This window comes from Enhydra lutris, unplaced genomic scaffold (genome assembly GCF_002288905.1).
Source record: "Enhydra lutris kenyoni isolate GAN:26980312 unplaced genomic scaffold, ASM228890v2 scaffoldscaffold37, whole genome shotgun sequence".
Taxonomy (NCBI): Eukaryota; Metazoa; Chordata; class Mammalia; order Carnivora; family Mustelidae; genus Enhydra; species Enhydra lutris.
Window position 1 is genome coordinate 19,096,632 of NW_019154121.1, and position 72,089 is coordinate 19,168,720.

Sequence of the window (72,089 nt, forward strand, 5' to 3'; positions counted from 1 at the left end):
TCATATTTTATGGTTCTGAGGATGAAAATGTTAATGTAAAAAGTAATTGTTTAAATAATAGTGTAAAGGAGAAACTTAATTTTAAACAAAATTAAATGAGTTTGTGTCCAAAATCAATGCCATTAACTTCTTTCTCTTATCATACTTGAAATGTACCATTTGCTCCAATTACTTATTCTGTATTTACACAGAAAATATCAGTGAAGTGCCTAATTGAGACTAAGCACTGAGAAACTAGGAAGGGAAACCTACTTTTCCCTACTTAAGGACAAGCTTGGATTAGGGGGAGAGTAAAGATTGAGATAGTAGAGGTAGGGAGACAGGATAGACAAGGAAATATAGTTAAGAGCCCTTGTGGTATGAGGAAATAAGAATCGAAGTAGGGTTCCCAAACCAAGAGAGAGGTAAGGCCCCATTTATTGATTTTTAAAAGATGATGGGAGGCAGCCAGCAAAGAAAGTGTATTAAGGCTTCCTTGAGGGTAGAAGTAGCTTATGTAAAAACTATAAACATGAAAAATCCTAATGAGTTCTAAGATAATCATTACAGGTTTTTGTACTGAATCATGGTGAATGGTAGGCCATGTGTTTTGAGACCTGAGGCTTGCAAAAGTTAAGGAACCCTCTTTAAGGAAAGCATACACAGAATTAGGTAAGGTAGTGCATGGTTACTTAGAATAAGAAAAGAAATAACAAAAAGAACTAGATTCTTAGAGATTTAGGTGCCTTTCATCCTGAATCAGAAATGCTTATATAGAAATGTTTAAATGGAAATCTTCCATATCAAAACAACTTCTCTCTGCCTAGAATAGTGTGTAACTCCCAACCATTTCTAGTACTCACAGTAGCCCATGCAGGTGAAAAGACCTGAAATACAAGCAACATAAACTTCATCATAAATCTGTCTCTGGAAGGAGGTGAAGTTAGTCTGGTATGGTGAATAGAATTTTAAGATGGTCCCAAGGTTCCCACCTGCCTATGAACATGCCCTGTGTAATCTTTCCTTGCATATAACTAGACCTATGAACATAATGGCTGCCCCATCATAATTATGTTATGTGTTAAAGGTGAAAGGATTTTGCAGATGTGATTAAGGTGTCTAATCAGTTGACATGAGTTAATTAAAAGGGAGATTATCCTGGTGAACATGACCTGACCAGGTAAACACTTAAAAAAGATTGTTTTCCTGCAGTAGGCTACCGTATTGTAAGAGGGTCATATGGTAAACTGTGAGCAACTTCTAGGAACTAAAAGCCAACAGCCAGCAAGAAAGTGGGGATCTTAGTCATATAATAAGAAGGTATTAAATTCTGCCAGCTATGTAAAGTAAGAATGGGATACCATGCTTCAGAAAGGAGCATAATCAGCTAAAATCTTAATTTCAGTTTTGTGATACCTTGTGCAGAGGACCTACAAGAGTCAGGCCTGGAATCCTGACCCATAGAAACTGAAAAAATAAATATGTGTTGTTTTAAGCTGTTAGATTTGTGATGATTTGTCATATAGCAATAGAAAAACTAAATAAATATATCTGTAAAGTGGAAACAAGGAGAGTGGTATGCCACACTTTGAAATTCATAATGCTGCAATGGTTATTGCCTCCATGAGACTGTTGCAACAAAAAATGGCTTGACCTATAAGTTTGTGATTTGTAAATGTCTCTGGGGGTTATAAGTTAAGGATAATTGTTCTATTTAAAACCCTTGGGCTAATTTACTGAGTAACCCAAGGCTTATTGTTCTCCCATATGGGTTTCAGTATTCGTTGTCTTGACACTGAGGGAATGGAATGACTTATCTCCAAAGACTTTCCAACTCTGACAGTTTTATGCAGTTGTCAAGAGTATTGTTAGATGACAAGCTCCATGGAAGTCATTGGCCCCTCTGTACTTTTGGATAGGCTCCTTATATCTAGACACCCAATTTTCTGTCCATTTCAAAGTAGACTATGTTCTGCACTGACATTTCCTTTCCACATAATGTATTTGTAGAAGAACGGATGATTCTTTCTCAGCAACAGTCTATTCACTTAGGTTAACTACACCGAAAACAGGAATTGGCTTGACCTGAGAATCTGCATTTAGAACTTGCTGATTCAATAGAAAGACATCAAATTATATCCACTGTTAATTTTAAATTAACTCAAAGTATTTAATTAACACCTCTTCAAACAGAAAAGGAAATAAGGGTACTTTCCACCAAAGGCAATGAAGACCACTTAAGAGATTTTTATAAATCAAATTTAAATCCCATATCCATTTAAACTCTTTCACAATTAAGAATATTCATGGTAGAGATGTACCTAAAGCAATTAGGAGCTCGAGAGTGGATGGGGGAGGGATACTAACCAAGATTTGATTAAATGTTGAAATGAAATGAAGCCAAGGCTTCGTATAATTGCAGAAGAAGAACCTAGTCCCTCAGGTATATATTAAAACTGGAAGGAAAACTATTAAACCAGTGAACTTGCTAAAGACCCTTAAATGTTATGGTGTACATGAGAAGCCTGCTCAAACATTAGGTTCTAACATCTTTCTAATGGGAAAAAATTCAGGGCTGGGTCATGAGACCCGGTGACTCTATCATTACTTGATTAGATGCCGCAGGCTAGGTCACTTGATTTCTTTGGGCTTAATTTTCCTTATTTTAAGCAAAATAATGGGTTATTTATATTAAATCATTGTTTCCCAAAATGTATTACAGGGATCACCTGTCCCTTGGGCCTTTATTTTATTTTATTTTAGATCTTATTTATTTGACAGAGAGGTAGAGAGAGAGTACCAGTAGGCAGAGAGGCAGGGAGAGGAAGAGGGAGAAGCAGGCGAGAGCCTGATGTGGGGCTCGATCCTAGAACCCTGGGATCCTGACCGAGCCAAAGGCAGCCACTTAACCAACTGAGCCACCCGGGCGCCCCTCCCTTGGGTTTTTAATAATGTGTTAAAATACAGAGAGACCATTTTTAAATAGCCAGATCAGTTTTAGGAAAAGCTGAGAATTAAATGGATTTAATGTTTTGTTTTTTTAATTAGACGATTTCTTTAAGTCTTTTCTAGGGTGATGGGACATTTGAATCTCTCAGGTGATTACCTTGTAAGCTCATTTGATAAAAGGATCTCCTGTTTTTAGATAATATCTATGAACTATGTAGAGCAGAACACATGTCAGAAAGCACCAGATGAGATGATCTCTAAAGACCTTGAGAGCTCAACATCCTTTGAATCTTGATCATCTTGTCTGCACTTTAGCTCTAGGTACATTCATGAGCTGGAAAGGATGTTAATAGGCATAGCACTGAGTTATTTATTTACATAGCACTTAGTAATTTACTAAGTCTCCTTGATGAAGTCAAACATTTAATTAAATATTCATTAGTTTTAAACCTGAGCCTTGTTAACCATGGTTTTATTTCAAGCATGTATTGAGGGACCTTCCCTTTTTACAAACTCTATATTTTCAGATGTACACACTCACCCCCAAAGCTTAAATTATTGAATCAAAACCCAAATGCTTTCTAGAACGTCTTGCTTCCATTCGTTCTTTCCTTGTTCTTACTTACTTCAGGTAGCCCTAAAGTAAACATTGCCAAGTTGAGACAGAATTAAACTCCATAAAATAATAGCGAAATATGTAGAAAGGACTTTGGGATGGAATAGCCTGAAGGTTCAACTCTTAGTTCCCACCTATGTGGTTTTGGGCAGGTTACTCAAATACTTTTGCATGCTCTATCCTTCTCTCCAACCATTGTTGGTGTAAGCAGGCTGTATATTTCCAAGTATTATTAAAATTCATGAATTAAACATTACTTTTCCATTTCCTGTAGCAGATCTAATATTTCTTATGTGAATGTCCTCTATATGTTGGGTAGTATGACAGCATATAAGCTCAGGTACTTAAACATAGCTGAGTTTCTTCACTTTTAAACAATCTCCTGTTCTGTAAAACAGTCACTTTCTCTTTTGTGTAACAGGGCAGTCTTTTAGACTTCTGTCTCCCTCTTCATCTTCAAGAATGGCATTGGGAGTCTTTGAAAGGATTCTGTAAATACTACCCTTTACTTTCAGAGTTTGAACCAATTGAGAAGTACAGTAAAGAAGTTAAATAAAATGACCAAAATACCACATTTCTTTGAATCCAGGGAAATGTACTGTTAATTTATATATTTTAGACAAAAGCATGCTAATTAATATTTGACAATATGCTTTCTTATAATTTCTATTTTACTCTTAGTTTTTCTTATATTTTTATTATGCATCAGTCTTATTCAAATATGAATAAAGAAAACAGGGGCTCCTGGGTGGCTCAGTCAGTTAAGCATTTGCCTTTGGTTCATGTCATGATCCCTGGGGGTCCTCAGATCAAGCCCCGGGTCAGGCTCCGTGCTCAGTGGCGAGCCTGCTTCTCCCTCTGCCTGGTGTTCTCCTGCTTGTGTTCACTCCAGCGTGCACTCTCTCTCTCACTCTCTCTGTCAAATGAATAAATAAAATCTTTAAAAAAATGAAAGACAAGAACAAAAGAGAAAGGAAGAAAGAAAGAAAAGGAAAGGAAAAAGAAAAAGAAAAAGAAAACATGAACCATTTAAACTGGTAAAGGTTTCCATAAAGCTTCTTTGTATTGGAAAATAGATTTTTTTCACTTACATGGGTCAGTTTCTGAGTTTTTTCTGTGTAAAATTACCCATGTCATGTCTGAAGTCTTAGTGACAAGGCATTCTTAAAATAGGCCCTTAGAAAAAAATCTGGAAGTCATTGGTGCTGGACTTTAAAGCTGGCTTTTCTATAATGTGGAACTAGCCTAATTTTCACTCCTGCTTTGAGAATGTTCCTAACCATATCTGATTTAATTCCTCACTGTTTGGTTCCTAAGGCTTATAAACACTCTTCAGGACTTTCTGCAGTGTTTTTGATACACATTCAGCAAGTTTTGATGCTGTCACATTTGATGTTAGTGAATTGTGTAGGCTGTAAATAATGTCACAACTGCCACCTGGCCAACAGTTACCATCAAATGCTATTGTTTGTAGTATGTACCACAATTTCAGAAATGTTAAAATACAGAAAGGATGTGAGTCTTAGAATCACTAAAATACAGTGAAATCTACTTCAGTAGCTTTCTTAAGACTGGTAAAAATCTATGAGCAACTGATCTTTCTAATATTGAACAGAGATGGACTGACCTACTCACACAGGGGTTCTGGTCTGACTATGCATGCACCCAATAGGTAGCTGCTGCTAGTAGAAAGAAGAAAGAGCTCTGCCTCACAAACCTGTTTCTTCTTTCAAACTAGTAAGTTAGTGAAGCCAGAATAGGTTTAAATGAGGATGTAGTTAGAGTCCAGGAATATACAATATTCTACTTTGTATTTTCTGCATCCTACTTGGTTTCTGCTGCAGGGTAGCGTATCTCGTCGTCTCCCTCAATGTGATGACAACCCATTCCTGGAGTGGGGAGCCCATGAAGTCTCTCTGCTCCGCCAGGGGATCGTCATAGCTATATTAGCATTCTGGTATCCTCATACCAGAACATGCAAGGGTTCCCATTTTTTCTGCACACCTCACTCCATGCTTTGGGATCTGGTTGAGCAACACTAGCCCAACTGTTTAGACATATTGTACATTGCTGTTGCTTTATGCTATACCCCATGCTTTCTTGAAGATGCTGTACACAGAACTTCTTCTAGAGACTTGAATCTTAGAGGCTTAATGCTACAAACTCCTTATAGATTTCTGTACCTCTGATATTCTCAGGTGTCACCAGACCCCATACCTTTCTGGATCTTTCTGTTACTCTCTGCCTGCTTGAGTTCCACACTGAGAGAGAGAGAGAAAGTATAGAGACTTTCTTCACTGTAAAAGACTACAGTGTTACACAAAAGTAAAAGTGGAGAAAGAGAGAGAGAGAGAGATTCAATCCTCTTTAACCTTTTGTTATCTCTTTTTTCTTACCTGTTCTCCCACATGGTTAAAAGGGGTTGGAGTACAACCTTTTCTTGCTTTTATGTTAGAATATCCCTCTTCCTTTGCATCCTCCTTTTCTCCGAGTGTATAATGCTCAGGAGGCATGATTTAAGGATTGGGTAGTGTGATATGATATGTTGTTCAGATGAGGATAATTTTGAGTATGAAAGGAGTCACTATTCATAAATACATTGGGACATAAACTAGGAACAACCAGGCATGGTGGATATTGTGATATGCCACCTATATATCCCATATCCCCCTTCCAGGAGATAGACTCAGCTTTGGGGAGTCTGCTTGCCCACCGTCACACCCTTTTTTCAGAGCAACCAATGACCAATCCATTGTGTGTGTGTGTGTGTGTGTGTGTGTCTGTGTCTGTGTGTGTTGGTAGGAAGGAAGTATAAAGGCTTGACCTCTTCAACTCGGAATAATTCTGGTCATTTCAGCTTCAGAGCTCCGTATGAGATTGGCTGGCATTGCACTGAGACTCACTACAGCTCCCCCTTTCCTTCTGTCCAGTGCTACTTCCTTCCCTTCCACAAATGTAAATGTCAGGGTACTGTCCTGTCAGCATCTTTCACTCTAACGTCTATCATCCATCTCCAAGGTTGCGGCTCAGGAAAACCTATCAGAAATACTAGGCAAACTGATATTTATGATCATCCTATTTACGGGGGGCAGTGATAGAAAATACATAGGACTTTACAGCATGGAAATTACACCTCAGAAAACCTGACTACAAATGCAAACACACAGTGGTAACATTTGCAGAATATTGCAAAAATAAAATTTGAAATATACCCTTATCACTTTGTGATGTGGGATACAACCTAACCTCACATAAAAATTGAATGACAAATGAGAGACTCATTGTAAAGGTCTTGAGAGAAGGTCTGACACTCAGTAATGTAAGAAAACAGCCAATCTTGTTTTGCTTTTTTCTTCCTTTCCCTTTCTCCATTCTTCCACATAAATAAGAATTTTACCCTTCACTAAAAATGTGATTTACTTTTTTTTAAATTTTTACTTTATTTATTTATTTTAGATATATTTTTTATTTTTTTATAAATATATAATGTATTATTAACCCCAGGGGTACAGGTCTGTAAATCGCCAGGTTTACACACTTCACAGCACTCACCATAGCACATATGGACATTGGAGAGGGTGTGTGATTTACTCTTTATAACTGTGTTTCAAATATCCTGAAGCCTCACTTTAGCATGCTTGACTATAGAGTAGGATCCAGACCATTCCCAAAGAGTTAATTGCTCACATATTAAAATGACCTCATTAATCATGATGTATCACAAGAAAGGCAGACTTATTGCAAGAACCTTGACAATACACTCTAGTGAAATTCCCATCTAGCATGAAAGCAGCACTCACATTGCTTTTAAGCAATTGCCATTGCCATTCATTCATTCATTTATTCACAGACTTTTTTATTCATGTCTACCATGATGATCGTACTTGAAGGTATAAAAATTAATATGATTTTGTTCTGGCTGTCTAAAGAAACTTTGCTTAGGAGTGAAAAATAGATATGTTATTGAGCATTTTTAATTATGCCAAATATCCTAACAGAGGAATACCTGGGTACTGTGGGAGTTTAACAATTAACCATGCCAAAAACAATTAAGGAAATCTGTGATGGGGTGAAGGCAGTCTTTGTTCTGATGAAGTAAGAGACTTCCAGGGCCTCCAAAACATGGAGAGAATTGTAAGGCAGAGGGACAACTCATGCAAAGGCATAGTGTTATTATAGAACTCAGAGTCTGCAGTAATCCACAAGTAATTTTGTGGGCCAGGGATATATATTGTTTGTGCATAGCAGAGGAAATGGAAAGAGCTGGAAGAGGTAATAAGAATAATTAACCTTTAATGTCTACTATAAGCAGACTGATGTTCTAAGCATATTGCTTATACTGTTATTAGATTCTCATAACAGTTCTATGAGTTAGGGACTATGATTATCCCCATTTTATAGATCGTGAAACAGAAACACCATAGGTTAAGGTAAATTGTCCAAGGTCATATTCAGAGCTAGTAACTAAGCTAGGATTTTATTTTTTTCTAATTTCTAAAAAGTATTTTATTTATTTACTTGACAGAGAGAGAGCACACACCAATAGGGGAGCAGCAGGCCTAGGGAGAAACAGACTCTCCACTGAGCAGGGAGCTTGATGCAGGAATCGATCCCAGGACCCTGGGATCATGACGCAAACCAAAGGCAGAGACTAATTAACCACTGAGCCACCCAGGTACCCCTGAGCTAGGATTTTAACTCAGACAATCTGGCCCCACATGTCATTTTCTAATCCTGTGCTCTTATCTTTATTTTGGAAGTGATATGATACCATTGGAAATCATAATCCATATTGGATGCAAATTGATGGTAGAACTAAATTATTAAGTCATGTGAAGTCATTTGATGGTGAGGTTATCAGAAGTTGGTTGGGAAACAAAAATGTCATAGAAAAAAAGATAAATCTGTCTCATCTTAAATATATATATATATATATATATATATATATATATAGTATATATGTGTATATATATATATTAATTTTCATCCAGTTAATTGACATATAATGTAGTATTGGTTTCAGAGATACAGGTCTGTGATTCATCAGTCTTATGTAATACCCAGTGCTGATATCCATCACCTGGTTACCCCATCCCTTTACCCCCCCCCCCCAGCAACCCTCAGCTTGTTTCCTATGATTAAGAATCTCTTGTGATTTGTCTACCTCTCTGGTTTCCTCTGGTTTTATTTTTATTTTTCCCTGTTGAGGATGATGTTAGCTGTGGGTTTTTCATATAAGCCTTTATTATGTTGACGTGTTCCCTCTAAACCTACTGTGTTGAGGGTTTTTATCATGAATGGGTATTGTACTTTGTCAGATGCTTTTTCTGCATCTATTGAAATGATCATATGGTTCTTATCCTTTCTCTTTTTGATGTGATATGTCACTTTGATTGATTTGCAAATATTGAACCACCCTTGCAACCTAGGAATAAATGCCATTTGATTGTAGCGAATAATTTTTTAAATGTGTTACTGAAATTCACTTTACTAGTATTTTGTTGAGGATTTTTGCATGTAACAATCAGAGATATTGGCCTGTAGTTCTCTCTTTTTGTGGTTTCTTTAACTGATTTTGGTGTCAGTGTAATGAATTTAGAACTTTTCCTTTTCTGATTTTTGGAATAGTTTGAGAAAAATAGGTATTAACTCTATTTTAAACATTTGGTAGAATTTGCCTGTGAAGCCGTCTGGTTCTGGGCTTTTATTTGTCGGGAGTTTTTTTAGTCATTTCTTTGCTGGTTATCAGTCTGTTCAAATTTTCAATTTCTTCCTGTTTTGGTTTTGGTAGTTTATGTTTCTAGGAATTTATCCATTTCTTCTAGGTTGTCCAATTTGTTGGCATATTTTTTTTTTAATATTCTCTTATAATTACTGTGGCATTGGTTGGTCTTTCTCCTCTCTCATTTGTAATTTTATTTATTTGGGTCCTTTCTCTATTTTTCTTGATAAGCCTAACTAGAAGTTTTTCAAACTTATTGATTTTTTTCAAAGAAATATCTGGCTTCATTGATTGTTCTACTGTTGTTTGTTCTGTTTTTTAGTTTCTACATTATTTATTTCTGCTTTAATCTTTATGATTTCCTTCCTTTTGCTTGTTTTAGGTTTTGTGTGTTGTTCTTTTCTCTAGCTTCTCTAGGTATATGGTTAGTTTGTTTTTTTGAGATTTTTCTTGCCTCTATTGCTATAAACTTTCCTCTTAGAAATGCTTTTGCTGCATCCTAAAGGTTTTGTACTGTTGTGTTTTCATTTTCATTTGTTTCTATATCTTTAAAATTTTTTTTTTTAATTTCCTGGTTGACCCATTCATTGTTTAGTGACATGTTATTTAACCTCCATGTATTTGTGGTCTTTCCAGATTTCTTCTTGTGGTTGACTTCTTGTTTCATAGCGTTGTGGCCAGAAAAGATTCATGGTATGACTTCGATCTTGAATTTGTTGAGGCTTGTTCTGTGGGTTAATATGTGATCTGTTCTAGAGAATGTTCCATGTGCACTTGAAAAGAATGTGTATTCTGCTGTTTTAGGATGGAATGTTTTGAATTTATCTGTTAAATCCATCTGTTCCAGGGTGTCATTCAAAGCCACTGTTGATTTTCTGTTTAGATGATCTGTCCATTAATGTGAGTGGGTGTTAAAGTTTCATATTATTATTCTATGATTATTGATTAGTTTCTTAATGTTTGTTATTAACTGTTTCATGTATTTAGGTGCTCCCATGTTGAGTGCATAAATATTTACAATTGTTGTATCTTCTTACTGGATTGTCTCCTCTATTATTATATAGTGTCCTTATTTATCTCTTCTTATAATCTTTGTTTTAATGTCTGTTTTGTGTAATATAAGTATTGCTACTCTGGCTTTCTTTTGATATCCATTTGCTTGATAGATATTTGTCTCTCCCCTCTCTTTCAATATCTGGGTGTCTTTAGGTCTAAAATGAATCTATTGTAGGTAGCATATAGATGGGTCTTGGTTTTTTTCTTTTTTTAATCCATTCTATCACCCTATGTCTTTTGATTGGAGCATTTAGTCTATTTACATTGAAAGTAATTATTGGTACATATATATAATTTTATTATTTGTGGTTGTTTCTGAAGATATTCTCTGATTATTTCTTATCTTTTTCTCTTTCATGTTTTGCTGTTTTTCCTTAGTGATATATTTGAATTTCTTTCTCTTTATTCTTTGCATATATGGATTAGTAGGTTTTCTTTTTAAGATTTTATGTATTTATTTGAGAGAGATATTGAGAGCATGACCATGGTGAGAGAGACAGAGGAAAGGGAGAAGCAGACTCCCCTGCTGAACAGGGAGCTCAACATGGGACTTGATCCCAGGACCCTGAGATCATGACCTGAGCTGAAGGCAGATGCTTAACTGACTGAGCCATCCAGGCACCGCAGGATTAGTAGTTTTTGATATGTGGTTGCCGTTAGACTTGTATATAACCTGTTCTTCATAGAGCAGTCTATATTTACTTGATGTGTATTTAAGTTTGAACCCATTCTTTACTCCTCTCCTCCCCGCATTTTAGATATATATTGTTATATTTTGTATCCTTTTATTTTGTGAGTTCCTTGACTGATTTTTTCCAGAAATATTCATTTTTACTGATTTTTTTCTTTCCTACTTTTATACTGTTGGTTTTGTTCTTTCCTTTCTAAGTCCCTTTTAATATTTCTTGCAGGACTGGTTTCGTGGTCATGAACTCTTTTAGTTTTTGTTTGAAAATAGACTTAATTTTTAAAATCATGGTCCTGCCTTTCACCAGCTTTAAGACTTTGTTAAGATCACTTACTTCTCAGCCACCAATTTCTGGACTTCAAAATGGAAACAAAAAATGAAATATATAATTCTCTTCAAAGAGCTTTTGTGATGATTAATCTAATAAAATTCCTGAAACATTGTAAGCTCTTGATAAATGCTAGTTGCCTTTTCTTGTACTCCTACAGAGAACATTTTAATAATAAATAGTTCCGGGTCTCTAAGGATTAGAATGCTAATGACAGGTAAGCTGCAGCATTTTTCTGAGGGGTATCTTTTTTTTTTTTTTCTTTTTTCATGCACATCAAAAAATATTCCTTCCGCTGCAGTCATATTGTTTAAAACCCAGTAACTTGACCTTACAAAGTCAATATTGTTTATATTCCTTGACTTTGGCAGAAAACAAGGTCCCAAGCAGTGAAGCAGATCTTCTTGTCTCCCTTGAACTATTTTTCCTGCCTTGAAGAAATGTTTCATGTATTTGACTCCTCTATTTATATCTCAATTCACAGTTGTTACTAGATTTGCATGTTCACATTCACATTTTCATTTGTAAGATTTATACAGAACATGTCCTTTGCATAAGTATGCAACATAAAATTCAGACTTTCATAAAGAATAAAATGTGTTTCTTCTCTAAGAATATATGAGCCCCGAACATAAATTCCATAACAACGCTCTACTGGGGAACATTTTTTTCATGTGTTGAGTAATCACATGGGAAAGTGAAAACTGAAATTTTCCCAGTAATAAGAGCAGTAGATCAAGCTTTTCAGGGGAAGAATGATGGAAACCCTGGATTAGGCACAGTTAAGAAGGGAACACAAAGGTGATGGTGCTGGATAAGCCAAAAGAAGGAATGTCCAGCAGGGTCAAATTCTGCAGAATGGCTAAGTAGGGGGCAGCTTGAATCATTTTATTTTATTATATTATTTTATTTTATTTATTTTATTTTGCCATTTATACAGTCACAGTTGAAAATAGAGAGTAGAGCCAGCAGGTTGTTGGAGATGGAAACCTGAAGTATGGTGGGTAGAGGAGGATAACTAAGCAGTTGTGCCCTAGTTCCCATCCATATAGGACCATGGGCCACTTGTGTAATCTTTCTGAGTTTGTTTCTGTAGCTATAAATTGGATAAGATAATGCTTATTTTATGGTGCTACTTTGAATGTTATTGTGATAATATTGTATGCAGCAATACTCTTTTAAAATACAAAAAGTTTACAATAGATGGTAGGCATTATTCTTATCAGGGTCAATGTTTTTTTATCTATATTCAAGGTGGTAAGAAAGAGAAACAGAAAAGAGAGGCACAGAGGGATCCAACTGTATAGTTAACTTTGACTTTTTAAGTCTTACTCAAAATACTCCTGTTTGTTAGCTGAAGACAGCTTAGTATCATTATGTGTATTATCATTTCCTTTGGTATTTTACTTCATCTCTATCCCCCAAAACAAACTCTTCTTTCTGTCCTCAAGAACTCTGAGAATGAGTGGTTTCTTATTAAAACTAGTAGTACTGTGAAGCACCAGCTGGAAGTGCAGCCACTCAACATTCCAAAATAACACTTCTTTTTTCTTCCACCTTAAACCAAAGTTAAAATTCTTTTATAAAACAGAAATGGAACTCATACTATTATAATATTTTGCTCTTCTTCTTTTTTTTTTTTTAAGATTTTATTTATTTATTTGACAGAGAGAGAGAGAGTTCACAAGTAGGCAGAAAGGCAGGCAGGGGGTGGGGGTGAAGCAGGCTCCCCGCTGAGCAGAGAGCCGGATGCAGGGCTTGATCCTAGGACCCTGAGATCATGACCTGAGTTGAAGGCAGAGGCTTAACCCACTGAGCCACCCAGGCGCCCCAATATTTATTCTTCTATAAGATTGATCTGATGTGTAGATCTGAATGACTACATTATTGGAATTATTATGCATATTTAATAATCTGTATTAGTTATCATAAACTACTCTAAGAGATAAACTCCCATGTCTCTGTGGTTTGATACCATAGAAGTTCTTTCTTTCTTTCTTTCTTTTTTTAAAAATTTATTTAACACAGAGAGAGATCACAAGTAGGCAGAGAGGTAGGCAGAGAGAGAGGGGGAAGCAGGCTCCCTGATGAGCAGAGAGCCCTGTGTGGGACACAGTCCCAGGACCCTGAGACTCTGACCTGAGCCGAAGGCAGAGGCTTAACCCACTGAGCCACCCAGGTGCCCCGAAGTTATTTCTTATTCATCTGGAGACCAGTCAGCATAAGGTGGAAATAGAGGACAGTTATTGTGCTAGAAGACCCAACCAAAAGAGATTCTGCCCTTTCAACATCTGGTTTCCAAGATCATCCTGGATTTTGACAGACAACTAGCATGATGAAAAGAGAAACCATGGAGCATCACTCAGGAGATTGGACAAGGCCTGGAAGTGTTGTTCATCTCTTCCATCATTATTTCTTGGTCATAAGTCAGACCCTGTTCTGGATTCAAGTGAGCTCACAAAATGTAGTCTATGGTTGACTTTTCATATTATAAAAATGAAGCATAAATTTTTGGTGGTCAGATTGTCATTGATGGCACAGTCCATATTTTAGGTTTTTAATCTGCTGAAAATCTAATGAAGAGCTCGGTTTGGCTAAGGATGAATGGTACTCCTTTATTATACTGCAGTCTACTCTGATTTTTTCAAATATTCGAAAGTGGCGGTGTGAAGCCCTGCCCTTAGTGCCAGACATACTTGGGTTTGGGTCTTAGCGCAGGTCTTTGCCAGATAAATATCTTCACTTTTCTGAACTCTGGTTTCCTCATCTGTAAAATTGTGAGACTGTGGCAGACCTTAACAATGTTTACATGAGATCTGGAGGTTAAATATGTAAGATATGTAAATTAGCTCTCAGAGTGCCTAGCATGAAGATATTGCTTGGTAATTGTTAACTAGTATTATTGCAATTATTATTTGCATTAATTCCAAGTAAGTGATGATTTACAAAGGCTGTATCATGAATAACATTCTTGATATTCTTGAGATAGCCCATGTACCTTAACATCAACTTTAAATCATTAGAGACGGACTTCAGAGTTTAAGCTTATGTAGATGCTGGTCTTACTTTCTTAACCCAGCATCTGGATTTTTTTAGAGCTGTATTGGCTACCAATCCCACTGAATTGTCATTGTTCCTTACTAATCTAAATATCACTGAATAAATTACTTAGTAAATAATCCTCAGTTTCTTTGAAAAACAAAATATATGATAAGGTATATGGCATCCATGGACTTGAAGAGCCCCTCATATGCTCTCAGATATTTGTTTATTGTTCTAAAACTTAAGATTATTGGAAAGAAGACCTTTTAAGAGGATTATTTTATTTATTTGACATATCCAAGGATTGCTCGATATTTGAACATGAAAAAGTATCTGAAATGCATACTGTCGCTGTTCCTTAAGAATGTGTCTCCTGGTGGTAGAAGTTGCTTCTGGAATGTTTAATGATAATTTCAACCTTCATACTTACTTCCTAAAAAGTAGGGTTAGTAATTACTTCTTCATTATGGGAAGCATTCAAGCCTATTTGGAGTTCTCCAAGCTCTGTTTCAATTCCTACCCCAGGAAAATAATTTAACCTTTACTAGTCTAAGGCACCTTGTCTATAAAGTGAGAGTGAAAATATCTGCCACACAGAGATTGAAATCATTCCGAATACAAGAAGGACAAATTGGATGTTTCATATATGTTAGTTCTTTTTGAATATAAGTCTGAAGATTCTACAATTCTATGATAGAATTTTTGTTTTAGAAAGTTTTGCATTTTTGTTATGGAAAATGGTACCTCTATAAGTCACTTAGTCTAGAATTCAAATAGAACACACTAAAGGAGACCATAAATGCCCTCTTTGCTTGGTACTATTTACACATGTTTTCCAACACAATTTACTGGGGAATGAGATGAGATAAGTGGAGATGTTGGTTATTAAACTCTGTTCCTTACATTTTAGCTACATCAGGGAAAGCAGGTTTCTGGATTCTAAGTGCTAGAAAATGAATTATTGAAGTGTGAAAGTGGAACTGTGTATTGAAAATTGCAAAACACACAGAGGCTGCCTGGTCTGCCTTATCAAGAAGCTGGTTTGTTAGAACTTTAGTGGTTAAACCTTAAAGGTACCTCTACTTCCTATTAGAAGCAAATGTTCTACCTCTCCTTTCCTGCCTCTTGCCCCTGGAAATAATCCCATAGCTAATATGTTGTAAATGTTAATGAATTCAGTTGTGTCTTTTGCACTGTCTCCTGCATTTTAATCACCACATAGTCTAAAGTGGTAACTATATTTCCCAAACCCCAAACCGGGACATGTTACCTGCTGACACATGGTCTGACCCTCAGCTGTAAACTGCCTGAGAGACATCAGTTGTTAGAAAAATACTGAAATTTCTGGAATATAATAACTAGAACTATACTGGATTTCTGGGCTATTATTAAGTAGTTTGTTCTAGAACTTAAATTGAGGGAAAGGAAAAGAAGAGAGAGTAAAATTAAAAATAACTAAATACTTACTAGGTGTCAGCTATTGAGAAATAGCCCATATTTACAGTAACTAATTTAATCTTTTCAAAGTCCTGTTATGAATTTTTCAGTTTTATGGGTAGTGAAACAAGAAATTAGGTAACCTGTATAACCTTGGACATTGCCATTCTAAATGGCAGAACCAGAAGTTAAGCCATTTAAAGTCATGGCCCTTTGGTAAAACGCAAGTTAAACTTCTAGTACCATTGTGTGTTTTTTCAAAACAATTCACATATATCATTCCAACATCAATCAGTTCTTCCATTCTATAACACCAACTAGGTGTCCTATAGTGCAGTTTAATTTGATACTATCTACTTGATGTTAGTGCAGACACCAAGGATTAAGGGCTCAATTCCGTAAGACTGCCTCTACTTAGATATCAATAAGAAATGGGATCCCTATGCTACCTACACTCTACCTAGCTTACTGCAGATTCCAGAGTTCCTATAACCCTCCATTCTTCAATCTGGAAGCTCCCTCAAACCTCATTGTTTCAAAGGTTTTTGATGGTTTCATTACAGAGTCATGATCAATTAAATCATTGGCCAGTGGTGAATGAATTTAATCTTCAACCCATTTCCATTCCTCAGAGGTTGGGGGTCAGGTAAAGCTGATAGTTCTGATCCTCTCATCATGTGATTGGTTCCTCTGGAACCCATCTTGAAGCTATCAACAAGGGGCCCATCAGGAGTTACCTCATTAGCATAAACTTTAACATGGTCAAAGGGACTTGTTATGAATGAATGATAAAAGACACTCTTATCACTCAGGAAATTCCCAAGTTTTAGGAACTCTGCCAGGAACCAGGGACAGAGACCAAATACAAATTTTTTATTAAACCATAACTACTCATTATTTTAATATAGATGACAGAAACTTACTCCAGTCATATGTTTACATTTATCCAAGAAAGCCTCTTGTGCAGAGAAAAGAAATTATGGGACATACTAGGTTGAGGTGCTACAAGGTTGAAGTATATCAATCTATGTGTACCAGTTCTACTACCAGAAAAGAATTCATTGCTGACAGGTGGCTGTTGGAAACCAACCTCAAGGCCTTTTGGCTACCTAAGAGAATATTATACAATGACCGCTTTCTTTTTTTCTTTTCTTTTTTTTTTTTTTTTACTGATGCATTATAGTTGCATGGTATTTCAAATTGAATGTAAACATGAAAATCAAAATTATTGGCTGAAAATATCAAAACAAAGCAAGAGATTCGTTATAGTAGATGACTCTTTGAACATGAAAAGAATAAAAGACCACCACCTGCCACAGCTCCATAAAGTGGAAAGAAGAAAATATCTCCCTGTGTTTAGACCATTCTGAGCTTGGATTTTATAGCTATCAGTTTAAACATCTAAAGAAAACTTAAAAGGATTATAATTAACCAGTTAATCACGTATTTCTATGTTTAATCTCTCTTTTACTACTAGGCAGTGAGTCCACAAACATAAACACTGTATCCTTATTCACCACTATATTCCCAGTAATAATATCTGGCACATAGTAAGAATGCACTAAAGATTTGTTGAATAAATGAATCAGAAAGATCTAGTTTTGGTTCTTGACATCAGTATTTACTGTGACCTTGAACAAATTACTTAACCTATCTAAGCCTCAGTTTCCTAAGTATTTATAATGATAGTATTGTTTAATAACACAATTCACCCATATAGATTTGAAGATTTAGTTGGCTTTATTAAATAATTCATGAATTGGGCCAAACCCCACCTAATATGTAGGCAGGCACTCTGAGGAGTTGTACAAAATGGGAGATTTTTACAGACAGAGGGTGGAGCAAGAAAGTTATTAGCACAAGAAAAGGCTTGTTCCAGAGGTGGCTGTTCCATAGAAGAAAAAGCAAGGTGTCTTATCTTACAGATTACCTCATCTTTCTCTGGCAAATGGAGAGGACCCAGATGACAGACTCATTGGTACTGACGGAGGGGAAAAAAAATCTGACTGGTTAGTCACATTTCTAGGGGAGGTAGAAACTGCAGTTAGATTAGATATTAACCACTGGTTTGGAAACTCTGGTCTAAGTGACACCATTTTCAACCTTTTTTTTCTTTTCTTCCTTTTTTTAAACAGTACTTTTTTATTTATTGGGAGATATTAGATAACACATGCAGATTAATTATACAGCAGAGTGAGTAGTATGCATTCAATAAAAGCTACTGTTACTATGTTTACCAAAGTTTAAAGGGCACAAAGGGAATAACAAGAATTAAGTTTATGATATTATGATCTATGACCCACACTTCCATAATTCATTCAGTGTTATTTCATGAAAGCCTCTAGATTACATTGACTCCATTCTAATGATTATCTTACACTTGGTAGATATTCATACTAACTGAATGAATGTATGAGTGCATAAATAGGAATGTAGTATTAAATTTTAAGCTGGTGGGTGAGAATATAATATATGATAAATATAATAGAAATGGTTTTGGAATATCGGTGGTGTTTGGTGGGGTGAGGTCCGGAGCTGACAACCAAGAAAGAATTCTTGAGATAACTTTGGTGCAAGATGGTGGTTTATTAAAGCATGGGGACAGGACCTGTGCACAAGAAGAACTGTTACTCTGGGTCTGATTATATACTATGGGGTTGGGAGAGGTAAGGAAAAAGGGAGGGTTTGAAAGAACTTTCATATGTTAAAGAAGACTCACAGGATGTCAAGCTAAGGTTGTTTTTCTCTCTAGCAAGGCATTAACATGAAGATAGTTGGGAACTTCCTGGAGGAACATTACACTCTGCCTGCTTCAAGTATCCATCAATGGGCTGCCACTTAATTTAATTGTATCTACATTTCCTTCTGGAAGCTAGGTTATTGATAGAAATGCTTTGTTCTAAGACATTTGCAAACTGAGGGAGACTCAGGGTATTGCAGGATTGTGATCTCTGTAGGTTAACTGTTTGTTTTTCCTTTCCTTAGCTTTAGGACAACCTGGAGTGCCTCAGGAATGTCACATGTATCCCATGGGGGTGAGGGTTGTGGGATGTCTGCTCCTGCCCTATCTTCAGCTTACCCTCTGCTCTCCCATCATAATGATGAACAGGATACAATCTCTGCCCTAAAGATCTTAAAATATGTTTGTGGGAAAAATACTTAAATAGATCATTGCAGTGAAGTATGGTAAATACTGTGTTGGAAACATGTGAAAAACCAATTATCACACATATGCATACACAGAGCCACAGAGTGAATGGCCATAGGTGTACTTAACATTAGAGTTGATAGTTCAGAAAGCTTTTTCACATCCTTATCCATTTTATCACTTAAGGGAAGCTGTTTATATCTTTTGTGCCCGTTTCTCAGATGTAGAAATTGAGGCTAAGAGGATTTCAGTGATTTGTTCCAGATTTTATAGCCCTACAAATTACATGCATGCATTTTGAGATCTTATCCAGTGTCCATACTACCCCACATTTCCTTTTGTTTCAGTCCTTTAATAGCTAATAGGTTTTTTTTGTTTGTTTGTTTGTTTGTTTGTTTTGTAAATTCTGGGTACATGTGGTTCTAAGTCTACCCTGCATGTATACTTCTTATTCTGTGAGTCTTTCTTCTTTAAACTTTTTCATGTCTTTATGAATTTACAATTTAACAAATCCTTTTAAATACTCTAATAAAGTGATAACTAGGCCAAGAAGCTCTGAATAGAGGTTGTAGTGACTGACTTTGATTTTTAAGCTAATTAGACCAGCTAAGTATCATCTCTTATAGATTGAAGCCTTAACATCAGTAAAATGGGGCTAATACTATTTATCTCAAAGAGCTGCTATGATGATTAAAAAAGATAAAACAGGGGGCCTGGGTGGCTCAGTTGCTTAAGTAACTGCCTTTGGCTCAGGTCATCATCCTGGAGTTCCTGGATAGAGTCCCATGTCAGGTTTCCTGCTTGGTGGGGAGTCTGCTTCTCCCTCTGATCTTCCCCCTTCTCATGCTCTCTCTCTCTGTCTCATTTTCTCTCTCTTTCAAATAAATAAGTTAAAAAAAAAAAAAGATAAAACATATGTAAAGACCAGAATACAGTGTCTCGCACATGCTGGGTACACTGCATTAGGTGGTTCTCTTCTCCATCCCTGTCAGGCTGTTCTACACTTTTCAGTTCCCACGGCCTGCTCTGCAACTCTACACACAACTTTAATGTCCACAAAAATGGCTTTAGAACTACAAAGATAACATTGTTTGGGAATGGAATTACAGAAAACACACACACAGCAGGACTGAAAACATACTGCATTTTACTCATATAAGAAAGTTAATGGCTTCCATTATGTCTATATCAGCCCTTCCTCCTCACTGTTAGACTGTAGCCAACCTGGGCTGTATTACCAGGCAGAGACTGTGCAATACCAGAGACTTCTCAAACTGTTACAAATTAGAATCCATGAGGGAAAGGCTCACTAGAAGACATCACAGGCGAGGTTATCATTTTTTCCTTTTGAAGTTGGGCCTCATATCTTTTTTCTCATTACAATCATTACTTTGAAATATGATTTTTTTAAACAGTAATTTTCTAGAACAAAAGGGATAATACCATATTTCAAAAGCTTTACTGTGAAATTAAACCTTTGAACTACTGTGAAAGAAATTATTCCCTCAAGGCTGCAAGGCTTAAAGGTTATTAAAAATTTAATTTTAAGGAAGGCATCCAGAAAAAAAAAATTTGTATAAATGCTACTTAGAACTCAGATTGCCCAATTTAATAACTCCCATTGCTCCTTATTTTTAAATAATCTGGAAATGTGAACAAATGCACTCCATTTTTTTCAGTGGCAAATCAGTATGTCAACAGATGGCTGGCAGTGTTCCTTAACATCATCTGTTTTCAGCTGGAGGTACATGCACTGGTTCAGCTGGTATCTTCTGCCTCCCCCACTTGACAGAATAGCACAGTGTCAAAGAAGTATTATATGCAGGGTACAATGAACCCAGAGACTCTTCCAAACTCCAGATACTGTAATAAAGAGCAAGTATTTAAACCACAGTATAAACGGTCCACACTGGTGTGATAGCAAGAGTTTCAGTTTTCTCATCTGTGAAATGAAAAGAATTTTCTTCATCCTGTGATATGGACATGCTATTAATGCCTCCATCAAACAGATAATGTGACCTTAGGTTTTTAACTTTCTTTGTACTCTGGTTTCCTCATCTGTAAAATGAGAAAGTTGGCAGTACTTACCTCATCTGTCTCATACAGATTGCATGGAGATTAAATCAATTCATACCTACACAATGCAGGAAATAGCACCTGGCATATAGTAAGAACAATGTATTATTATTGTTCATTTTAATGCTATCACGTTCAAGTAATATAATACATTATCTTTCTTTTAGGATTTATTTATTTATTTTAGAGAGCAAGAGATCACAAGGGAGGGGCAGAGGGAGCAGGAGAGAGAGTCCCGAGCAGACTCCATGCTGAGCACAGAGCCTGATATGGGGCTTGATCCCATGATCCTGAGATCATGACCTGAGCTGAAACCAAGAGTTGGATGCTTGATGGACTGTGCCACCCAAAGGCTCCAATATATGCCTTAAAAGAAAAGGGTGAATAGATAATAATAAGTACATGCTCTTTTTTTTTTTTTTTAAAGATTTTATTTATTTATTTGACAGAGATCACAAGTAGGCAGAGAGGCAGGCAGAGAGAGAGGGAAGCAGGCTCCTCACTGAGCAGAGAGCCCAATGCGGGGCTCGATCCCAGGACCCTGAGATCATGACCTGAGCCGAAGGCAGAGGTTTAACCCACTGAGCCACCCAGGTGCCCCTAAGTACATGCTCTTAAGGAGCTCACAAGCAAGTAGAAGATGAATCAAATAAGCAACAGTGATTTAAAAAAAAAGTGTAGCACACTAAGGTGAGATCAAGGTTCTCATTTATGATTTTGATCTGGCTTTTTGATGACTGGGTAGATGAAAGGTGCCTTAGGAGAAACAATCTAAGCATAAGGGAGTGAATGCACATGGAGTATAAAGAAAGCCTGTTTCCCAGGAACACTATGGAAAAACATGACATAAAGCCATAGGTCTCAATCCTGCCTGCAATTCCAGATCATCCATGAAACTGCTTAAAAATACCGTTCTTGACCTAATGAATCAGAATCTGCTGGTCTGGGGTTTAGGTATTGGTGATTTTAACAACCCATACAAGTAAGTCTGAGGCACAGCTAGGGGTGAGAGCCACTAAGATTATGCACTGTGAAGGCACATTGTAAATAGTTGAATCTCAATATAAATGCTAAATATTGTTATTATTGCTTGATATTTATTTTTTACTGTCCTAAATTGTTTATTAAGTAAGAATTTTACAAACATTTCTTGTATTAGTTGTAATGGTGGAGCTGGAGAGTATTGTGTCTTCACCACACTGCCTGGCAAGAACCACCAAGAGTGTGGTGGAATTTGTGGCCCTTTCCTAGGCGGTGGTTCTTACAGTGTATAGATTTCAGCCCTTGAATCTCTCTGTGCTATGGACTGGTTTGCTGATGCACTAGGTGTCAGGGTTTCTTCTGATACTTTTAAGGAATGGATCACGGAGGATTACCTCAAAGAATTTCTAGGTAGTATCTTTGCCAATTCAGTAAGAATTCAAGACTCTCAGAACCCCACAGTGGTGTCCAGCTCACTCCTCTGCAACAGGCTGAAGGCTTCAGGCAAACCTTAGCTGGTTAACACTTTGATGAACAGGCTTGTTTTTGGTAGCACCCTTAGGAACCAGGCATTTGCAGCCACCATATCACACATGAATCTGACATATGATATAACCTTGGTTGGCCTGGTATCCCATTCTGCACACTTTATTGGGCTAGGTTAGACAGGGGGCCCTGTGGAGGGCAGAGAGCTGGTGGTATTCCCAGCAGGGCATCCTGAGAAGAAAGCACATTACATCAGACTGCTTCTTCTTCCATATATATATATGGATATACTTGTAAATACTCCTGGATATACTTGTAAAGTGCTTACCTTGGCTTACCTTTGAGCTGATGGCTGCCACCATATGGAAAGGGAAGAGCCATTCTCCCACAATCCTTTTTGAGCCTACTACTGATTAATATTTAAATACTTAAATACAGTGATCTCAAGCCCCTTATGTGTACAGTGGGTTTTTTGTTGTTTTGGTTTTGTTTGGGTTTTTTGTGTGATTTTTTTTGCCAAGTATGTCCACACACTGGTACTAGAAGTGGCAAGCAAGACCATTAATGACAAGCACAAGAAGTTGGACTTATAAAGCTTTTGCCAGGTTGGGAAATGGTTAGACCTTGGTGCTTAACATAGAGACTGTCTCTGCTCTTTGGTTTCTTAGGGAATAACCCATGTCAGGACAGAGATCCTCATAGAACTAATTGGGCATCCAGTATACTCAGAAAGAACCAAATCTGTCTCTCCTTGACAACATTCACTTGCTAAATCTCACTGGCAAATGTTCTCACCCTGGAACATTCAGGAATGTAAGCTCTTCTTACTAGATTGTGTGCTCCTTGAGGGCAGTGACATTATGTCTGCCTTTTGCTGTTTCTCTAATACCTTGCACAGTGCTCATCATATAGTAGGCACCAACAAATATTTAGAGAGGAAATTATGTTGAATTTTTCCTTCTGGTGGGTATAATAGGAATGTTATTTGGATCTCTACTCACTGCCTATAGGAAAAGGGTTATTTCCCTGTGTTTGTAGTTGTTAGCTTATTTTAGAAGGATATTTATGAGTGCTAGTGGGATATACCTGGTATGATTACTGTAAACAATTATTTTCAGAGAATGTGGACAAATAATTCAGTTCTCTTGTGTGCTTCCACAGTAGGCAGGTGGTCAGGTCCATGTTTGCCCATCTGGGATATCACTTTGAACTTGTGCCTTGAACATGAAGTTATTAAGACATTCTGTTTCTCTTTAGAAGTCTGGGGTGTTGCCCTTTCTTTCTCTTTTTAACTAGAGTTCAGCAAAGCAAACCATTCATTATATATTAAGAAAAATTACAAAGACTATGCAATATGTATAATGTGTAATTCCTTATTAGTGTGACTTTTGCTCTCCATAATGCCTACTCTGTCAGATAAAATGAATTTTCTCATTAACCTCATGCATGCCAACTTGTCAAATTATGATGAACCAAACAAGACTCTACCCAGAAATTGAGCTGCTATCATTGCATTTATATGCCTTTGCCAATTAGCCTATAAATAACATTTTTGACACACTTCAGAATTTTGAAACTAAACCGTTCTGAATGTTCTGAAATACAAGAATAGCAAAAAGACTATCCAAAGAAAGTTAAAAAAAATGATTTGCCATATTAGAGGAAATGAACATTATTTAGAGGAACAAGGGATCAGATGATCATATAGACATTGAACAAATATTTATTGGATGTCTGACCTGTACGTACAGTTTTCTTAGATGCAGTAGCTGTGACTTAGTAAAGAAGTTACTGTGATTTTTCCTTCAGTAGAAAATTGTTACCTGGTATATATTACACCTATATACGTTATTCAGGATATTAGCAATGGAGTACCAAAATGAATAAGACAAATTACCATACTTACGGAACTCATATTTGATGGTGAAGTCAGATAAACAAATAACTAGAAAAGAAATTGGTGAAGTGATAGTAGTGGTGTGCAAACATAAACAGAGACAGGATGGTAGCAGTTAAGGATAGAAAGATAGACACCAGGATAGGAAGGATTTGTAAAGTAAGAAATTACTTGATATAATTGTGAAGTTCAAGGCATGCCTAAAGAATGAAAATGACTTAGAAGAACAATAATTCACCTTTGTTTTAATCACAGTTTTTGAGTTCTGTCCAACATATGTTTAGAGGAAGCTATGAGGATTGCATGAGAGATTGGCCAGGGACATTGCCAGTGCTCAGTCTCTCCTCAGATGTAGAGAGTAACCCATTTTTGTTTTCATCATGCCCACTGCCTTTTGACAAAGACGTACAAAGGTGGAAGTTAACAGAACCCGTCTTCTCTTGAAGGTACTTTAGAGAGTAACTCTTAACACTTAAGCCTCCCTGCTGAAGATTTTTACCCTCCATGCCCAGCAGCCATATAAACTACCTTTTCCAACCACTTTTTGTCTTCTCCTTAAAAAGAGTTCTGATAAATACGACTTTCCCCATCAAGTTTTACTTCCAGTGATGTTTTAGTGCCCTGTGGATATTCTAATGTCGTTCATATGCCCAGCTGGTTTACCCATTAATCTGGATCTGCCAAGAAACACTGAAATCAGAAAGTGACATGACCAGTCTTGCAGTTTAGAACAGTTGTTAAAAGAGTTCATACCTGCAAGGTCTACAGAACAATGCCTGGCATATAATAAGCACCAATAAAGATGAGACACTATTGTAACAATCATAACTACTACTACACAGTACTATCAAGTGAAATAAGACACAGATACACACTTTCCATCTCCACTTATCAGTGACACAGACAAGGTCTGTCTCCTCTGCTAATGTGGTCCTATGAGAACAGAAAGCACATTTCTCTTATTGACTGATTTATGCCCAGTACTTAGCATTGCTCAATAAAGATGTGTGGAGTAAATCAAGAATAAGCTAACTTAATCCTCGTAACCCTGAAGTTCTTTTTTGAGGTGGTGTAGTGAACTAATGTCATTTTCCGTTAAAGTAAAGTTGATACCCAGTCAAATCAAATTTTAAATTGATTTTATTTAAGAGTGTAGATTCTCATCACAAGTAGGAAATGAAAAGAGAAGCATGTAATTAGGAGAGGAGAAAGACAGGCACCATCCAATTAATTAAGAAATGATGCAACTCTGGCCCCCTTATTGTTTTAATAGAAACATTATTTCCCTTTTCTTCCTGATTCAAGGAGATGTGGGGATGAGATGAAGATTGCAGGAGAGTAAGGAAGGAAGAGTCACACATAAGTGGAGTCTGCAAGTGTAGACAGTACACCTGCGAAGCCTAGCAGTGGAGGGAAAGGGTGGGCACAGAATGACAACTTCATTTCCTTGAGAGAAACCAAACATGGATCTTTGTAAATCTTATGTTCACTTACTTTTTGAAGGGATAATAATAATAATTAATAATTAATAAGTGACATTACAGGGCATGCTTTGGTTAAAAAGTGATTTGTACTTGTACTTGTAATATAATTATATAAAATAGTAATACAGCCTCAGTTTTTCCTATGTTAAATGGGGATATAAATATTCTTTCTCATATAAGGTATCATGTATCATGGAAAGTGCTTTAACATGCTGATACATACTAAGGGTTCATGAATGTAAGTGTTTGTCATTTGTATGTCTTTATAAATAACTCCTGACCTCTAGCCTGGAAAGGAAACATTTATTAACCTCACTTCACAGAGGAGGGAACATCAGCTGGGAAAAATGAACTGACCTGACTTGTCCCCTCTGTCTCTTAACTAGAAAATGGAAGAGCCAGGATTCTAATTCAGGATTCCATAAGAAAAATTTCTTTCTTCTGACATAAATTCTGATAACTTTTTTATTTGAAGTTGCAAAGGTTTGTTTGTTTGTTTTTAATTTGCCATTCTTAATAATGTACTCTTTTTCTTATCTGCAGTACGTATTTTTAATTTTTTTTTAAATGCAGTATTTATTTATTTATTTATTTAAAGATTTTTATTTATTTATTTGTCAGAGAGAGAGAGAGAGCACAAGCAGGCAGAATGGCAGGCTTCCCCCTGAGCAGGGAGCCTGATGGGAAACTCAATCCCAGGACCCTGGGATCATTACCTGAGCCCAAGGCAGCCGGTTAACCGAGCCACCCAGGCGTCCCTGCAGTACATATTTTTAGAGTTTGTCAGGCTTTACACTTTAATTAAAAATGGACTCATTTGATGGTCAAACAGAAATCATTACCGTTAATATATGGTGAGATGATTTCTGTTTGAGCATCTTCAGGTTCTTAAAACTAAAGGGCCGTGAGATTGGAAAGTGAGATGCAGAGGGATATGTGCATGCATCCACATAGTAGAGGGAGAGCCAGGGAAGGGGGAAGTTGTACACTTGTATGGGTAAAGGGATATACCTGGAAGCTAGGTTTCTAGACAGCTCAGCCTCTGGGAAGAGGCTAAGCCAAGAACACATTTGCAGTAATTACACTTGAAAGGAGTAACAGAATCCTCTCTGCCTGGACATTGAAAGGGCAAGTCACCAAAATGAGCAAAGGAATAAATGAGCAAAGGAACTAATATGTAGCAAAAGGAATACCTTATACATTCTATTATTATTAAACGCTAGTGGTGCATCAGACATTGCTCTAGTAGCTAGATACTTTACGTGTCTTATCTTTATTCTTTAATAACGACATGCTATCTTCTCCAGATTAGCATAGCTACTAGGAGCACAGTCTGGAGATCTTTCATTTTTCCTGGTTACCACACTTGTCCAGATGAGTACTGAGTTGGCTGTTTATGAAAACTGGAGTTTGGCTTTACCTGTAAGAGGTACCAAAAAGGGTAGGTGATTGGGAATGAACAACTTGTCTCAAATGTCATTTATTTTATTTTGTTCTGAGAGGCAGCAATATTAAATGGGAGATGTGATTGTAGGCTTGATTCTGGAAAATTCTGACTTGGACACTCTTGAAGGTCACCTGACTAACTCTGCCTCTGGTGCAGTTTTCCAGGCTGCTAAGTACAATCAGGGGTCACCAATGTTTGACCAGCTGATCATAGGCACTGGCAAGAGGGCATGTGTGTTCTGATTGTTGTTTACTGGGTACTACATACATGGAGAGTTAAAGGGAGCCTTCAGCAGTGCCACTTTTCATCTTTCCAGTTTCACTACCTCCTACTCAACTCCCTTTATTAGGTACACGCAGCAGGAAGACCCTTAGGGTTTGCCCAGAGCGGCTTCATTGAAAAATGCTTCAGGCTTCCCTTGCTGCAAGTGGAAGGTGAAGGAAAAGAGCTCAGAATCTGCACATGTTTCCAGGAGCAGAGCTCCAGAAATACCCAGGCTTCTGTTAATACTTCTCCAAAATACCTGCTGCTGATGGACTTAATTTTCCAGAATCAAGTTTAAACTGCCCTGAAAACTTTAGATTGCTAATGAGTTAGGGAAAGCCTGCTTTGGAGTGGAATGGGATCTTGAAACCACTGTCTCATTAACCTGAGGTTATCTTTTTTAAAAATTATTTTTCTCTAAATTTAGGATTATTTACAAAACTCCATCAAGTTTCTCCTCCAAAAAATGCTCTGAAATTCCAAAAAGATGTATTAGCACCTTGCACACAATAATAGCTCTTAGATCTTAAAACTTCTATATCAGAGATGATATCACTTTGAGCATAACCATGTATTTGTTTTAACAGAAGTGATGGAGCAGATAATAATTAGTCATTCCCTGCTTGAAATCAAGTATAATTCATTATTTGGCGAATGTTTATTAGTTTATTAATCACTATTTAAGAGTAAATATTGTAAGTATTTTTCTCATATGTCACACTGTATTATTGTCTATATGCTCAAGAGTCTTTCTGACGTGGTAATTGTTACAATACATCCCTTTAAGTACATTTTTTCTTTTTTCTTCCTGCATTTTGATTCTCATTGTATCAGTTATTAACTTCGAAACCTTGGAAAGGTTAATTCACTTATTTAAATTTAATTTCCCTAACATTTTTAAATGGGATATTACTTGAATGGGTTGAGATAAATATGTAAGGTCATACAAATTTCTTTTAATTTAACTCAATTCAGAACACACTTACTGAGCATGTATTCATCAGTTGTTCTGTATGTTATTTTATTTCTTCTTCTCAATCACCATACGGAGTAGGTATTATCCAGTCATATAGAAGAGGAAACTGGAGCTCAGAGAGTTAATAAACAATTTTCACAACCAGTAAATGGCAGTCAGAATTTGAACCTTAATCAGTGTGATTCTGGTGTGATTCCAGTGTGATTTTCTGGCTGCCTCCCTAAGCATAAGTCACTGTGTTTTATACTTTGAACATTTCAATGTGATCTTTCATTAGTAAAATACTTCTCTTACATGTCCTGTTTTACAAAGTCATTTTGTCATGGGATTAATGTCATACATTGGATGCCTAATAAGAGCCTAGGCAGGTGAGAGAAGGATAGATGATATTGAAAATCTGGAAAAGAGAATGGAAAAGATAGAAGTAAAATATAAAGTGAGTAGTTTATTGGCCAGGGAAATTCACACCCAGAATGTAAGTTTTGGTTGGGAACATTTGTACTATATTGAAAAAATACATACTCCTATCTTTAGTTTTAACTTCCTTTGTCATACCTTTAATAATTCTTCCCCACTTCTCACCCCCCCACACCAAATCCTTTCGTTCTTGGACAGTTTTGCCTTTACTCTAGCAAACTGACTTTTTCTCAGGAGTTGTGTATTTTCATCTCCTAAAGAGCTAAATCCCATCAGCATCAGAGTTATTGCCATACTCAGAATGTGGTTCTCTGGTAAGGCCACTGGCAAAGAGTTTTTAGATGAATTCCATAAGAAATAAGGTTCTATTGATCAAAAAAATGATGAACATGAAAATAGCACTATGTTCCAAGTATTCTGTTAGTTTCTAGGAATATGAAGTCATGTTCAGCGACAGCATCCATTCTCCAAGATACGGGCATTTAAACTTATAACAGTGACAGATGATAAGAGCATTAATAGAATTGCACCATAGAAACATGAGTGGAGAAGAAACTACCATAGGGAAGTCAAAACAGATTTATAGATGATGTGGTGATAGAAAAATTCTAGAATGGAGACTAGGAATTTACCCTGCAGGAAAGCAAAAGTTGGGCAGTGTAAGCCAAGGAAACAGTGTGAGTAAGGACAGGGTGGTATGAATAAATCTCAGTATGTTTCCATCTGACAAATAAGCTGAAAGTAGGAAAACGTCATATTAGTCCTAAGAGATTTTATCTTGACCTTAAATATCAAACAAAACAACAATAATAATAACAGAATTTGACTTCAGATTAGACAAAATATGTGCTATATATATTAAAATATTGGTAGATTCATTCACTTATTCATTCAAGATTACCTGTTGGTTGACTCTTCTACCTACCAAATACTTGGCTAGCCACTGAGCATTCAATGATGAATAAAGTAGACACAATCCCTGACTCAGAAAGCTTATTATATAACAAACATTAAACAACAATATCAGATAGATAATGTATGGTCTCTATTGTGGTAAGTAGTATGATAACATCAGTACCATGGATGAAAGAGAGGTGTCTCAGCATAACATTAGCTGAGAACTAGGTCAAAAGAAAGAAATTCAACCCAGGAATGAATACATACAAAATCAGCATAGAGGTTAAAGGTAGAAACTATCAAGTGTTTAATTTCGAAAAGAGACAAATACCTGCTTTGGCAGCAGTCTACAGGAAAGGGTTTGAAGCATTATATTTGGCCCAAGTATAAAGAAGATTCCCCATGTTGATGTTGCTGTTTGTTTTAAATTAATCCAGTGGCTTCACTAAAATAACAAAGATCGAAATTATGAGTATGATATTCCTACTCATTTTCCTGTTTTATAGATACATCTGATACATGCAGTTTGCTTTGAAATATATTTTAGTAACATTAACAAACTGAACTATTCACAAAGAAGGATACCTAGGACCTACAAATCTTGCTGTGTGTTGCAATGGATAACAAAGAACAGCAGTTACCAACTTGGAGGTGGTACAGAATGGTTATAAGAGCTATATCAGACATTATGTTCCATCCAACCTTTCTAGCTACTGGCCATACCTCCTTGAGCAATTTATTTAATTTCTCTAAGCCTTAATTTGTTAAACTTTATTGGAGATAAAAATATAACCTATTTCTTATGATTATTGTGAAAATGAAATAATATAATACATTTAGTATGTTCAGACTAATACCAGTCATGTAGTACATGTTCAACAAATGTTAGCTAGTATATATCGCTGATGTCTGTCGATTCTGACCACCCAGTTTGCTTTCCTGATCTTCTACTTGTAACAGTTCCCTGGCCTATTTCTTTAGGAAACTGTTTTTCTTCCACTGCAATCCTGTAATTCTTGGAACTCCCAACCAAAATATCCATTTTCTAGATGATAGAGGTGGGGTTATAACCATAATGTTTCATCACCCTGGCCTGATTGGTAATGGATCATTATGTGAATCTAGCTGGCCATTTAAATCCTTCCCTGATGTTTTTACTACATATTTGTTTGTTTATTTGTTTATTTATTTATTTTTAAAGATTTTATTTCTTTCTTTGGAACAGAGACAACAGGGGTCGGGATGCAGAGGGAGAGGGAAAGAGAAATCCAAGACTCTGCACTGAGCATCAGAACCCAACATGGGGCTTGATCTCACGACCCTCAAATTAGACCTGAGCTGAAACCAAGAGTCAGTCACTTAACCAACTGTGCCACCTAGGCACTCCCTTCACTGATGTTTTTACATGCTAAGCTGTAGGGAACTTTGTCACCTTTCAGACTGTCATGATGTGACTTCATAGCTATAGAAATCATGTCTGTCATCACATGGGGAAGGCTGAATAGATGAAGCCAACTTCTGAAAAGAAGTAGTGGTGAGAGATGGAGAGTCATGGTGAGAAAAGGCTCAAGCCTTATCTCTTAGAGACCCAGAGATGCTCTGGCTCCTGCAGTTCTTCCTTTACTTAGGGAAACATCGCCGGTGACCTGCCAATAAATCTCTATGTGCTGTTTAAGTTAGTTTGGGTTGAGTGAGTTAGTTAGATTGTTTCTTTCTTTCTCTCTTTCTTCCTTCCTTCCTTCCTTCCTCCCTTCCTTCCTTCCTTCCTTCCTTAAGATTTTATTTATTTATTTGCCCTAGAGAGAGAGAACACAAGCAGGGGGAGCTGCAGAGGGGAGAGGGAGAAACAGGCTCCCCTCTGAGCAAGGAGCCCAGTGCAGGACTCGATCCCAGGACCCTGGGATCGTGACCTGAGCCTAAGGCCAATGCTTAACTTACTGAGTCGTCTAGACATCCCATTGGGTTGAGTTGCTTTTACTTGTGATTGAAGTTGTTTGAATGATTACTGTTGTTATATTATGGCATTTGGTGAATGTCTACTAATAAGCATATACTTAGGAACTAGTAAATTCTCAGTAAATATTTTTAAATGAATTGAGTGTTTTTTTTTCATATTGATGAATTGGAAGATGGTTTTTGAATTAATAAATGATTATGAAGGATTATATTAAGTAGAAATATTCAGAATTAAATAAAATACAGGATTAGACTTTATTAGAAGAAATGGCATAGGAGAAAATATTTGAGTTCTCAAGTGAGGCATACTTAAATTCAAACCCCACCTTTATCACTTATTAGTTGCATGGTTTTGGGAAGAGCCCTTAATTTCTGTAAGACCAGTTTTCCCTGTAAGAGAAAGAAAATAAGTATTCTGATATGATGTTATTGTATTAGCACAAACATTTTGTATCCTTGTATCTTCTCTAACTCCTAAGAATCTAGGCACTTTGATTATATAATCATTTTTTGCATAAGATACAACATACTAATGTTAACAAAGCCACATTATTAAATAAATTAAGTAAGTTAAAAAGACCATGTTCTAGATTCTAATTATACTTTAATTTCAGAAGTTTCTAGAGAAAACTTAATTTTGTGTGCCATATTTTAAATATTTTTTTAAAAAGATTTTTATTTATTTATTTGACAGAGACCACAAGTAGACACAGAGAGAGGAGGAAGCAGGCTCCCCACTGAGTAGAGAGCCCAATGTGGGGCTCGATCCCAGGACCCTGAGATCATGACCTGAGCCAAAGGCAGAGGCTTTAACCCACTGAGCCACCCAGGTGCCCCTAAATATTTTTTAAATAACCATTTTCCATAAATAGAATGCCATTTAAATATATGTTAACACTCTTGTAGAAAAATTGCAATAAATATCTTAGCAAGCTTTAATTTTTGACTGACTACATTGGCTTTCCTGTTAATGACTCATGAGCCATTTCTATATCCCGATTATTAAATGTTTCATTGATAACAGTTTTCTTTGTATATTTTAGTATCTCTTAATGAAATTGTTTGTGCAGCCAATAATCAGAATAGTGAGGCTTGGATCACAGAATCATGGCAGCCCTTGCCTCCTTTCGAATGCTTATCTTTTCTGATAATCGAGGGTATTATTTCCCATAGACAGCCTTATACATCTAAGACATATTAGAAGCTGTCTTTAAAAATCATTTTCCATTACCAAGGGAGTTTGGGATAATGGAATGTGTAGTCACTTTCAATTTGTGTCAAATTTCCAGATGCATTTGTACCACCAACATTTTATCAGCTTGTCAGTAGAACAAATGAAGTTGCAAATTGCATTGACTTTTTTTCATGAAATCTTTGAAACTGTTTATTTTTAACATGACTTCTCTCCTTTTTATTTCTGTAGTGTAGCAGGCTTGATTTTCAGCGTTCAGGGTCTTTGTCACTTAGTGAGTATGGCATTCAGGCACAATAATTTCCTGGGGTCTTGAAGGTTTCGGGAGAAAAGATTTAGGCATATAGGGCATATTAAAGCTGAATGCAGATTGAAGCAAGAAGCATGGAGCAATTTGATGAACTACCTGTAGACAGGAGTGGGGAATTTCTGACACATCAGGAAAGCCATTATGCTCCTGTTATGTTCAATAGTCCAGTGGCCTAAAAGGTTAATGGGTGATGTATGTTTTCATTACCTCCTATGGGCTTGATGCCTCAGTAGACCCCAGATGGCTTTTGTGGCTGCAGTTCTCTTCATTTGCACTATAGCAACCTCTGTCACATCACACCAATATGTTTGTGAGGGTCAGATTGCTTTGAGGAATAGTGTCCCATGATCTCTGTAATATTCTTCTGCCTGAAAATCTGCAAGGAGTTACCACCTGGAGAGTAACTGGAAGCTCTTCAAAAACACATTTTGATTTCCTGGGTGTCAGCTGTCACTGCAAAAGCAATAACAGCAATAAAACAGCATTGACATTAGTTATCATTTATTGAACATATATTATGTACCAGACATGCTTTACATACAGTATTTCATTGTATCTTCTTGAACATAGTCCACCAAGCTAGGTGTCATGATTTCTATTTCATATATGAAAAAAGTAAGATGACTTCTAGAAAGTAACTTGTCCAAAACCAGATTCCTAGATGCGTCAGACAGAGATAGCATTCATACCAGGTCTGTCTTTCTCCAGGATATTCTTAACAATTTAGATCATATTTAGTCCACCATGCAGTAGTTCACAGTCTAGTTGAAGAGAAAAATATATGTAAAGAATACCTATTATACAATAGTATTTTCATTTAGAAAAATGTGTGTTTAAAGGGCAAGGAAAACAGTATATATTAAGTGTTATTAATACTAGTCTTTAGGGGAAGTAATTAAATCTGCCAAGGAGGGGGTCAGAAAATCCATAGAAAAGTGGTAATTTATCAGTAGAAACACAGTATTACAAGAACTGGAACCAATATTTAAGCAAAGACCCAGAGTAGGCCTTAAAAGTACAGTGTGTTGGGAGAGCAGTATAAAGTCAAGAGTGACATAGGGGGGCACCTGGGTGGCTCAGTGGGTTAAGCCTCTGCCTTTGGCTCAGGTCATGATCTCAGGGTCCTGGGATCGAGCCCCACATCGGGCTCTCTGCTCAGCGGGGAGCCTGCTTCTCCCTCTGTCTCTTCCCGCCTCTCTGCCTACTTGTGATCTCTCTCTCTCTGTCAAATAAATAAATAAAATCTTAAAAAAAAAAAAAAACAGTGACGTAGGAATTGAAACACTCCAATGTCTACACCTGTCTGTATGAACATAGGAAAAACTAAAAGTGCAGAAGAGCACACCGTAAAAGGAGAGGGAACAGGAGAGACTAAAAGAGGACTTCCTCTATTTTTTTAAAAATTGAAGTCAATTAAAATGTGAATTTATGGGAAACTTTTATTTTTAAAATGAAATGTGAAGATTGATACCTTTCTTACCTATGACCTGGGATTATTGGAACATTGGAACAGGTATTATATAGATACAAGTAGCTATTGGAGGATATATAACTTGCCTGTCTTGGTCAGGACTGTCTCCTGTCATCTTGAAATTTTATTTTAATATTTTTTCCAGGAAGGAAATTAGTTAAGATAAATAAACCAAGGTATATTCATTTTAGTGTTGTTTCATATTTAATAACATTTCTTTGTATAATCATTCAAGAAACATTTTACATGGAGTAGAAATGAGGCAGAGGAGACCCCTCTCTTAAGGAGAGTCCTTTCCTTAAACAGTAAAGTCAGTTTTGCAGAAGTTTCTGGTGCAGATATCACAGTACTTAATAAGTAGTTGGAATGTCCTTAGCATGAATCCAATATTAAGTTTGGTTTTCTAAAAAGCAAGTGTTTTCTTCACTTAAAATGACCTTGTGTCATATGTGCAAAGAGGTTGCTTTAATATAATGGGACTGTATCTATCCATTTGTCTTAGAATGCTGTGCATTTGTTTTAGAGTAAGAATTTCTCTTTCATTACATAGGCTATTATTTGCTTTGTCAAATCCCTCTTGGCCTTGAGCACACTCTAGAAATAGGGATTCTTTAGAAATGCTGATAAGGATGTTCTACTAAATATTACCCTTTATAAATCTTTGAGGAGGCTCAGGAATTGGTGAAGCACTGTAAAGATTTGTACAAGCAGACATACAAATCTGGGCAAATGAGGACACATAAGGGACATATCTGGGTCTACTGTCTCAAGGGCCTATGGTATGTAATAATGATTAATTTATTTTGGAAACACAACAATAAATATGTGTTCCTTTGATTTTTTAAAACACCTTAATTGATGTCTAATTGATATGTAGTAAACTGTACATATTTAAAATATATATTTTATAGTTTTGACATATGTGTATATCCATGAAACAATCACTATTATTAAGATATGAGCACATCCACCACCCCCAAAACTTTCCTCTTGTCTGGTTATTTTTTCTTCCCATGCCTTGGTGTCCCGTCCTCAAAACTCCTGATGTGCTATCTGTCATAATTCATTTCCATTTTCAATAATTTTATATAAATGGAATCATATAGCATGTTGTCTGGCTTATTTCACTCAACATAATAATTTGAAGACTTATCTGTATTGTAGTGTACATTTGTAGTTTATTCCTTTTTATTTCTGGTGTAGTTATTGCATTGTATGGGCATGTCACAGTTTATCCATTCTCCTGTTGGTAGGCAGAAGTCTCTGAACTTTACCTTTCATGACCTTTTGTCTCATGTCTCTTTTGTTAATAAATTCTTTGTGAAAAAGTATTTCAACAGCTAAGTTCTCCACTACCTCTTAATCATAGAAAGGAAAGGGACGCCTGGGTGGCTCAGTTGGTTGGGCAGCTGCCTTCGGCTCGGGTCATGATCCCAGCGTCCTGGGATCGAGTCCCACATCGGGCTCCTTGCTCATCAGGGAGCCTGCTTCTCCCTCTGCCTCTGCCTGCCATTCTGTCTGCCTGTGCTCGCGCTCTCTCCCTCTCTCTCTCTGACAAATAAATAAATAAAATCTTTAAAAAAAGAAAAACCATAGAAAGGAAAGAAGTACCTCTTAAGAATACACAGGGGTAGAATTATAATATTTATGATAATAATAGTAATAACAGCACCAGATGAATTTTATTGCTGTTTTTTAAACTGGACATAGCATCATTAATAATGTGAGCTGTTCCCACCCCATTTTATTTTTAACTGTTTTACAAAGCAACTCATGGGTTACAAAGATGTGACTAAAAACTATCATGATTAAATTTGAATCATTCATTTAATAAATATATTTTGAGGGCTTATTCTGTGTCATGCACAGGACTAGGAATAAGGGATTCAAAAGTGACAAAAGGCACATCCTAGTTCTTTCATATTTAAAAGCGGATTTGTTGTAAGCATAATGAGAAGTTTAAGCATATACACAGGCCCTTTCAAAGCCCTGGCTTTGGTAGTATGTTCACATGGTTACATATTTTGTAGGGTTTGCAAAATCAATCTATTTTAAATGCAATGATAGAACCTACATCTCTCTACACTCAATTTTCCTACTACATACTTTTTCTCAGGAGGGGCATTTGAGTTGTCAGGGCAGTTTGGAGATCCAGCTAAGGGAAATTGGCATTGAGAAGTAGATGGATAGATTAAAAACATACATACTACATATGTGTAGTTTGGATGTAGTAGCACAGATGCATGTGGTTCACAGATAATGCTATGTATATTAATTTAGGACTAGTCACCCCAGGTTAGACATGGTATGTAGAAGTCCTGCTGTCCATTGTGCTGCCTCACTGGGTTCCATGATCAAAAGGTGCATGTCCATAAATTATTTACACAATATAAAATAAAGGTACCAGGGAGCTGCACACTAGAAGAATGTGGATGGTAGAGGAAAAATTAGGTTTAAATTGGTCAGACCCAGAAGTTTGGGGGTGAGTGTGTATGTGTATGTGTCTATTGTGTGTGTATATACACACACATGCACATACACACCTCTGTATATACATAGAGATGTTAGATTATTAATTCATAAAACTATAATGTTATTTTTCTGTGAATGGGATGTTTGTACTATTTTTCAGCTTTCAATATTTGTGTGTGATTTATTTCCTCATTTTTTTTAACGATTTTATTTATTTATTTGACAGGCAGAGATCACAAGTAGGCAGAGAGGCAGGCAGAGAGAGAAGAGGAAGCAGGCTCCCTGCTCAGCAGAGAGCCCCATGTGGGCCTCAATCCCAGGACCCTGGGATCATGACCTGAGCTGAAGGCAAAGTCCTCAACTCACTGAGCCACCCAGGCACCCTTATTTCCTCATTTTAAGTAAAGATTACAGGTGCACTTGATTTTCTATTGGTAATTTTGGATTATTTTTATCAGGGTCCTTCCCCAACTTATAAATACTTGAGGCAACAAAAAACTAAGATTCATTGCTGTTCACGTGTTGCAGTTCAGTGGGGAAGATAGACCTGTAAACATACAATTAAATACAGGGGCAGAAAGGCTAAATAAAAGCACCTCAGGGAGTGCCCAGGACAGGAATAAATTCTTACTTGGAAGGACAGAATAGACTTCTTAGAGAAAGTGGTGTTAAAGCTGAGATGTAGTTTAAGTTGGTCAAAAATACGTATGTTTTGTGTGTTCATGTACCTGTGTCTGGGTCAGGGGAGAAAGATAGTAGGGTGCTAAAAGTGTTTAACTTTGCCCTTAGACATACAGAATTTTAAAATGGTGACACAAGATCAGATTTTCCAGTTTTGTTTTTTTAAACATGCTTTTTATATACATTAGTTACATACATTTTATATTTAATCCTGAGGGACATGACATGCCAAGAGTTTAGGCAGATGGACCATATTTGATTGTGTGTCTTCCAAAACTGTTTCTTTCCTCTAAGATATCCTAATACTCTAGAGGCAGTTGCCAAGGGGTAGTTTTCAAATGCAGTAGCATTTGGTGAAGGATTGCTCCTCATTGTGGTGAATGGTATCTGGGATTCCATTTAAACACCAATAATGCAGGCCCCACTAAGTCATTGCAGGCTTAATCAATGTTTGTTACTGAGAGAGGGTCAGAAATAATGGGCTGATGTGTTTGTCCATTTTCTACTGTTTAATTTGCTTTGTGAGCTTGCTTTATTTATTGCTTAATTTATTGCTATCCTCTAAGCTTCATTTCCTTATGTTTACAAAAAGGGTAAAAATCACACTTTATAGATTGTTTTGAGAATAAGGGGATCTAATAAAATAATTCAGAGTAGAAGTTCCTAATATAAAATAGACATTCAGTAAGTTTTAAACAAATATGCACTTTAATAGTTCTACCATTGTAGGCTTAAATATTTAAATGTAAAGTTAGAAATCATAGAACTCCTAGAAGAAAACATAGGCAGTAAGCTCTTTGAGATAGGTGTTTGCAGTTGTTTTTTTGATATGTGTTCTCAGGCAAGAACAACAAAAGCAACAATTAACCAAAGAGACTACATCAAACTAAAATCTTTTGCACAGTCAATGAAATCATCAATAAAACGACAAGGCAACTTGAGATCTCTGTCTGTCAAATAATAAATAAAATCTTAAAAAAAAAAAAAAACGAGAAGGCAATCTACTGAATGGGAAACGATATTTGCAAATTCTATATCTGATAAGGGGTTAATATGCAAAATGTATGAGGAACTTAAAGAACTCAAGATAGATGCATAGATAGGTAGATAAACAGAGATATAGAGATGTATTTAAACAAACAATCCAATTAAAAATGGACAGAAAAGAGACTTCTAGGTGACTCATCAGTTGACTGTCTGATTCTTGATTTGGGCCCAGGTCATGATCTTGGGGTTGTGGGCTAGAAGCCCATGTCAGACTCTGTGCTTAATGTGGAGTCTGCTTCAGATTCTCTCTCTCCCTCTCCTTCTGTCCCTCCCACCTTCCCTGAGTACTTGTGTATGCCTGTGGTCTCTCTCTCTCAAATAAAGAAATAAGATCTTTAAAAAAACAAAAACAAAACAAAACACAATGAGATACCATCTCACACCTGTCAGGATGACTATTATCAAAAAGACCAAAATACCAAATGCTGGCAAGGACGTGGATAAGAGGGAATCCTCATGTATTGTTGGAGGGAATGTAAACTGGTATAGCCGCTGTGGAAAACAATATGGAGGCTCCTCAAAAAAACACAATTACAACTATTACATGATCCAAAAATTCTACTTCTAGATATTTATTTGAAGAAAATGAAAATACTAATCAAAGATTTTATTTATTTGACAGAGAGAGAGAGTTCACAAGGAGGCAGAGAGGCAGGCAGAGAGAGAGGGGGAAGCAGGCTCCCTGCTGAGCAGAGAGCCTGATGTGGGGCTCAATCCCAGGACCCTGAGACCACGACCTGAGCCAAAGGCAGAGGCTTAACCCACTGAGCCACCCAGGTACCCTGAAAATACTAATTAAAAATATGTGTGCACCCTGTGTTCATTGAAACATGTCTTTACAATAGCCGACACATGGAAGCATCCTTTGTATCCATTGATAGGTAAGTAGGTAAAGAAGATATATATACACACACACATGCACGCACACACACACACAAACATATATACACATGAAGAAATGTTCTAATGGAGTATTCTTCAGCCATAAAAAAAGAATGAAATCTTGCCATGCATAACAAAATGGTAATAACAGAAGGTATTATGCGAAGTACAGTAAGTCAGAGAAAGGCAAATACCACCTGATTTCACTTATATATGTAATCTAACAAAACAGAATCAGATTTCTAAGAACAAAGAATAATCCAGTGTCTGCCAGAGGAGAGGGGGGTTAGGGGTGAGGTAAAATAGGTCATGGGTATTAAAAGGTACAAATTTCCAGTTATAAAATAAATCACAGGGATATAATGTACAGCATAGTGAATATAGTCAGTGATATGGCAACAACTTTGTTTGGTGACAAATGGTAGCTAGATTTATCATGGTGACCACTTTGTAATACATAAAAATATTGTACCCCTCCATCTGTCAACTACAATTCAATTACAAAAAAGTTCTATTATTTTGTAATGAGATGCTGTCTGTAGCTCTTCTCTTATGTTCTTCATGAGGTACTTTTTGGAGAATGGCTCTAGAAGATTTTTTTTTCCCTAAATGTATAATGTCCCATTGAATTACTTCACTTAATAAAAAATTGAGTAATACTTAGAAGTCCATTAAAAGAGTGATTTTAACAGGTCACTGAAAACTTATTTTATATCCTTCTGAGAATACTCCCAATATTTGCTAAATATTCAAGATGATGCACCTCTTTTTAAAAAGATAGGGACTGTACCTTCTACAAGATGCTGTTCAGTTGTACCATCATCCTGGATGCAGTTTTGAGAGGTGGAGTGCATAGGAGTATTCTGTATCACTGTGGTCTTCATGTTGATCTGCCATTGCCAAGAGTGACTTCCCAGAATGCCCAGTTTTATTTTGTTTTTAAAAGTACAGCAATGGTAGGCAAAGTTTTTACATTATGGATCTGTGGATGTGGTTTGGTGTAATACTTGTCTCACTAACTCCTGTTCCTTTGTGATAGTCTTGCTTTGAACATCGCTAGTTCAGAAGTTACTTCCCTGGCCCTAAGGTTAAGTTCCTTTCTTTATATTCCCTTAGTTCCCTGTGTCTTAGTTTCCTGTATCTTCTCACTCGTTGTCTATTGTTATGTCTGTGTTACATATTGAACATCTGTCTCTCTAATATATAAGCTCTGAGAGTACAGGAACTGAATCTGACATACTAAATGCTATATCCCCTTCACTTCTGGAAGTTTTTAGCATATAACAAGTATCCAGTAAACATTTATCAAGTGCATGGTGAATGATTATAAGAATGATCGTTTAGTTACGAATCAAGATTGTAACTGGAGAGGTGCTTGGGTGGCTCAGTTGGTTTAGTTTTCAACTCTGGTCTTGATCTAAGGGTCATGAGTTAAAGCCCTGTATTGGGCTCTATACTGTGTGAGGAGCCCACAAAAAAAAAAAAAAAAAAAAAAAAAAAAAAAAAGAAAGAAAGAAAAAATGAGAGAAAGAAAGAAAGAAAAGAAAAGAAATCACACCTGGAAACCATAGTCATAGACCTCTTAGGATCCATGCAGAAATAGAAAGTTCTTCAAATTCCAAAACTGAGGAAATTTTGAGAAATTAAAAGAGAAACAAATACAGAAGAAATACTGATTCTTTTTTTTTTTTAAGATCCATGCTGTCAAAGGCAAAAATGCCATGCACAACTTGGTTTTCTCATAAAATTTTAACATTTGTTTCACTAAATTGAAAAGGAGAGCATATATAGACAAGTGAGTATTTACAAATTGAATTTATTTTTTTTTTCATCTTTAATACAAATTCAGCCCCAAGCTGCTGGCCTTTAAAAAAGCAACACTCTTATCATTTGTTGGGTGATGAGATAAAGAAAAAAAATTAAGATTTGAAAAAAAAATCAATCATGGTCCAGTTAAAAAAAAAAAATAGCAATTTTAGGGTGATTGGCCTGGTGTCCCTTAGTGACAGGGTAAATAGGAAGAGAGAAAGTGAAGTTGTATTTACTGAGCATTTATCAAGAGTCAGTCCCCAAACTAGACACTTTACGTGGGTTATCTGATTTAATTTCCATAACAGTAATTTGGAGTTGATATTACTATTTTCATTTTTTGAAGTGAAATACTGAGGCACTTAGCAGATAACTTTCAAAAGCATTCTTACTTAAGGGGGAGTGGAGAGGCACCTTAGGTTCAGGTCATGATCCTAGGGTTCTAAAGCTTCTCTGTCACCTTCTGCCCCTCTGCCCCGTTTGTGTGCTCACATGATTTCTCTCTCCCTCTCTCTCTCCCCCTCTCATTTTGCTCTCTCTCTCAAATAAATACATCTTAAATTAAAAAAAAAAAAAGAAAAGAAAAGAAAAGACAAGGGGGAGTGGAATTGTAAATAGGTTTTTGCAGGCCCCAAGGCTCAGGCTGATGGTCTCACCCAGTGGCCCAGGAAACAAACAAACAAAAAGCTCTCATTTGTAAAACAGATGCTCACAACAGCCACATCCTAGAGTCTGTTTCCTCTTGGGAAAAAAGGCAACGTCTTCAAAGGCAAAAAGTATCTTATCTCTATTCCTTCAGTATCTGAACCCGTACTATTCAGTAAGGTGACCCACATACTTAAAATTACATGTTCTCGTAGATGCATTTTTAAAAGGTTAGAAGAAATAGATACAGTAAATTATAATAACATTTTAACTCAATAAATAAATACAAAATATTATTACTTAAACCTAAACAATATAAGATTATTAATGTAAATTCTTTTCTTAGTACATTTTCAGAATCCGATGTGCATTTTACCCTTGGAGCTTGTCTGGATTAGCCGCTTTTTAGGAGCTCAGTAGCCATAAAGCATCAGGAACTGCCTTGTTGGGCAGCACAGTTAGGACTAGATAGGACTAGATAGACTGTCTCAGATAGGGAAACTTTACACCTTATTCATTAAAATATCAACATGCCCACTGTCATTTCTTCTATATTGCTGACCTTCTCAGTGCTACTTAAGGATGAGTAACTAGGTTTTAGAGTCAGGGCTCCATCAATCTCTGCCCCTTACTAGCCATGAGTCTTTGAACATATTATTTAACATGTTTTAGCCTCAGTTTTGTCATTTACAAAATGGGGACAGTGATGCCTAGCTCACAAGGTAGTGATGTTAGATATAAATCTCCTGGCACATGACACTTGATCCATAACTAGATGCTCTTAATACTAAAATTGAATCTCATATTCTTCTGACTTTAATAGAGATTGAGTGCACTATTCTTGACAACGGAAATTCATATGGTTTAGTGGTCTACTTGTGTCACTTCCCCCACCCCCACCCCAGCCCCACCTCATTGCTGTACCCATAATTGTGAATCTGGGTTAGTCAATCACTCACCCTCTGTGAGTAGATAAAAATTGGTATGGGTCTCATACACTTGATGTATTTATTGTTTTCTTATACATTGGAGTTTCCTGCAAGTTGCGAGCTAATTGGGTTAATTTATAACCTTTTAGAAATCCCATTAGCTCACTCACAGATGAATACTCTGTAGTATTGAGCTTTTTGAGTGTTTAAGCTCTTTAAGGCCCAGCTACTATCAACTAGAACAAAAGGAAACCACAGACCTACCCATTCTGTTCCTTCTCTCCATGTGAAACAGATTATTACAAGTCCATGCATACTTTATCTTGGTTTCTCCTGGTCCTAAGCTAATTGCACAAGTCTCCCTATGCCAATTCTAAAATGTGTTGAAGGCCCACATAATGCTTCTTGAGTTTCTTCCCAACAGTATATAGAAAATGCCTACTGAAGCAGGAGCTGTGTGTTCAAAACTCAGGATTCTATTTATGTTGTTTCTCCCACTTCTACCTATCTGAGAAGGGCCATCTTCTTACTACTCTCTCCCAAAGCTGTTACCCAGAATCAGCTGTTTATTCTCAAACAACTTCTTAAAACCCAGGCAGAGATGGTGTGGAGAAGTCCTAGTAGAATTATCTCAATATATTATTTTCCTTTCTTAAAAAAACATGCTAAAGAAACCAGAAATTATTCTCAATGTGTAGTTTTGATTAATTCAAAATTGTCATTCTATTGATTGTATCTTCTGAGTCTAAGTATAGCAACATTTGCATTCTGGCTTTGATTTCTCAAAATAAACCTCAAATTTATAGTAAGATTCTCTCATATACTGTCTTACCCTCTCAAAAGTTAGTTAATAAACTAAAATTTAAGAAATATTCACAAAATGTTATTATAACTTGAATTCTGTATTTTAAAAACAAATTAATAAAACATGGTTTTTATATGTTTTATAGAGGACTGCTGACAAGTGTGTGTGTATATGCATGTACTCACATGCACGTGTAGGTATATATGCAACTTATATGCTAGTGTACCATTAAAAAAGATTTGGCAGCAAATAAGAGAAACTGTAATCTGAATAAGTCCTATAAATATGAGCCTTCAAAATTCATCAAATATTTTACAATTATTTTAAATTCTTACTGTTAGGTTGTGAACAAAAATGCTTTACTATCTATGTCTTTTATAGATGAGAAAGCTAAGGTCGAGTATTTAAGTGATTTTCTTGGGGATGATTTTTGGCTGAGCAAAGGATGTCACTTCACCTATACTACCATATCTGCTGAAAACTTATTGGTGAATTAATCAACAATTAACAAGGCCAAAGCACCATTTTATAGGTATAGACTTTCTTCGCTAAATAAAGCCTTTTCTTTGACTAGAGAGAACAGCCTGATTTATGAATGTAAATGCATTTTTGAGGCTACAAACATCAGCTTCATCTCTTGAAAGATATGGTATTGTTGTAATGGAAAGCATCATTTCATGTCAGCTCCTCATTCTCATTCTCCATTCATGGCTCTACCACTTTTTTGCAGTATGACACTGGAAAATTCCCTTTGTTTTTCCTATCTTCACTGCCCTCTAAAAAAAGTAATTCTCGATTCCCTATTTTCTCACAGTATAATAAAGCACAAATAAATCTGATACGTGAATGTTTGTTGATAGTATTGAGACTGTTTGCAAGACACAAGGCATCCTTACCACACTCTTTTGTTCACTGAGCTTGGTAACTGAGCATGGCTCTGTGATAAAGACACAGGTTTTGGAGATAGATTGTCCTGGATTAGAATCCTTGCTTTGACATTCAGTAGATTGGAAATGGTGGAGAGGCATTTAACTTTCTGAACCTCATTTTCTTCATCTGTGAAATGGCTACTTTGACCCCTCAGGGTTATTGTGAAAATGATGCCTACTGAGAAATATGCTCCAAAATCCTGCAGTCGATTACCATAGTAACTGAAAGAAAGCCAGTCTGGAACTTATCTTGTGGCAAACTACTGTCACTTCTTTATCTTTCATTCTGTTGTTTCAAACAAAAGCCAAGCATATCCAGGCTTTAACTTATAACAAAAACCAACCTCAAGAGATTTAAACATATTTCTCACTTTATTAGGTAGCTACGGTATCCTTTAAAAACAAAGACCAATACATTACTGGTCACTGGCCTCCTAGTGTCATTATGACAATACTCCTCTTCCCTAACCATTTCTCATTTACATTTAATAATAACATTTGAGGGAATCATTATACACTAGTCTTGGTGGGAACAAAAAAAGAAAAAGAAGAAAAGAAAAAAACCCAGAAGATATATATATATATATATATATATACATATATATATACATATATATATATACATATATATATACATATATATATATATATATATATATCAAAAAGGAGTTAGTCAAAGATTCAAACTGTTTTTTATATGAACACCTTGTTGGCTGCAGCAGGTGCAGATAGACAAATAGATTGCCTATCAAAGTATCTGTAAGTGAAAAAACAAACCATCACCAACATGAACAATGGCAAGCAATTTCTGCGTCATCTGCTAGAATAGTCTCATATCACTCTCACTGAGTATTTGATTTAGACAGTTATCAGAATTAATTTGCATTACTCAAAGGGGATCAAAGGGCTGAGTTGCATTATTTACATGTCAGCTGTCCTCATTTACTATTTAAAATTATAAATGATCCCTATTCTTAGAGCAACATAAATGAGAATTGCTTTATGACCTGAAAAAAGTCACTACCATGTGCAGGTGTAACCCATGTTAAAAAACCTTCACCATTTCCTTGAGCCTGTCTAGATAAAAAAGATGGTTACAGTTGTCTGAAAATACTTTTATGTACAACATGAGAAGCACCTCTGTGATGGAAAAATAAGTGATCATTTAGTGTTTCTCAGAGAGGGTACTATTGACATTTTGGGGGTGGGACAAGTATTCATTTTGAAGGACATTTGAAGGACATTTTGAAGGACAATCAAAAGTTGTTTAGAGGGGTGCCTGGGTGGCTGCCACTCTCCCTGCTTGTATGCTCTCTCTCTCTCTCTCTCTCTGACAAATAAGTAAATAAAATCTTAAAAAAAAAATGTTTAGAATCCCTGTCTTAAATACTTTGGGACAACCAAAAAATAAACCCCGACACACAAACATTTCTAAATGCTGTCTAGGGGTATTATATTCCCTAGTGGAGGACTACTGAGATAAAACAAGGTAGGGATCATCTGGACACTAAGAGTCCAGGATCTGGATTTGACTCTTGGCCACATAAACTTATTAGCTCCATAATCTTGGTTATTTAAATTCCCTGAGCCTCAGTTTTATCTGCCTTCTTAGGTGATTAATAAATTAGTGCTAGTAAAAGTCATTAACATGATGCTTGGCATATAAGAAGTCAAAGGGTAATAATTTGTATAGACCTTGACAAATGTGTTTTAATAAAAATTCATATTGGCTCAAAAAAAAAAAGTGGCTAGTGCAGTCAGTAGTGATGATGGTAGTTGTCATGGGAAAAATGGCACTGGTGGTAGTTGTGGTACACATAGGGGAAATAGGAGGAAAGGTGTTTAAGATGTTACCTTAGTGCCATACTGCTTCAGTTGGAATGTCTGCCACTATGCTATTCGGGCCAATTCCCTATATGCCCTATGCTCCAGTTTCCTTCTATAAAATGATGACCACAATGACATGTACTGTAATTTGTGGCAAAAAACAAACAAACAAAAAAAAAAACAAAGAAATAAAATGCTATAAAATGAATTAGGTTTTGAGTTGCCTGTGAATTCAGTGGAGACAGGAGGAGAATGGATCATTTGACTTTTTGCTTCCAAAATCTTCAGCCACATTAGCTTCAATTTTATGGGTGTTGTTGGCTCCATAGTAGTTAACTAGTCAATTTCTCACAGAAGGTATGTCAAAGTGGCTCAACTGAAGGTGCTGTTGTTTTCTCTGGTAATGAGATCTGGCTCAGATAGTCTTTACTTTCAAGAGAGTTTTGTATTTAAGATGTACCCTAGATTCTAGTCAAGGTACTCCATTCTCAGAATACCAAATAGCCATGATTATAACAAGATCTCTTATATGTGGTACAACATGAAGGCTACAGAGAGAGTCTGTATGAAATCCTAAAGAGGGAAGAATGAAGCTGTTAATAGTTCAGCTTCAACGCGTCTATAGATACCTATGCTTTCGTCCGTAAAGAAAATAAATTGTCAGGATGTTTGTAATGTTAAACACATTGGAATTAATAGAGTATGTGAATCACTTTGATGAATAGTATTTATTTGCTAATTTTGCCTCGTGATTATAAAGGTGTTATATTTTGATTTTCTATATCATCCTCCAACTTTATAGCCCAATATGAACTTTAAAAGATGACTGGGAATTGATTTTGCAGATGAGAATTTTGGCTCTTATCTGTTTATTTCATATAGAATTTGCAGTACCTACTCATGAATGTGTTGTTGATGATCACCATATTATGTTGCTTCTCAGAATCCATAATTGTTAACAGATAGAGATGTGATATCCTAGAATTTAGGGGGGTTTCTTTTATTATAATATCAGTCTGTTTCCACCTGGGAGTAATTTTTATGAAAGTAATGACGTGATATTTCAAAAGGATGATTTCATTCCTCTGTAGATACCATTTATTTGTTTACTGAGTGACTACCTAATCTACACTACATGATGCCTAGCCTAGTCATGTTAAAGATATGGACATAAATGAAACTATTTATACCCACAGAGGGGTTTGGAAGAATAGTATACTTGATAAATGTATTACACTGTGAAAAATGCAATAAAGGAAACAGTGAGGGGGTACAGGATGGAGTCAAAAAGAATAGAGATGGTGATGCCTTACTATAAGTCTTACAGTATCCTTCGTATAAATAACTTCGTATAAATATCCTTCGTATAAAAAATGAATGCAATTTCAAATCTAGGAATGAATCTTTCTAGCCCTTTTCCCTACTACTTCCCAATATGCATGCCATGAGTGTTGTTTATTAAAGACATGGGATAATGTAGACTTTCCAATTATATAGACAATGATCCAGTTCCTCCTGCCCCACATACTAGCTGTATGGCCTTGGGCAAGTTACTGTATTTTCCTTAGCTACAGTTTCTTTGTCCGTATAATAGAAAAGGTAAAATAACCCGTTAGAGTTGTTGTGAAGATTAAATGCAGTGATTCATATAAGAGAGAATGACAAAGTATTTAATAATTGTTAGCTATAATTATCTTATAGCTGACAATTTTTCTACTTTGTATTTAATCATGAATGCACTTTTTTTATACTTTTAAATTATTGTTCATTATAGTTTGCTTGTTTGAAATGGATATGCTTCTGTATTCCTACCTATGAAATCCAGGGTCTTAAATTGTTACTTTGTCTTCAGTGCCTTTCAGATTTCTTCCAAATGTGTGAATGTAATATAATCACTTATGAATATGTTCCATTTTTTCCTACATACAACCATATCTATTGAGGACCTTATAACATATTACTGAACATAGTGACTCAGTACAAATTAGCTAGAAAATGGACCCTCAATACTAACTTGTTGAAATGAATAAAGCTATAAACAGGTAGTTACTAGTTGCTGAGTTCTGTTCAATCAAATGTACATCCTGCATTTTCAAGCATTGTACATTGAGACCCTCTAAATGATTTTTCTGTACCAACTTCAAACTACCTAAGTTTAGGAAGGGCACTTCAATCCATCCAACAATGGCTCCCCTCCAAAACAGCAGTTCAGTTGGTATGCATCACCACCTTTGCTCGTAAAGTAATACTCATTTATGGAAATATTTTAATATTTTACTCACTTTGCCTTTATTACTTTACACAAATTGATGGTACAGATAAAACTGAAATTGCTGAAACTGATGAGGAGAAGCATAGGTTTCATAAACTCAATATAATTAAGGCAAGATGGACATCATTAGGCTTGCCTCAACTTTAGCCTCTATCAGGCATTCACTGGTCTTAAGCCCAATCAATGTGTGTTCAATTACAAAGGAAAAGGATAAAACTAAAGTGTACAATGCTAGAAATATACCATTAAACAGTGTGCCTAAAGGATAAGCTGCCATTAGGGATTCTGTAATTGGTTTTAGCATATTGGGAATGGAACACCTGTTAGAATCTTTGAATCTTTTGTTTAGCTTGTGAACATTTACCGTACTATGAAAGTTGGAGATAGTTTACTATTTAATTCCTTTTTATAAAAAAAGAAACATTGAATTGATGTAAACTTTAAGTTGTCCATATTTAAAGGTATAAAATTATCTTCCATCCCCAGGTTTTACTCCCCCTGCCCCCGGACATTACTGTTCTAACACTAGAGGAGAGCTTTGCTAATTTCATAAAGATATTTTTAGGTTTAGAGAAATTGTTTAATAAATCATTTCTGTCTCTTGTAAGTCCATCTCAGTTATGGATAAAAAAATAAATCAAACCCAGAAACTTTTAATTTGATAGAGATTATAGTCATTAACTTAAATCTTTTTTTTGAATTTTAAATTATATGATTATTATCAATGAGTTCAGTATCTATGTATTTCTGCAGTACTTTTTAAAAAATTACTATGCATGTCCTAATTTAAACAACAACAACAACAACAATAACAACAACAACAACAGACCTAGACTGTCTTTGGAAGAGAAATTGGATTCCTTTCACAAATTTTACCATTCAAAAGCATACATTATCTAAATTTGTAAGAAGCAAAGTAGCTGTTTTATTGTAGACTACTTTAATATGAATGTAAAACACCTGGGAATCTTTTTGAAGTTGTTTTTTTTTTTTTTTTAATTTGAGAAAAAGAGAGACAGAGGAGGGGGCAGAAGAAGAGGGGGAGAGAGAGAATCTTAATCAGACTTACTGCTGAGCGAGGAGCCCCACTCGAGCCTCTATCCTAGGACCCTAAGATCATGACCTGTGCCAAAATCAAGAGTTGGACTCTTAACAGGCTGAGTTACCCAGGCACCCCCTGGGAATCTTTTTAGAGCACAGATTTTTGATTTTGTAGGTGTCAGGTGAGGCTTGAGATTTTGCATTTCTTTCTTTCTTTTCTCTTTTTCTTTCCTTCTTTCTTCTTAAATTTTTTTTTAAATTTATTTGATAACAAGAGGGAGAGAGCGAGCACAAGGGATGGGAAGGGACACAGAGAGGAGAAGTAGACTCCTTGCTGAGCAGAGAGCCCTGATGTGGGGCTCAATTCCAGGGCCCCAAGATCACGACCTGAGCCAAAGGCAGACGCTTAACCAGTTGAGATACCCAGGTGCCCAGAGAATTGGTATTTCTAGCAAGTTCTCAGATGCTGCTGTTGCTGCTGCTGGTCTGGACATATTTAATAGCAGTTGGGTAGATCACCAAATATGTAGTCAGAAAATTTTACTTCAAACCTTACATCTACCATTTGCTAGCTATAGAAATTAGAATAAGGCACATCCACTCACTTTTTCCATCTCTGTTGCTCTTACTTTTGTCTAAGCCACTGTCTTTTCTGAACTACTGCATAGCCTCTTAACTCTTTTCTTAGCATCTGCCCTTGCCCCTCTCCAGTCCACTCTACAGACCACAACACAAGCAATACTGCTTAAAAACACTAAATCTTACCCTATCACCAACTACCTAAACCTCCCTTAACAGCTTTTAATGACTCTCCTCAAAGATAAATTTCCAAATTATGAACATAAGTCAGAAAGCCCCAGCCTGCCTCTCTGATCTCATCTACTTCTTCATTCCCATTGTTTGTTAGGTTTCATCAAATGGCTTTTCCTTTGTTGGCTAAGTGTGATTCCAGAGCAAGCAGAAACTTTAACCTAGAAACTGGTTAGATATGCAGATTCTTAGATCCCACCTTTAAAACTTTCTCCCACTAGCAGGGACTCTCCCATAAAGACAGTGCCAGTCAGGTTTTGTTTCTTTCTGATTCTCAAGCACTCAGAACACTTCCTGGCACCATTTAGGTTTCCTAAAAAGTTTTGAATGAATGAGAGAATAAGTCACTATAAATTCTATATTATTTCTTTCTTTCATCTGTAAAATAGACAAACTATTACGTCCCTCTCAGATTACTTCAGATTCATTAGCATATATGAAAGTAGAAACCGGAATGCCTACTTTAAAGATACTCCGTCTTATAAAGCATGGTTACATCATTTTCTCAATTATGCATACATTATTTGCTTAGACAGTTACTATGTGCAGCTTTGTTGATTAAGCCACTCACTCACATATACAATATTGGATGTTTGCTAACACTGTTGCTTCAACTCGGGATAGTATTCCCTCAATGTGGAATTATAGTTGGTACACATTCTTAAAACCTTTACTGATATATCTGAAAATTGTCTCCTTCTAGCTTCTGGTATACGTTAAGCTTTCCTCTTTCAAAGCACTTACAACATTTAAAAATAGTAAGTGCTTTTCTTATTCCAAAATAATATAGATTTGTTACAGAAAATATTTTAAAAATGCTGATAAGTAAAAGGAATACTTTAGTTCCTACTGCAATCAAGAGCTTTCATGATTACATAACCTCTCAAGTTCTTCCATATTCTTTAAATTGCAAAAAAAATTGTTGCAGTTTTGGTAAATTTATTTTGCAGTTCCAAATTATGTACATAAGATTTTTTTTATCATATTGGTTGGTATCATGCCCTATTAACATGAATTCTCAACATATTGTAAGAGGGTTGGTTTAATCAAATGTATTTTGCGAATATTTTTTTAAAGAAATAATAAAACAATGCTGTCATTTGGATGTAAAATTGTATTGCAGTTAGGTAACACATTAAGGACTGAGTTCTGTAAGAACATTTGATCTACAGTAGATTTCCCGTGTATTCTCTGAGCCTCTTTTAGCGCTGCTCCCAAGAGAATATCTAAATGCACACAGCTACTTCCTCTCGCTATTGTAGAGCCAATTAAATTAATTTGTTGGAAATAACATTGTCTATCGCTCGCACTGTGCTAGATTAGATTCTCTCTGAATCTTCCTGGGTTTCACTCTGCCATGTGTATAGCACTTTGAATTTTAGTGGGAAGAACTGCAGTCTTCCTTTGCTAATATAAAAAAAAAATGATTTTAACTACTCCCAGGAAGTAGAGCTTTCTCAGAAACCTGCATTTACTTCAGGAGATGCTGCATATATTTCCTGATACTTTAATATCATTTAGGATAGCAAGAAATAGAAAGAATATAGAGATTCTTTATCATTATGTGTATATCTCTAACTTTGGGAATTCTTTCCCATATCCATCAGAGAGAAGGAAATTTTATGAAGGACAAGATGCTACATGATAGAATAGGGAATTATAGGTGGATGAAATAATCTAATTGAGTTTTGTATATTATATGTCATAATGCCAAATTCATCTGTTCACTGAGTGAACATTTATGAGCACTGCTCTAAAATGGGCCTTATGAAAGATACATAGGATACCTGGAATATTGATGCATATATATGTATATCTTTATAATAATATACATATATTTATATATAAATTATACACATATATTTAAAGATAGGTAAATTATATACATATATATTTAAATAAGACAATATAAGTCATTTGCATGTAAAATTGCAGTTTCTGGATTTAGTGTGTATTGAGGTGAAAAGCTACAGTAGTGTGAGGCTAAGAGGTAAGCAAGGAACAGATATTTAAGGGTCTTCTAAAATACAGAATTTAGATGTTTGGTTGTAGGCAACAGGGAGGCATCCTGTTACTCAGGTTACTGTCATTGAATAGTTCACCATATAGTAAAATGGGGTCTCTTTAAACTTAATAGATTTTGTGTGCTTGGTTTTGTTTCGGTTTTGTTTGACCGTTTTCTGTGTGCTTGGTTTTGTTTCGGTTTTGTTTGACCGTTTTCTGTAATGGACAAAAACAGTGTTTCCACATCCCAGGAGACTAACTTTATTGGGGAAAGACTGTGGGAATAAGAAACAAGAGCACTGAATTTAAACACTGACTTTGCCATTAACTAGTGATGGAACCTGAGACAGAAGTACTTTTCCTTTTTTCTGGGTGTTTCAGTCTCCCTGTCTGCAAAGCATGAAGAGAAGTGCTGTTGGAAGAAATAGCATTACATGTCCCTGGATTGTTCACTTTCTGTTGTATCTTGTAACTACCAATAACAACTCTTGCCTTTTGTCTTTTATTTTATTTTTATTTACTTTTTTTTTTTTTTTTAAGAGAGAGAGAGAGCAGGAGCACATATGCAAGTTGACAGGGAAGGGCAGAGGGAGAGGGAGAGGAGAAAGAATCTTAATCAAGCTCCATGCCTAGTGCTTGGAGCCCTCTGCTACGCGCAATCTCACCACCCTGAGATCATGACCTGAGCCAATATCAACAGTTAGATGCTCAGTGGACTGAACTACCCAAGTGCCCTGCCTTTTGTCCTTTAAAAGATAATCCAGACTAACACTAATTCCAGGTAATATGAAACCCAAACTAGAATTAAGTAGGATTTTGAAGTTTGCTTTCACTTAGAAATAGTTTAAGAAGAAAAAAATGGCACCTGGCTGGCTCAGTGGGTTAAAGCCTCTGCCTTCGGCTCAGGTCATGATCCCAGCGTCCTGGGATCGAGCCCCACATCGGGCTCTCTGCTCGGCAGGGAGCCTGCTTCCTCCTCTCTCTCTGCCTGCCTCTCTGCCTACTTGTGATCTCTGTCTGTCAAATAAATACATAAAATCTTTAGAAAAAAAAAAAAGAAAAAAATGTTATGCTGCTACTATAGACTACATGACTTTGGGATTTGAATAGTTTTGAAGGTTGCTGCCCTAATTGTTATTGTTGTTAAAGCTTTTAGTGGGGTGCCTGGGTGGCTCAGTCAATTAAGCATCTTCCTTTGGCTTAGGTCCTGATCCCAGGGTCCTGGGGTCCAGCCCCTTGTGGGGCTCCCTGCTCAGCAGGGAATCTGCTCTTCCCTCTCCTTTTGCCCCTTCCCCTACTTGTGTGCTCTCTCTCTCTCTCTCCCTCCCTCCTTCTAATAAATAAATAAAATCTTAAAAAAAAAAAAAAAGAGCATTTAGTAATACTTAAAATTAGCCAAGTCAATTTCTGGCTGGAATTTTTAATGATGTTTGGTACATAGTAAGAGCCCAGTAGAAATGATATTCCTGATAATGTTGCTTATAAGAAATGAATAAGCTAAATTTAGTATGTAAAGTATACAATACAGTCTCCTCAAAAATGCTAGTTTCTACTCACCTTGTAGGGCCCTTGTTAACCTGTGGATATCTATGTTGCTATTTGGCTATGCTTTTTAGGTGCTTTCCTGTAGCTCCTGATCCATTTTATACCATAGGTGGCTGAGCTTCAGTAGTGGGCAGGTGAGTCAGTCTGAAAATTGAAGATTATGTTAGACATCAGGGCGGTGGGGGCAGAAATTAAAAGGTCTATAGAAGATAGAAATAGAAAACTATATTTGATAGCCTCAATATTTTTTTTAAGTTTTTATTTATTTACTTATTAGACACAGAGAGAGATCGCAAGTAGGCAGAGAGACAGGCAGAGAGGGGGAAGCAGGCTCCCCGCTGAGCAGAGAACCCAATGTGGGGCTCGATCCCAGGACCCCGAGATCACGACCCGAGCTGAAGGCAGAGGCTTAACCCACTGAGCCACACAGGCGCCCCAATGGCCTCAATATTTTTGACAGACTTCTCTCTGGTTCATGAATAGGAAGGCAGAAAGATGGATATTAAGATACCTGAGGTGGAAGTACAACTTTTACCATTTTTCCACTCAGTGCTTAGCAAATTGAGCCAGTGAAAAAATAGATTTTATTATAATGACCAGAATGCTTGCTAGACACAGTGGAACATCAACCCAAAAGGGGGGATGGAAGCCCTGCTGGAAGAGAAAAATTTCACTTTAGGAACAGGAACAATACATTTCAAAATTGGATGAGAAAATGTTGCTTATATTTAACTAATATAGATTGTCACTTAAGAATTTGGGGAAGGATATGACCTAAACTGTGCTTGTTGCCAGCTCTGCAAAACCTTGGTTGGATCTGTACTATTAGCTTTGCTTTCACCTAAGCTAGAATATGAATGCTGGATCTCCTGTTACTTGCTAACTGTACAATCTGAAGAAAACTGATTAAAACTCCTGTACCTCACCTTTCTCATTTTTAAAATGAAGATACAGAACCCTAATTGCAGAGTTATGCTGAGGATTAAATGAAATAACAATGATGGCTTTGCCTAACACAGTACCTATTGTTTAGTTGGTAATAAATCAATTTCAGTTTCCCTAATGTCAGAACCTTTACATGTTGGACAATCCATTTTACTCTTTGATTTTCAGTTTTTCTATGTCTAAAGTGAGTTTTGGAGGGAGATTATTTATTTAATTTATTACAGCTCTTGCATTCTACTCTTTATGTCTTCCTATGACACTGCTCCCTTTGCATATTTTCATGCAAGAAAATATCAATATTCTCATTTTAAAAATTTTGGAATTATGGAAATTTCAGTTTTTCTACCAGCAAACAGAAAGAGGTCTGAGGGTCAGTAGGCAGCAGCAATTAGCTTTTCACCTTACCTAATTTACCTTATCTATCATTTGCCTTGTCTTTGTGTCTATAACCCAAGCTGCTCCCTCCTTCATGAGGCCACTGAGTCTAGCACTAGGGGTGAAGAATTTAGGACATGCCAGTTGTTTTTTACAGCGAAGTCCTGGACTTCTTGCTTTTTGCCACCTATTCCTTATTGGTGTTGTGGGGGTGGTGAATAACTCTAATATTTGCCTGTGTCTTCCTGTCTTAATCTCCTTGTTCACTACTGGGACCTTGGCACTGGGAAGAGAAGCAGCTTTCCTGTTTGACTTGTGCTGCCTTTTCTTGGCCACATACTTTTCCTCTACCTTGTTTCCCCAGCTGGATCTGGACATTTAACTTTAACTGAAAACATCAGTGAGTTTCATAAGCAATCAGCTTCCCAATTAATCACTTCAAAATGTTCTCACACTACCATGATATTAATTGACCTCTACTAAGCAAGATATTCTGCTTTATAACTAGGGGTGGGGATTACGTAGAGTCATGTCTACCTATATCACAGTCTTCCCCTGGTGGCTGATGCTTGAGAATTTTCTGCTCTACTTCCCTAACTAGACCGTGAGGACTTGGATGGCATACACTAAGACCCAGTGTCCTTTTCACCTTCATTTCTATGATGGTTGCCTCAGGGGATGCTTGGTGTTGGAAACTATGGTGGGCACTTTTGATGAAATGTAAGTAAGACTTGGTGTCTGCCTTCAGCCAGTTCACAGTTTAGCTATAGAGATAGGCAGCAAAACATATACTAGACATTGGAAAAAATAAATACTACAATAAACACATGAGCAAAGTCATAGTAACAAGGTTAGTGTCCAAAGCATAGCAGTTGCTTACAGCAAGTATGGCAAGCCAAATGAACTCCTGAGAAACACATAAAGGGAATACATAATTTTCCCAAGAAAGAGTAGTGTTACTACCTTGAAGATGTGATACTTGAAATGGATTTTGAAAAAAGTTTGATAAGTTCAACTTTGTTGATGTTTGCGCCTGTTTATACTAATTAAATAATTCTCTGGAAATCTGATTAAAGACTGTGGCTCAAACCTCATTCTTCCTCTTTTGCTTTCAAGGAAACCTGATGACAGCAGAGACAGTGATAACATAACCAAGTTGGAAATAGAGGCAGGGACCTCATGGCAGAGATCTTTGCATGCCGTGTTAAACATTACGAAATGATAGATTTTCTCTAAATCTAGCTTGTTGCTTTTGCTGTTAATTCTCAGTCTGAATTTGAATTTGTTTTGAAGCATTCAGGCCATGCTCAACTCCAGCTAAAGATGCACAGATTAAAAAGCAAATAATAGAGTAGGAGATGCTCCATTATAAACCTATGGTTTCTAGACTAGACAATCTTCATTACAGTGTCAGAGAAATTGGGCCATATCACAGAGTCCTGAAAGTCCTTGTCTCCCTGTTGTCTCCTGAGAGTTATACATCCAGAATATGAAGGCAACATTTTTGCCTTTGACTAAAACTGTGCAATCCCCTTCTGTCAAACTAAAATGACAGAGACAGAATCGTGCCCCTCACTAATTCAGATCTTGATATAGATCATCTGAGGATAATTTGTAGGAAATATAATCAGATCTATAGGAAAGATATCCAACTAAAAGAAAGGTAAGTCAAAACCAGCCTGATATATAAAATCAAAAGTTAAACTATGGGGGCACCTGGGTGGCTCAATTGGTTAAGCATCTGCCTTCAGTTCAGGTCATGATCCCAGAATCCTGGGATTGAGTCCTACATCAGCCTCCCTGCTCTTTGGAGAGACTGCTTCTCCTTCTCCCTCTGCCTCTCACCCCTTGCTCGTACTCTCTCTCACTTGCTCTCTTTCTCTTAAATAAATAAGTAAAATCTTGGGGGAAAAAAAAGTTAAACTATGGATGCCTGTAGCCTGAAATGTAGAAAACAACATTGAATTTTGGAACTAAATATTAAGATAATAACTAATCTCTGCAACTTTACGTGTTGTGTGAAATTGGACAAGTTCTGTAGCCTAACCTGGTCATACTATGTGGACATACTGCTGCTTGTATTATCTCCTTCATAGTTTTCTTTTAAATGAGAATCCATTACTTATATTAAAGCCTCTCATAAACTCTACAGTGCTATTTAAATGCATTCTTTAATTTTTGGCTGTTTGTTTTCTATGACACCAAAAATGTGATTTGGTACATAAGAATTTAACATACAAGCTCTATTTTAGAGCACCTTTGTCATGGGAAGTGAGGGACTAGTATATCGAGCTAGATAGCGTTGTTATGCACAGCTTTGAGTTCTTTGAATCACATTTTTTTTTTAACCTGCTGTGAGTTTATAGTGCACTTAGAATTTTCAAGTGTGGCCCTTTTGTTTACATTTCATAAGTAATATATATTATGTCTTGGCATTGAGAAATTGCCATGACCCTAATAGTTCTGATTAAGTATCCTTGCCAAATCAACTACAAAGGAGCCCAAACTTATTTTCCCATTCCCTACTCAAGCAAAAGGAGAAAAAAAAAAATGACCCATTTAAGATTGGAATAATACTATATTCCCCCAACTCACAGATGAATAGATCTGTAATGAAGTGCAATTTTCCTCTGAAAATAAACTTCAACGAATGGAAAATTGGGGTTACGGCGCATGCATTGCGAAGTAATGGTCACTTAAGTATTGAATACAGCCAAAGGACAATTTGAAAAGATGAAGGACATTCAAGCAAGAAACTAGAAATCTGGCAAAGGTGAAAGGGGGTCCACTGGAAACTTTATTGAACAGCGATTGTAACTGTAACAGTAAAATAATGATTCAGTTCTGCAAGATGGAAGGGGTTGACAGGGCAAAGTGCATCCTGGTCATGTCTAGACAATAGGTATGTATTGGCCATGGTGCTATGGGTGACCTCACAAGAGTAAAATAAAAACAAAGAAAACAAACCAAACCCCCCACAAAAACCCAAATAACAATGAATTGATTAAAAAAGAAAAAAAGAAGTTTCAAAAATTAACAACCCAGCACAGAAAATGAAAAATCAAAACAAATTTTGTCTCCAAATGCACATATTTAGGGTTTTTAGATGCTCTGGAAAGACTTTATTTTTAGAAAATTTATTCATGCAAACAAGATTTATTAAATACAGTACTTACCATGTCCTAGGCATAAGAACTTGTTGGGGTCAATAATGAAGAAAATGGATGAGGTGTCTTTGCTCATGGAGCTTCAAACTATTAACTTCCACTTGATTCCAATGAAACACACCATACTTTGTTTCTGAGATTAGTGTAGGTTGAACCATAATAAACTGTCATTTTTATAGGTCAGAATCATTTGAGTATTGGCAATTTTAAAGGTTCAGCCTAATATTATCCTATAACCTTTGTTTGGTGGAAGCCTTTTAAGTAAATGTTCTTTTGATCTAAGAATATTTTTTTCCCTCCTCCTAACCAGTATTTTGTTTTTATTTTTTTTTATTTTTTATTTATTTTTTTAAATGAATCACCTTTATTATTTCCCCCAAGACTCAGGTGAGATCTCCAAATTAAATACTGTTTCATGTTATAGGGGATGTAACTGTGGTCACCTTCATCTGCTAAGGGATCAATATGCTATAGCACAGACTTCCTAGAATTAATCACTCAGTTGAGATTTCTTGTGTCAGGCACAGTTGTACAAGTCTTAGTAGGTAATACCTTAAATCCAGAACCCCATTCCTATATAGGAAACCTTTTACTGAGATTCTATAAAGTTTGTTCTGGAGTAATTCCATCTTTCCTATGTCTGAGACCAAGACCCTCACTCTTAGCTGTTGGGATATGTCTCTTATTCATTACATTGTATGGGTTGAGTCATCAATTAAGGGGTCATATATTAGTATGATTGTGTTATACCCCTTCCCCCCATCCCCTAACTACAACTGCCAAGTTATTTCTCTAATACAATGATATGGTACCAGATCAACAGTATTAATATCAGCTGTGCAAACACCAAGCTCCACCCCAAACCTGCTGAATAAGAAACTTTGGAGCTAGGGCCCAGTCATTCTGTTTGGCAAGCCCTCCGGGTAATTCTGATGTAACACTTAAGTTTGAGAACAACTGATCTAAAACAGTAGTTCTCAGTCTTGACTATATATTGGGACCAGATTAGAGAATACCAGTAAGTATTGATACCTGGGTCCTAACTCTGGTCTTATTGGTGAGGGTGCCAGATGGGTTTATTAAATAAGCTCTCCAGATGTTACTAATGAATAGCTAAGATTGAAAGCACTGGTTTACCTATGTTAATAGTTTTCATATAGTTTCTGTGGTTGCTACTGGTGAAGCCAGGCACTAGGGTTAACTTGGGAGGTGAGGTTAGGAGGTACAGAAATAGGTTAGGGATTTTAGATAAGTTGTTCAGTCCTTAACCCATTTCTGTATGTATCTATCAATGTGGGATGTAATTTCTCAGCTCTTCAGGGACTTTGCCATATGGCCCCCATACTACTACTCTGTTCCCTTATGATGGCTTCAATTACTGTAAGTCTTTCTTCCCTTTATTCTCTTGCTATCTGCAACTTTTTGACTCCCCTCTGATGTCCTTCTTTTTGCATCTTGGAAATCCTCAGGTCTCTAGCATAGACCATGGGCATGGGGCACAATTATTTCCCCCCTCCACTATGTTATCTCCTTGTAAAGGGGAGAAACTGACTATAAGGTTGAAAGATGTGGGAAGGACCCAATAGTGACCATGACTCTAGACCAAAGTTAGGCAGGATTGAAAAATTGAGTATTGCTCAATACATCTAGGTCAGGTGGGAACTGAAATTCAGCTTAGCTCTGAGAACCAAATGATATGAAAGGTGGTAGGGGTGCATCTGAGATGGTGGGGTAAGAGGTGTGTGTGAGGAATTCCCTTCATTATACAAAATATCTTGGGGTTGGCAGGATAGGGAAGGGTTTTTCATAGTGAAAAAGGCACCTTTAGGTCATAGAGACCCTGGTGGCGACTTACTTCTTTTCTTCTTTCTGAATTTTGTGTTCTCCCCCAGATAGCAGTGCATAGGTCAAACAACTACAAATTAAGTGTCATTATTTATTTATACTCTCCCTGCTTGAGATACTATTTTATTCAAGAATATCGTTTTCTTTAATCTGTTCTACCATCATATTTGTGGTATTTTAACATATTTGTGATGTTTTATGTGTCATTTTGCCCTTTTCCAAAGTCTAAATTGTTATCTTTTTCCTTTGAATGCATTGAATCGGGGGGAAGCGTTTTTGGATCACATTGGGGTTAGACTGGAGGAAGTCTTCTGTGCTAAGAGAAGTCAGATTTTGCAGGAGAGGAAAGAAGGAAGGCTCTAGTTTAGACTTGGTTCCACCTCTGGAAATGTGACACTTAATGTGGAATCACCCATTTAACCATCAGTAAGTAAAATTCAGAAAGGCTGAATTTTTAATATTCCTGGGTTCAGTCTTGGAATGAAGTTAATGGTTTGGGCTGGGATGAGGGGAAGGAGGAAGGGTGGGGAAAGCTCAGAGGAACAAATGATTATGCATGAAATGTATTTCTGAGGCCATATTTTATAGTGTCTAGTAAATTAACCTTCCAGTGAATAAGAATAGAAGAATCCAAGTCTTTGCCAATGTGAACCACTTACTTTTCTCTTAAGATTAGTGTGTTTAACATGGATAAAATAACCTTTTCTCTTTGCTTTCTTAAGTCTTTTACCTTAACCTCCTTAAAAGCCTTTGCTCAGGAAACCCTTTCAGTTGGATTGGGTTGCATTGATAGAATAGACAGAAGACAAGAGACTCCAAGTGGTCTCTTTTTTTCTCCCTTTGAAAAGCACAAGAGTCCCAGCTTGCAAAAATTAAGCAGCCAAGAATATTTGATGCCTCATTTTGAAATGTCAGACCTTACGTAAACCTTTCCCAAAGTAACTGTAGGTTTTTACCCTGGACACATTCATAGAATTTTTATTACTGAAAAGTGACAACTCTTTCTTTTCAGTGAAGCTACATCCTCTAACTACCCCCAATTCCTCATAATTTGCCATCTTTTCCCTAGGAATACCGAACTCTATAGGATGGAAAGGTATCAAAGGTGAGAGTAAACGTTTGTAGGAATCTTTAAAACAACAACAACTACAATGACAAAAACCTGTTGCTGGGGCACCTGGGTGGCTCAGTCAGTTAAGCGTCTCACTTTGGCTCAGGTCATGATCTTGGGGTCCTAGGATGGAGTGCCACATTGGGCTTGTGGCCCAGCAGAGAGTCTGCTTGTCCCTTTGCTCCTCCCTGTGCTAGTGTTTTCTGTCTCCCAAATAAATTAAAACAAACAAGCAAACTGTTGCCAAATAGCTTTAAGCTTTGGCAGTTGTGATTGATCAGTTTCTTGGGAGTGGGGACATTTTAAGCATGGATGCCTTAAGGAGGACTAGTTGGTACCAAATCAAGAGAATTTTCAATAGCAAGCAAGCTTGGCTTTACAGACATGTGTAGATGAAGCAAATGAGATACTTGGGCACTGATGGGAATGTTGAGCTCTCAATTTTTTCTGTGCTGTGTTGCTTTTATTGTCCTCATTAAACACATTATTAGTAGATAGCTTTTATATTTATATTTACCAATGACTACAAATTGGCATTTATACATGCATGAGATTTGACAGGCACTTATTAGGGAGTCTTCATATCTATCACTTTTAACATTTATGTAAGGTTCTCCAAGTCTCTGTTTTAAGCAAGTATTCTTCAACATTTGTTTGGATTCACTGACAGTAATAGCTAATAATAATGGCAGTGAGGTACCAGGCATTTTTTTTTTTTTTGGTATTATTTCTAAACCTTCTAACATTTTGGAAATTTAGATGTTATAATCTCCATTTTAAGATGAGGAAGCTGAGTTTGAAAAGTAACTTGGTCTATGTCAGAAACATGCCAGGTGGAAAAATAAGTGAAGATTCAAACCTGGGTCTGTGTAGAGACAAATCCCTACTTTTGTATCAGCATCTTAATTTTCTCAGGCATCAGTGAGATCTTTATTCCGGGAGAAGTTAAACTTCATTGAGAGCCAGTTGTATTTTGTCACTTGCCAAGCCCATGGACATTCGACCCTGAGCTCCATTAAAGTAGGACTGTGTCTCTTCGGCCCTTAGATATTTCCTGTATTCAGCACTATGCCTGGAGCCCAATGACTATGCAGTAAACATTTTTTTTTTAAATGAATGAATAAATAAGGGAATAAATTGGCTTCCATATCTGTCGATAAAGAAGGTATAGGATTCAGCCTGGGCTGGATTCCCAATTCTGCTTCATAGCTTCTTAGCTGAATAAACTTGGAAAAGAAAAGACACTCAACTCTACTAAATCTCAGTTGTCTCATCTGCATAAAAAGGAATGGTTTAGAAGATCAATTGAAAGATGAATGTAAAAACATTTAGTAAATTCAGTGTAAATATTAATTGCTATAGCTGCAATATAATTTGCAAAGCCTTGGAAAATGATTTCTTATTTAGATTGGAGATTAAATCCTTCCATCTGCTTTTTGGTGTCTAAAATCTGGCAATAATTTCCACATATTTTTGACTTTTTATCTTGTTCCACTTTAAGAAATATCTTTTATGTCAAACCTAACTCATATATATATATATATATGTGTGTGTATATATATGAAATATATATGAAGTATATATTTGAAATTACAGTTAAAACTAAATTACAATTAAATTAATTACAATTAAAACTAAAGCAAAATTGCCATGAAACAGTATTTAAACCCACATTATGCATGCTGATATTCTGTGTTCTGTTATTTTATTCAAATAAATTATTGTTTATAACCCACTAAATTGATTTTAGGATCTACTTATTTGAAAGCCACTTTTGAAAAATACTACCTTACAGGGAAGTATCACACTGATTTTAAACTCTTTCATGCTTCAAGACTTTTTTTTTGTAGTAAGACTGACTAAAAATATGGTGTCAGAATCTGAGGAGGCAGCAGTATGGTGTGTGTGTGTGTGTGTGTGTGTGTGTGTGTGTGCGCACGCACATGTGCACATGCATGTGTGCATGTGCATATGTGCTTGTCTGTGTTTGTGGTTAGGGACATCAATGATGTAGAAGCAGGACTAATTAGAAAATGTTTGTCTATCTTAGTCTGTTCAGGCTGCTATCACAAGATACCATAGACTGGGTGGCTTAAAAAGCAAACACTTATTTTTCACAATTCTGGAGGATGAGAAGTCCAACATCAAGGTACCAGGAGATACATTGCCTGGCAAGGTTTCACTTCCTAGTTCACAGACAACATATCTCCTTGCTGTATCCTCACATAATGAAAGGGGTGAGAGATCTCTAGGGTTTCCTTTACAAAGATATTAATCTCATTCATGAGGATTCCATCTTTATGACTTTATCATCTCTTAAAGACCCCACTTCCTAATAATGTGGGTTAAGATCACAATATATGAATTTTGGGGGGATGCAGACATTTAGTCCATAACTCTGTCTTTCCACCTATCCATCTATCTTGCAGTCTGTCTACTTTGATTTATTTAATCTATCCACCTATCTACCTACTACTTATTCTATAAATAGTTCTGTAAATAAATGAGTTTAATGCTCATCTATGTTTCTTTAAGATCCATCTTAGATTGGCTTCCCTGAGTTTCCTACAGTCAATGACCATACAGATTCCTGACGAGATGAGAAACACCTCTGCTAATGTGTCAATGCTGACAGTGACAGATAATAAGTGGATAGTGAGGGACACCTGGGTGGCTCAGTGGGTTAAAGCCTCTGCCTTCGGCTCAGGGTGTGATCCCGGGGTCCTGGGATCAAGCACCGCATCAGGCTCTCTGCTCAGCGGAGGGCCTGCTTCCCCCTGCCTCTCTCTGCCTGCCTCTCTGCCTGCTTGTGATCTCTGCCTGTCAAATAAATAAATAAATAAAAATCTTTAAAAAAGAAATAAAAAAATTAAAAATAAGTGGATAGTGACAGTGTGTAAGGTTGTATTATTTAAAAATTGAGTTTAGAATTTTCTGCAATATGTTACATCAAACATGTGACACTTATTTATTTATTTATTTATGTAGTGCCACCTATTTAAACTGAATAAAATACATTAAACTGTTTATAAGAGTTAAATATGTTACTAGTCATTTAACTTAAGTAACCTTATAAATATTGGGGAATTTATTCCATAAGCATGCAAAAATATGGAGATATGTAGAAGTGAACATAGTTGAACTATGTATAAGAAATGTAAACCATGAAAGAGACATATTATATGAAAGTACCATAATTTATTTAACCAGCTTTTTATTGATGAGCATTTAGGCTTTTTCTAATCTTTTTATATTGTGAATTTTACTGCAATGAATAACTATATATCACTCATTTACATATAAGTAATATGTATTTTTTTCTTTTTTGTTTAATATTGCAAAACCCTCTTCTGTAGAGGTTGTATGAATTTCATTTTCACCAAGAATATGAATGCCTGCTTTGCTATATGCTCAAAACTGTAAATTCTCAAAATTGTCTCTTTTTGGCAATTGAATAGGTTAAAAATGGCAAGTCAGTGTAATCTGAATTTTTTTTATGTTTCTGTATGAGACTGAATGTTTTTCCATGTGTTTCAGAATCATTTGCATTCCTTTTTGTGTGAAAACTCTGCTTATAATCCTTTCCCCATTATTTTGTAGGCTTTTGGTAGTTTTTTATTTCTTTATTAAATATATATTGAAGCCTTGTTGAAGCCAGCAGTCTATTTTTTTTCTGTGATGGATTGAAAATGTGTTTCTAGTCATCTATTTACTTTGTGTAGTGATTTTTGTCATGCAGTTATACAGTTGAACAATGTTTTAATGGCTTCTGAATCTTGCATTGTTCTTATAAAAATGCCTTTTCCAACCCAATATTATTTTTAAACATCCCAAGTTTTCTATCGATTCCTTTGTGGTTTCATTCTCAAAAGAATATTGTTAAGTGTTTGATGGTTTTGATCTGGTATTATGAGTGAGGCATAGATCTAATAATATCCCAAGTGTCTATAAAGTTTTTGCAGAACTTTTCACTAAATAGTTTGTGTTTTCTTTACTTATTTGTAATTAGTGTCTTGTCATACACCAAACTCCAAAACATATTTGGGTCTGTTTCTGGACCTTCTAATCTGAGTCATTGACTATTTATTTATCTGCCCGCATCACATTGCTTTACTAATTGAAGCTATAGAATGGCCTTCAATGTTTGATGGCATTATTCACCTTAAGCACCAGTCTGTTTTTTTTCAATTTTCCAAGTGATTCTTGCTTGTTTCTTTCATATAAAATTTATACATCAATTAGTTTATTTACATCCCACCAAAGAAAAAGTTGGGTTTCAGTGGTATTTGTCTCATGATGAATTGATGGAATAACTTAGGGAGACCACTATAATATCAGATCTTCCTATTCAAACTTTCTGTATGCCTTTTCAGCTGCAAGTACCTCAGGAGCATTTAAAATTTATCTTTGTATGGATCTTGACACTTCTTCTTTTTTTTTTTTTAAAGATTTTATTTATTTATTTGATAGAGATGACAAGTAGGCAGAGAGGCAGGCAGAGAGAGAGGAGGAAGCAAGTTCCCCACTGAGCAGAGAGCCCGATGCGGGGCTCAGTCCCAGGATCCTGAGATCATGACCTGAGCCGAAGGCAGAGGCTTAACCCACTGAGCCACCCAGGTGCCCCTGGATCTTGACACTTCTTGTTAGATTTATTTTTAAGTATTTTATCTGTTTTATTGCTGTTCTGAATGGGATTTTTTATTTTATTGTGTCCTTTAACTGGATGTTGTTTACATATAAAGGATGTAGTTGTTTTTATGTATAAAAATCTGTGCCTAGAACTTTACAAAAGTTCTTTTATTATTGGTAGTAGTTTTTGGAGACCATCCTGAGTTTCCAAGTATACAATCGTGTGTTATTGGCTTCTTCCAAATTTATACTACAGCTCTTTGCCAGTTCTCTAATTTGTTGACTGATGATCTTAAAAGTACTAAGTAGAAATTTTGATTATACATGTCATTGTTTGGTTCTTAGGATTCTTCATCTGTTTCTTTTAAGTATGATGTTCTTTGAATTTGATATAGATATGCTTTATAATGTCTGTGAAATATTTGTATTTCTTATTTATTTATTTATTTATTTTTAAAGATTTTATTTATTTATTTGTCAGAGAGCAAGAGCGAGCACAGGCAGACAGAATGTCAGGCAGAGGCAGAGGGAGAAGCAGGTTCCCTGACGAGCAAGGAGCCTGATGTGGGACTCGATCCCAGGATGCTGGGATCATGACCTGAGCCAAAGGCAGCTGCTTAACCAACTGAGCCACCCAGGCGTCCCTTTCTTATTTATTTTTAATACATTTTTTCAAAGGGCTTATTAACATTGAGAGAAATGCCCATATGTATTTTATTTTATTAATATGATAAATTATAATATATTTATTAATATTGATATATACCTATATTTTTGTAATAATAATCCCTTAAGCCAACAGTTGTTGGGTTTGATATCCAGGTGTACTTGCTTCATTAAATAATGTGAGGCATTTCCTTCTTTTTCAGTGCTTTAAAACCTTGGAAATATTATTGAAATTATTTCTGAATGGTCAGGAGTCCTTCCTGACTATTCCATGCCTATGTGGTTAGGTATTTTGATGATTATCGTAACTGCTATCATTGTAAAACTGCAGAGTAAGAACTTTGGGAAGGAGTATAGGCAAAAGCCTGAAAATTTCAATGGATCACTTTTTTGGTGGGAATTTCCTACATTCCTCAGAGTGACATTCAATAAAATGAGGAATTTGTAATAGATCTCCTGCATTTCCTTTCCTCTGCTGAAATAATACCAATGTAACAGTCAGTATAATTTCTGCTGTTGACTGGGAGGAATGTCTGCAGACTTTAAGGTTTTCCCTGTATAAAGTCTAGACTAAAATGGATATCCTAAGGTTTCCAGTCACATTTAGGAACCTTAAGTATATATTTAGATACAAAAATTCTTCCCTGTGTTGCTTGAATTAATGTCTGTGAAGCAACTAGTACAGTGCCTGATACATGCTAAGTGCTCAAGAAATATTAGACATCATTTTATTATAGGTACCATTATGATGTCATTTGGTTTTCACTAAATTCTTGTAAATAAAGTTGAAGAAATTATAACTCGCAGTTATTAAAGGGTCTTCCTTGGAGCACACATTTGGAATGTGGCAGCACTAGATTGCCAGTTACGGTGCTTTCACCCTGAGACCAAAGTTTTTCTACTACATATTTCTAAGTTGAGGGGAATGTATACAAATGGAGAAATTCAGTAATTTACCAGTCTCTAACTGAAATTTTTAAGCATTTTTTTGGTTTATGGATGTGGGCAGTATATCCATTAGTTGTTAGCAATTCCTCTGACTTTATCACTAATAGAAATAAAAATAATTTTGTGTCACATTAAAGTTGTTACATATATCCTGAGATATCATTTATGCTTACTACTATTTTGAAATTACACTAGCTATCAGACCTGCTGCTTAAACTTACTTTTTAATATGCTAATAAATATTTATAATTTTATTTCAATACAATTAGTTTTTAACCATGGTATGTACTTATCTTGTGCACTTAAAGTATTATTATGAGACAGGAGTCCATGGGCTTTTTCAGACAGTCAATGAGGTTAAGTGTACAAAAACAGTGAAGAACCCTTGGTAAACTATTCTGTGATTGTATGATCCTCTTACACTACTCTGTATTTTTAACTACATTTCAGAAGGGACATATCATTGTGGGATGAATGTTCCAACATCTCATTCAAAGGAAATTTGAAACATCCACACCTGATAGTAGCTGGCAATGAATTCAGTGAATTCTTCAGCTGGCAGAATAACCAGATGGATGTTAATTGCCCAGTGAAGGGATAATTTTCCCCAAGAAATCCTACACATGCCAATACAGCCCTGTGAGCTAGTCACAAGTCTCCTCCTTTGCCAGCCTTTTCAGCCCCTTGCAAATGGTGCTTTTCAAAGGGATCCTATGACAACATCAAGGCAAATTTAGTAAATGTCTGCTCAATTGGGGTAGAAGTGAAATAAATAGCCAGCGCTCTAGGGAAAAGCCACAGACAATGCTCTCTTGCAGCTCAGTGTGCTTATCAGCTCACACACAGCACTGCTGCAGAATGAATTGTGCTAAATCTAATCTGACGCCTCCCCCTGGGGAGATAGGGGAGAATGTGGGGATGATCAGAGGGTTAATGGATTGGGATATAGTCCATCTTCCTTTAGAATGCCAACGTTTCTCTTCAACATAATTTTGGTATGCTTTATGTTCCTTGCATTTGGAGTGATTTTTGATGTTCTAGTAGTCAAAACCATGTTTATCAGATTCTTTAAACTTCAGGATACATGAAGGAGTACTTATATACAGGAAATGTTTATAAAAGGGAGTCACATTATTATCACACAGGAAAGGACCAAGAGCTTGTATTTTCCATCATCTAAGGCTTAATTCAATGGATTACATTTCTAAATTAAAAAAAAAATGAATAAAATTAGCATTTCTTTGTGTCTATTTAGACATTTCTATTTACTAAGGTGTTTATATCCCTTATTTTATTTAGTCTTTATGATCACTCATTATTCCCATTTTGTGTATGAGGAGATTGAGTTTCAGAGTAGTTAAATAATTTGGTCAGGGTCACACAACTAGCAAGTAACAGGGTTGTGCCTTCAGCTCAGTGTATTCACTAATAAGCTCTTATTTTTCCATCATCAAACTTTATAGATTATACCTGCACAAAATTTTCAGAAAAGAGAGAAATACATATTTGGGGGTGCAGTCTTGGAATGCTTCTTGAACGAGATCTTACAGAGGTGAGTTTAGGATTACATCAGTACAAGTAAAGAAGGTTTTTAAAAAGAGAGCAATACTCCTAGAAGCATTTCTCAGCAATAACAACACAAAGCAAAGTTTCCCATTTTTAACCTTAAAGCAAGTATTCCACTTTGCTTGTGTTTCTGTTCATACCTCAATCAAATTAAATTGGTTTTTCCACACAGCAATTTGGAGAAATATCAGGTCCTTTGGGATCAAGTGAAAACCAGATGTGAAATAATATGCATTTTTCATGTGCCCTCAAGGGTTGTGACATTTCCAATTTAGTGACACTCTGAGGTAAGGAAAACATATCTCTGAACATGAAACCAAAGCTTTCAGTCCCACAGTTTGGTTGCTGGAATGAGCTTATTTAGGTAGGTGGAGAACTTTTCTGAATATCTTGTGTGGAAATTTGCAAAGCTTGGACCTTTTTATACAATTGATCATTTATGACAGCCAGTTATTTCCTTGCTTGGGGAACAGCTGGCTTTTAAAAATAATGCAACATTAACTCACTTACTTACCCATACCTACCCATATAAATAATGTTACGCTGTCATGAAGTTTGGCGTAACAAATCCTATTTCAGCTTTTCCTCAAATACAGGTATTAATAAAATGGAATGATGCTAAGATATCCAGATCATCTTTCCCACATAGCTGGTATAAGATTCATTCAGTCATTTATTAAAAAGAAAATTACCAAATGGCCCCTACACACATGGTATGTAGACATTTTGAAGGGCAGAGGGAGATTTTGATAAAACTTCTAATGCAAATTATTAGTCTTTCAGTTTTGTGTTTGTGTTCTCTGTGTTTTTTTTTTTCTCTTTGTTTACCTGTTTTAACCAAGTATTAAACACCACAGACATATTAACCCAATACTGACCCCCTTGTCCTTTGTGGGACTCTGTGCACGTTAGGTACTAACTGAGAATGCAGCTGTGAATAGGAACTGAAGAACAAGGTGTTTGAAACAATTATATGCATACCCTTTCACTACTTTCACTGATGATAATGGAATTAAGAATTTTTATAATTAATACTGTCCCTGGTTCCTGTTAGGAGTTATACTGGCCCTGTCCAGTCAATTGCCAGGATAACAATAACATCTATTCTCTAGGCCTAATCAGCCATATGTGAGCAACATAGTGATTGGCCATAAAGAAGTTTAAGGAAATACCATTGAGCAAGTCTATGACTCAGTGACAGAACCAAGTGTGTCACTTATATAATTATTTAAAGATGACATATTGAGAAGGGGCTGAGTTGTTGATAAAGGGATGAAGGACTTTAATTTTTTTCCATAGGAAAGGAACGAGTGGGTAGTAATTGCCTTTCCATTCCATTTGGGCATCTGAACCTACTTAGAGAGGAAACTAAAAGTCCCATGTCTTCTGTACATTAAAATAGCTTAGTATTTGCTTTTCAGCTGTCTTATTGAGCTCTCTGAAAGATGTCAATTTTAAGAACTAGTTTTAAGAACTGGAATTTTTTTTTAAAGTCACACACAAAAATTAAATACCTACAATTTAATTATTTCTATTTATCTCTTCATCTGGGCTAGGTGATATGAAGGATTGATAGTTAAAATGTTACCTAACTTAATTTTTACCATGCTATTATAAAAGAGCTTGTAAGAGTGGGTTAGCATAAGAATGGCCATCCTGAAGGCTGGGAAGCCATTTTACTGAGCGTCCCTAACCTGCCGATACTGCATAGGTGACTTGAGATGAGAGAAACTAGCTAAAACCTAAAAAAACAACTTAATCATATACCACCAGGGCGGTTAGGCGGTGGCGCCACAGGGACCAGATGGTAATGAAAAACAAATAGTTAACTTGCAGAGATCACCATCCTGCAAGACAGGAGTCTCCCTGGGTTTACGAATGTCCTAGTGATTTACAACAAAGAAGCTGTCTTCTCAATAGCCCAATTTCCAGGGACAAATGGCTCAGTTCCTTGAGGCCTGATGTCGCCCTCCCCACCATAAAACTGAGGAGGCTGAGGCAGAGGGAAATGTAAATAAAGTTAAATTTCTTCTAAACCTAAATCTCACTTAACTGCCAGGGTGATGCCGGGGTGGCAAAAAGTTAGTTAAACTGTCAAAGTGGGGCGCAAGATATGTATGTAGCTATGAAAACGTGCCTTGGAAATGCTATATAAACTCTTGGCTTTGAGTTCTTGGGGTTCTTGTTGAAACCCGCTGCGCTGGGCAGATACTTGGACCCCAGCTAGCTGGAAATAAACCTCGCTGTGTGTGTTCTCTGTCTAATTGAGGGGTGGTCGACTCCGTACCCTAACAAGCTATCAATTTTATTTTCATTTTAT

At 36.3% G+C, this 72,089-nt stretch overlaps 1 pseudogene; it reads right to left on the reverse strand.

Moving 5' to 3' along the window:
- Nucleotides 1-22,196: 22,196 nt before the first annotated feature.
- LOC111154382 lies at nucleotides 22,197-22,870 on the reverse strand (annotated as a pseudogene).
- Between the last annotated feature and the right edge of the window lie 49,219 nt (nucleotides 22,871-72,089).